Source organism: Chenopodium album, chromosome 18, assembly GCF_948465745.1.
Source record: "Chenopodium album chromosome 18, dcCheAlbu1.1, whole genome shotgun sequence".
Taxonomy (NCBI): Eukaryota; Viridiplantae; Streptophyta; class Magnoliopsida; order Caryophyllales; family Amaranthaceae; genus Chenopodium; species Chenopodium album.
In genome coordinates this window covers 9425432-9497520 of record NC_137851.1, presented here as the reverse complement: position 1 = coordinate 9497520, position 72089 = coordinate 9425432, and the positions used below count along the sequence as shown (strand labels likewise).

General features: G+C 35.4%; 5 protein-coding genes and 1 pseudogene across 5 annotated transcripts; 4 read left to right on the top strand and 2 right to left on the bottom strand.

Moving 5' to 3' along the window:
• The first annotated feature begins 2517 nt into the window (after positions 1-2517).
• Positions 2518-4896, top strand: LOC145591759 (wall-associated receptor kinase 17-like). The gene is made up of 4 exons (XM_081648262.1): positions 2518-2860; positions 3438-3980; positions 4450-4611; positions 4697-4896. The coding sequence occupies exons 1-4, from the start codon at positions 2518-2520 to the stop codon at positions 4894-4896; spliced, it is 1248 nt and encodes a 415-aa protein (XP_081504388.1).
• Positions 4897-4900: 4 nt separating this feature from the next.
• LOC145591758 (wall-associated receptor kinase 17-like) lies at positions 4901-5800 on the top strand. The gene has a single exon (XM_081648261.1). It carries the CDS (start codon positions 4901-4903, stop codon positions 5798-5800), a length of 900 nt encoding a protein of 299 aa, XP_081504387.1.
• Positions 5801-13120: 7320 nt separating this feature from the next.
• On the bottom strand, positions 13121-16163 carry LOC145591757 (putative cysteine-rich receptor-like protein kinase 23). Its single transcript, XM_081648260.1, has 2 exons — positions 15792-16163; positions 13121-13438 (listed from the first exon to the last, which is right to left on the bottom strand). The coding sequence occupies exons 1-2, from the start codon at positions 16161-16163 to the stop codon at positions 13121-13123; spliced, it is 690 nt and encodes a 229-aa protein (XP_081504386.1).
• Positions 16164-17880: 1717 nt separating this feature from the next.
• LOC145591756 (wall-associated receptor kinase 2-like) lies at positions 17881-20422 on the top strand. The gene is made up of 4 exons (XM_081648259.1): positions 17881-18229; positions 18690-19208; positions 19579-19740; positions 19875-20422. Exons 1-4 carry the CDS (start codon positions 17881-17883, stop codon positions 20420-20422), a joined length of 1578 nt encoding a protein of 525 aa, XP_081504385.1.
• Positions 20423-27014: 6592 nt separating this feature from the next.
• LOC145591755 (wall-associated receptor kinase 5 pseudogene) lies at positions 27015-30623 on the bottom strand (annotated as a pseudogene).
• An 8426-nt stretch (positions 30624-39049) lies between these two features.
• Positions 39050-45158, top strand: LOC145591754 (cysteine-rich repeat secretory protein 38-like). The gene is made up of 3 exons (XM_081648257.1): positions 39050-39121; positions 43957-44277; positions 44625-45158. The coding sequence occupies exons 1-3, from the start codon at positions 39050-39052 to the stop codon at positions 45156-45158; spliced, it is 927 nt and encodes a 308-aa protein (XP_081504383.1).
• Positions 45159-72089: the final 26931 nt, after the last annotated feature.

The following is a 72089-nucleotide window of genomic DNA, read 5'->3' as shown; positions in this document are numbered from 1 at the left end:
ATAGAGTAAAATTTAACTCTTTTTTTTAGTAACAATAAAATATTAGTACATTTTAATTTTTTCAATTATCTATTAATAATCCGGCCCCCCGGACTTAAAAATCCTGATTGTTTAGTTATTAGATACATCACTATATGATACATGTACATCATATGACATACCGCATATATAGTTATAGCCTCTTTTGTGGAGCACATTTGTAAGAGATTATTCGTGGCATCCTCGACGCATTCATGGCATGTTTGGAGTGTAAGGTCATCACGACAATCATACAAAGCATAGACTTTGTTTGTGGCATCTTCGTCTGTGCCTGCAATGAAGGTCGAGAAGGTATTGGAAGAGGATAAGGAGGTTAGCTTAGAGAAGGCATTCAAGAGATTAGAGTAATAATCACTTATTTCAGTGTAGTTTCCCTTTGTGTAGTTGCAGTTCCAGCCCAAGTTGTTAGGGCTGTCCTGACTAGTTGTGGGAGTAACGAGGGTGAGCGTTGTGATGAAAAAGAGAAGAGGGAACATTGTTTGCCAAGCCATGAATTTCTAATTTTAAACCATGCACTTTTTAGAAATTTGGGGAAATTTACTAACTATCCTTGTAAAGTTTTGCAAAGATATATGACCCTTATTTTTCTATCCATATTTAAGATTCTAGGTTACTACATACAATATTATTTTATTTTACATATTATATATTCATTCAGTCAAAGCTAGAAAATTTTGACAAGGACTAGGGTTTAAGCCTTTAACCTCTAGATAGAATAAATCATTGTCACATACATATGTACGCAGCATTTATATACATAGAATGACAATTTGTTAATTAAGTATATTTGATAGCTATTAGCTAAAATAATTAGGAAGAAGGATTGGTCACTGGTAGCCTTAATGAAGTTCTGCCCTAGAATAAACCAATAAAAATAAAACAAAAAAGTGCTAAAGCTGAAAATTAGGAAAATGATACCTTTTATTCCTTCCATATTGATAGACTTGTCAAACGTTGAATATTAAAATTAAAGCATGAAATGCGACTAAAGAGAAAGACACAACCTACCTTGTCAATTCTTATATTAATACAGTAATGTTAAGCATTATCATCACCAGCAACATCTTTATTTTTATGTACTACTCATGTAGTTATAACTTATAAGAATTATTTATTAAAACAATATATTTTACTAGTTATTTAGATAATATTGTCAAAATAGTTGCATGTAAAGGATAGTGATTGTAATAGAACAAATACATATCTTGGATACATCCTCCCCCAAAAAGCTAAGCTCAACTGGCTGATATATATACAAGTAGTTTATTAGTACTTGGGAAAATTTGTACTCCGTATAACCCGAGTATTTAATTTGTATTATGTACTATTGTACATAACCTTAAAATATTATATGAAGTATACAATTTGTATTATCCATTATTTAATTTAGAAAATATATTTTATAAACAGCTTATTCCATGCCGCAGCACAAATGGAGTTTATCTCTGAGATGATGCCCCCTCTTAGTACTTCCCAAGTACACAGATAACTTCTTATGCGTGCACAGAGGTGAGAAGCTGAGGACGTTATGCATGAGCCATGAGGTAGTCACCACATAATAATATTTTTAAATCTAAAAAATTGAACTAGAATTGGACCCTATTATACTATAAATACTATAAGAGGGTTGCTAATTACCGACTGCTTATAGAAATCGTCGTGGAATATTTTACTGTACTCGATAATTTGCTAGTGTACAGATAACAAAATCATTCATCTTGACTTTTTTTTTCATTAATTTGTGTTGACTTTTTTTTTTTTTTTTTTTTTGAAAGAAGACTATAAACTTTATTATACACACATTAATGTTTAATGAAGACCCTCAAGAAATAAAAATAAATTATTCAAGGTATATCCAATCACATACTTCATACAAGCCTAAGATAGTTTCATACTAAAACAGATTGCTAATCACGTCAGTGGGGTGATCTATTAGATTTTGTTGTACTAGTCATATGTTTGTCATCTCTTCTCTCCATATAATATAATACTCTGTATTGTAATAAACAAATAATTTTGACTTGCAAACATTTCATCTTTCAATTTTGAGATTTAATCAATAGGTTTCATGAATGAAATTGAATTAGATTTTTAAGGTAAAGCTACGACTCTAGAGATTAAAAAAATGAGGACTTATTAACAAATCGAATGACTACCAAAAAAATAATTAATCAATATAATAGGTTATAAAATCCAAAGAATTGGTCTTGAACATGACTAAATTCTACCCAATATAAATTTTTAATATCCATTAGAAATATACATCTAGATGCTATATTGCTATTTATACATGACATTCCTTCTTAATAGTTCTTATTGCAAAAAAAAATCACATACATCCAAAGTTGTGTAAATCCAACAACAAAACGAACCATGCATGCCTTAGTATCAATAATAAGGACCTATCTAGGTTTATTTTTGTTAATCCTACTAAACCGTACCATAATTATTCAAGTAACTTCGGGAACACCAATCACCATGTTTACTGCCCCGGACATCACTAAGCCCAATTGCCCTAAAAAATGCGGTGACTTAACCATCCCCTACCCATTTGGTGTAGGGTTTGGTGCCGGTTGCTCGAGAAGTCTATGGTATGACATCTTTTGCATGACTTCTTTCAATCCACCAAAGGCTTTTTTACTTGCAGCCAGTGACAAATATGGAAATGCAGTGGAGATCCTCGACATATCCGAATCTCACATCCGTCTTAGGAACCAAGTCCTAAACAAGTGTTTCAATTCAACGGCTGTTATATCCCCTGAATTTTCCGACACTTTGAATTTCAACCTCGTCACAACACTTGTTCCGTACAGTGTATCAGGTACGCGATGGCAATCAAGTCCATGTAAACTAGCTCATCAAGAGGAAGCATATAGAGCCTACTTCATTCCTCTGTGTTTATAAGTTGTTCTAGGATCACTTCTTACATTATTTACTCACTTCAATATGACCATCATTTTCGAATACAAATAATAAATAACATTTAGTAGTTTTGTTGGGTGTCATTATATTCATCATCTCGGATAACCACACACATTTTAGAAATTTTATATATAATCACCCTTTTTTTTCAAAAGCGTTAAATTTCACCACTTCTGAATAAGAAGTTCCATTTTTAATTTAAAAATATATACATTGACTTTTCTGCCAAAAATTTCTCTATTAAGGTTTTGGGAGTCATTTTTGTCATTTGAGGTCCAAATTTGAAAAATTATATCAGAAATGCTTTTTTTCGTGCTAATAATAATCTCGGTTTGCATAACACGTACAAAATGCAATGAGGCATTTTCAATAACTTTTTTCATATTTTTAACCTCAAATCGACTCAAAAGCCAAAGTACCATAATGACCTCTAAAACCTTAATAAAAAGATGTAATAAATTATATACTATGTGTAGGTACCGCCAACAAGTTGTTCGTTGTGGGGTGTAATGACTCCTCCAATTTCGAATCAACCTTCGATGCCACTCCCTTTGTGATCTCCAATGATCAAGGTACTTCATGTAGTACGTCATGCAGCTTCGACGCCAGAAATGTGGCTGCAGGCAAATGCAATGGCAATGGGTGTTGCCAAGCCGTCATTCCTGGGGGAATGAGATCTTATACGTTGAGTTTCGGTCTCCTCATGAACCATACCTCGACTGTGACATATAATCCTTGTGGGTACTCATTTGTGGCAGACCAAGAAAGCTTCAAATTTCGCGGCATTCCAGATCTTAATGACCCCAACTTTGTTAATAGGACAGCGTATGAAGCTCCTTTGGTGCTTGATTGGTTCATAGATAATGATACATGTGCCGATGCTCAACGTGATCTTAACTCCTATGCATGTGTGCAAAATACTACTTGTGTAGATGCCATTGATAGTGATATTGGAGGTTATCGATGCAGTTGCCTTCCTGGTTATGAAGGCCATCCATATCTTTCTCCTGGTTGCTCAGGTATATGCACGATACCAACTTCACCCAATGAAAGTTCTATTTCAAAAAAAAAAAAAAAAAAAAAAAAAAAAAAAAAAAAAAAAAAAAAAAAAAACGTATTTTTTCATTCTATATATGGAGTAATAGATAGATTCAAACCTTATTATTTACTCAGTATGTCATATAAGATGGATTTTCTACACCTTGGTTAGATCATGAAATTTCCATGAAAAAAAAAATTAAGTTGTTTGAACAAATAATATTTGTATACAATGAAGTCATGAGTAACAATTTTTCAAAAATAAAATAAAATAAAATAAAAAATAAAGTCATTATTAACAAAATATTATGTATGGTAATATGTACAAGATTCATGCATTCCTATTTCCTTTTTTTTGTTCAATTTAGAAATCAAAATGTTGCATTTGCAATTTACTACTGTTGCAAAGAGTGAGATAATTTTTGTTTTGTATTCTTTTAATGTGCATAGATATTAATGAATGCGCGGATCCAAGTAGTAGCCCATGCTCTATGATATGCACGAATATACCAGGAAACTACACATGCTCTTGCCCATCAGGATATGCTGGTGATGGTAGAAAACAAGGGACGGGTTGCAAACGACAATTCCCTGTAATGAAGGTTGCCTTAGGTACTAATTGTTAAATAGCATGAGCTAACTTCTTTGTTTTACACATTTAGTTATATCTTTCCACTATTATTAGTAATTCTTTCAGGAAATTACACTTCCATTATTAATGGAAATTATACTTTGTCAACTCACAGGTGTTGGCTTTGGCTCCCTATTTTTACTCATTGCACTCATTTGGATGATCTTTGCCGGGAAGAGAAGAAGGATTTCAAAAATGAAAGAATTGTTCTTTCAAAAAAATGGAGGTTTGTTGTTGAATCAACTAATAACCCCCAATACGCATGATAACATGGAGCAAGTAAAGGTCTTTACTAATGATGAGTTGATGGTGGCCACCAAGAACTTCAAGGAAGAAAGGATCATTGGTCGAGGTGGCTATGGTACAGTTTATAAGGGATTATTACCAAATAATCAAATTGTTGCAGTTAAGAGATCAAAGTTCATGGATGAGGGTCAAATTGAACAATTTATTAATGAGTTGATCCTCCTAGCACGAACAAAACATCCAAATGTGGTACGACTTCTAGGATGTTGTTTGGAGGTTGAAGTCCCATTATTAGTCTACGAGTTTATTTCCAATGGCACGTTACATGATCACATTCACAATATAGACGGAGCTTCATGGTATTCTTGGAGCAATTGCTTGCAAATTGCCATGGACTTGGCCAATGCACTAGCATATATACATTCAATACCAATAATTCACCGAGACATCAAATCTTCAAACGTCTTACTAGATGATAGTCATACACCAAAAATATCCGACTTTGGTGCTTCACGATTGATTCCGTTAAATCACACCCATTTATCCACCGTGGTCCAAGATACACTAGGATATCTAGACCCAGAGTACTTTTTTTCAAGCCAATTAACCGAGAAAAGTGATGTTTATAGCTTTGGTGTTGTTCTCGCTGAACTCTTAACAAGGACAAGGCCTCTTTTACCGGGGAGGCAAATGGACCAAAATTGCAATTTGGCAGCATACTTTATACAATCGATACAAGAAGACAAATTATTCGACATTCTGGACTCTCAATTGATTGTGGAAGCAACTCAAGAGCAGCTTATCTTCATTGCAAATCTTGTACAACGATGCTTAAGTGTTAAGGGTGATGATAGGCCAACAATGAAGGAAGTCACACTTGATCTAGAAGAATTTGTAGAAACTAAAAAGAGAGATAAGAGATAAATATTTCATTAATTGCATTCATTTCTCTACACAAATTCACGGTAATACAAGGCATTATAAATAGCCAATGAAAATAACAACCTAAAGCTATATAAGGGGAGGCATGATCACATGATCAACAAAATGCCTAATTATACTCCACCAACGGATACAACTCAACACTACTCATCATTAACTCCTAATTTCTAGCCATGTTTAAACCCACAACTACAAACTATACAATTTATTTGACTAATTTGAAGCAATACACCAACAGAATTAAGTAAGCAACCAACGAACTTGTCTCCAATTGAACGAGAAATGTAATGGCAATATACATGATTACACAACAGGAGGATTAATTGTGTAATCATCAATTACTATTAATGTTTTTTTTTTAGGACTATTAATTAATTTTCTTTTAATTTGGTTGTTCTTGACATGTTCTCAAGGTGTCTGGTTCTTCACATTTTTCCTAAGGTGTCTTCAAATCAAATTTGATATCAAACTACGATCGATCTTGCTGAATTTGTGGCGGCCAAAATTTCTGATTCAAAAAATTAAGACACCTTGTTTGAGTAACAAACAACAAAACAATGTAACTTGAATTAAAAAAACATGTAAACTCACTATACAGTTCCATAATAAATATCTTTCATTCTTACAATGATGACTTTGCAATGATTCATACGTTAATTGATCATTGTTTTTCAGGCATAGTCATGGTGTCATGCTTGGCTAGGCTATTGCTCGGGGTCGAGTACATTGTTTGCCTCCATAAGTCTCCTTATTAAATGAGCCAATAGTCCACTTTGTTGGTATGGGAGGACCAAGTTGTGTATGTAGTTGTAGCAGCAATATAATGATATTTAATTTTTTACATTTTACTTTATACTTCGTTCTTTATCCCTCCATACATATATATATCAAAACGACATTGATGAGTCCTCGAATATACCATTTTCAGAGCGCAAACTAGGATGGTGCCACTGTCGTTGGTTGTTTCTTGCACAATCGACACTATTATTTTAAGAAAATTGAACACGTTTAGTATTAAATTATTATTGTTGAAGTTGGTCCTTCAAAGTAGTAAGTCAAGTCAAGGTTGTTAGTTGGTTCCTATTTTCTAGTATAGCAGTAACTTAGTCGTTGCTTACTTAGTCTAAGGAATAATTACCTATTTTCTTATCTAGTTTCTTAATTAAGGATTAGTGGGATAGCCCACCTTCTATTTAGTGTTCCTATTTTTTATATTCAGTTAGTTGCTTTCTTAAGCCTATAAAAGGCCACTTGATGTACTTTGTTAATTGCATTGAAGAAAAACAAGTATTTCCCTTTCTATTATATATTCTTTCTTATCCTTTTATTCTCAATACCCAACAAGTTTGGTATCAGAGCATTAGAAGCAGAGGACACGTGCAGCTCCTTTTGGCTTCTAAGTCAGGTTTTGTGATATGGTGAAGCAAGGGTACAAGGAACCGGCACAAGCACCGGCTGAACCAGACCAAGCTCTTCGAGAAAGTCGAAAGAAGGATGCGAAGGCCCTGTTTTTCATCCAATCTGCACTGGGTGATGAAGTCTTCCTGCGAATTTCCGCTGCGGTAACTGCCAAGCAAGCATGGGATATTCTCAAGCAAGAGTTCTTTGGTGATAAGAAGGTAATTACTGTTAAATTACAGACTCTTCGCTCTCAATTTGAAGGTCTGGCTATGACTAAGAAGGAATCAATACAAGGATACTTGTCTAAAGTGTCTGCAATTATTGGGCAAATGAAAATTTATGGTGATACTATCACTGATGAAACCATTGTGGGTAAAGTATTGAGGAGCTTACATAAAGATTACAGTTCTGTTGTGACTGCAATCTTAGAATCAAAGGACTTATCAACTTACACCTTTGACGAGTTGATGAGTTCTTTAATTGCCCATGAAGAACGGATGAGCAAGTTTGATGAAAATGCAGAAGAGAAGGCATTTCATGTGAAGGGAGAGCCTTCCAACAGAGGAAGGACACAATTTATTGGAGGTAGAACTCAAGGCAGAGGCGGCTTTCGGGGACGAGGTCGTGGAGGAAGTAGAGGCAGAGGTCGAGGTCAATACGACAGTCAACGGCAATCCAAAAGCAATGTTCAGTGTTACTATTGCAAGAAATTTGGTCATAAGGAGTCTGAATGCTGGGGCAAGCAGAAAGTGATCAAAAGGGAGCAAATTTTGCAGAGAATGTGGATGATGAGAGCAAGCTCTTTATGGCTCACTCTCCAGTTGATGTTACTAGTGGAGTATGGTATGTTGATAGTGGATGTTCTAATCATATGTGTGGAGCAAATTCACTATTTAAAGAGCTCGATGAATCGAAGAAAGGCGAGGTTCGACTTGGAGACAACAAACCAATGCAGGTTGCTGGAATTGGGACAGTGGCAATCAAAACTTCAAAGGGTAACATAAAATTGCTTCATAATGTGCAATACATTCCAAATTTAGCCCACAATTTGCTTAGTGTTGGTCAATTGTTGAATGGTGGATATGTTGTCTTGTTTGATGATGATGATTGTTGTTCAATTCATGATAAAAAATCTGGACAGAAACTTTTTAGCATTCAAATGGCACAAAACAAAATGTTTCCATTAGATGTGTTGAATATTGAAAATTGTGCTTTGGTTGCTAAAATTTCTGGTGATAAATTGTGGCATTTGCGTTATGGACATTTAAATGAGAAAGGGCTAAAACTACTAGTCCAGAAAAATATGGTGGTAGGATTGCCAAAAATTGTTAGTCATGGTTTTTGTGAAGGATGTGTTTTTGGGAAACAAAATAGAAAATCATTTTCTGTAGATAAGTCTTGGAGGGCCTCAAAATGTCTCGAGTTAGTTCATGCCGATCTGTGTGGGCCGATGAGTATCGATTCTTCTGGTGGTAGTAGGTATTTTCTACTGCTTACAGATGATTATAGTCGTATGAGTTGGGTGTATTTTTTGAAGGCAAAATCTGAAACATTTGACTGCTTCAAAAAATTCAAGGCATTACTTGAAAATGAGACTGGGTGCCATATTAAGGTGTTCCGTACAGACAGAGGTGGTGAGTTTACATCTGATGAATTCGTAGGGAGTTTTCTGCTCCACGCACTCCACAGCAAAACGGGGTGGCTGAGCGTAAGAACCGGACCGTGGTTGAGATGGCTAGGAGTATGATGACAGCAAGTAATCTTCCCAAGCAACTATGGGCCGAAGCTGTAGCTACTGCAGTCTACCTCTTAAAAATATCTCACCAACAAAGGCAATCATGAATCAAACACCTTATGAGGCATGGAAGGGTCGGAAGCCAAAGGTAAGCCACTTGAAAATCTTTGGGTGTATAGCTTATGTCTTAGATACCTCTGGTTCTCGTCGTAAACTTGATAGAAAATCTGCTAAATGTATCTTCATTGGCTATAGTAAAAAATCTAAGGCATACAGGCTGTATAACCCCTTGAGTGGCAAAGTACTTGTAAGCAGGGATGTTCAGTTTAATGAAGAAGAGTTTTGGACTTGGAGCCATGACACTACTGCAGCAACTCAAGCACATATCTCTGATGTATTTCCACCTGAACCAGAATCTGTAGAATCTGAAAGTTCTACTGCAACAACTTCAAGTCTGCAATCTGGAAGCAACAGTCCACTCCACAGTTCACTACCAACCTCACCAGGCAATATGACAAGTTCTGAAGCAAGTTCTCCGTCAAGTTCCTCCAGTGAATCACCTCCAAGAAAGACAAGATCATTAAGTGAGGTATATGCAACTTGTGATTTTGCTCTTTATGCATCTGATCCTACTTGTTATGATGAAGCTGCAGTGAGTCAAGTGTGGTTAGATGCAATGTGTGAAGAGATGTCAGCCATTCAGAGAAATAAGACATGGGAGCTAGTTGATCTACCAAAAGGCAAGAACACCATTGGGCTGAAATGGGTGTTCAGAACTAAGTACAACGCTGATGGTAGTGTACAAAAGCACAAAGCTCGGTTGGTCGCAAAAGGATATGCACAGCAACAAGGCATTGACTATGAAGAGACATTCTCCCCTGTTGCTCGCTTTGAAACAGTGAGAATTTTCTTATCATTAGCAGCTGAACTTGGATGGCCAGTTTATCAATTTGATGTTAAATCGGCCTTTCTAAATGGTGAACTACAAGAAGAAGTCTACGTTGCTCAACCTGATGGCCTTGTCAACAATGAAGAAGGCAAAGTCTACAAGCTAAACAAGGCACTATATGGCCTAAAACAAGCTCCACGAGCTTGGTACAGTAAAGTTGACTCTTATTTTCGGGAGAGTGGATTTGAAAGGAGTCAAAGTGAACCAACCTTGTACGTAAAAAAACAAGGTACTGATTTTCTTGTAGTCTGTCTTTATGTTGATGATATGATTTATATGGGGTCTTGTGAGTCATTGGTTGAAGATTTTAAGTCATGCATGATGAAAAAGTTTGAAATGTCTGATTTCGGACTATTACATTACTTTCTTGGGCTTGAAGTGAAACAATGTCCAGATGGGATTTTTATTTCACAAAGAAAGTATGCAACTGATTTGCTTAAACGGTTTAATATGTTGAACTGTAAATCTATGCCCACACCAATGAATGTCAATGAGAAGCTAGTGGCTAATGATGGTACGGGAATGGCAAATGCAAGGTTCTTTCGAAGCATTGTGGGAGGTCTGAACTACCTTTCACATACTAGACCTGATATTACACACTCTGTAAGTGTAATTTCCAGGTTTATGCATAACCCCTCACAGCATCATTTAGGGGCAGCAAAGCGTATCTTACGATATGTAGCAGGAACTGTTGATTTTGGATTGTGGTATAAAAAAACCTCAAGTTTCAGGTTGTTTGGCTACTCTAACAGTGACTGGGCAGGCTGTCCAGAAGGAAGAAAGAGTTCCTCGGGTTATATTTTTTCCCTAGGTTCTGCTGTTGTATCATGGAGTTCCAAGAAGCAAGATGTGGTAGCTTTGTCATCATCTGAGGCTGAATATGTAGCTGTGACTGCAGCAGCTTGTCAATGTGTTTGGTTAAGAAGATTGTTAGCAGATTTCTGTCAAGTTCAAGATGGTGTGACTGAGATATTCTGTGACAACAAAGCAACAATTGCTATGACCAAAAATCCAACATTTCACAGCAGGACAAAGCATATTGATATAAGGCATCATTTCATTCGAGATTTGGTTGCAAGAGAAACAGTAGCTTTGAAGCATTGCGGGACGAACAATCAGGTAGCTAATATCTTCACAAAGTCTCTTCCACAAGTCAAGCATGACTACTTCAGGAAACAGATGGGTGTGACAGACTTTGAAGGAAAGGAGAGTGTTGAAGTTGGTCCTTCAAAGTAGTAAGTCAAGTCAAGGTTGTTAGTTGGTTCCTATTTTCTAGTATAGCAGTAACTTAGTCGTTGCTTACTTAGTCTAAGGAATAATTACCTATTTTCTTATCTAGGTTCTTAATTAAGGATTAGTGGGGTAGCCCACCTTCTATTTAGTGTTCCTATTTTTTATATTCAGTTAGTTGCTTTCTTAAGCCTATAAAAGGCCACTTGATGTACTTTGTTAATTTCATTGAAGAAAAACAAGTATTTCCCTTTCTATTATATATTCTTTCTTATCCTTTTATTCTCAATACCCAACAATTATTACATTATTTATTAAAAAAAAAAAAACAAAGAATATCCTTACATGAGACGTCGTTGAACTCCATCACCCGTTGAACTCCATCACCCGTCTTATCTACTCATAGGTGAAGCTTGGTACATCGATCAGGCTAAGTCAGCATTCGAACAAGTTAAAAAGAGTCATTTTCTAATCTTGAACTGTAATTCAGATGAATTACTACAAGATGGGGGTGAATTGTAGTATTGAGTTTGCTAGTCCCTTTTTGCGGAATTAAAAGAAACTTAACGCAAGGAGAGAAATAGTGCAAGAGAGATTATACGAGGAAAACTTCCTAGGCCTAATAGGAAGTGAAAAACCTCGTCCCAAGAGATTTTGACTCAAAACATTCCACTAAAATAGACCAACAACAACTCTGTTACAACCTATGAGCTGAGGAACTTGAGCTACAACTATCCCCTCTAATATTTGCAGCTCGAGATCTTCCCTGAAAGATCCCTCTTCTCACTTAAGACTTCACTCAAAACCTTGTTCTTTCTCTACACCAATTTAAGATCTTTTGTAAACACATCTTAAGTAATACCACAAGTGCAATGCAAGAACCTATTAAGAGAATCATAGTAAGTGTAGACATGGTCTTCACCGGCCGCGGAGTATAATTATGGTTAAACGACGACACATTAAAGAAAAGTTTATCTTCATATCTCATTTCGCAACTTGGCCCCGTAATATGACCTCCTAATCGATGATCACTCGCACACAATTCGACCGTGAAATTTAAAGCATTCGTCAAACATTCCTTGCATTGTACCCCGCTTAGATCTGGTGTACACTGCACCAAAAAGTAGAAGTACCTATCCACTATACGAATCATAGGCTTAGCTGCAAAGTAACTCGATGATTTACTTTCCTTGGTTGCTTCGTCAATCAGTGATTCGAGGGTTGACTTGATAGCCTCTTTGATATTACGGTTGGTGAATTCGTATAGTTTGGGGTGAGCTCCATAGTTGAGAAGATCATGCGGTTTGCATAGCGTAACATGCATTCCTGGTTAAAAGAGAGCAAATGTAATGGAAATTCAAATTAATTGAGTACATTTTATAATCAAATTTCTTCACCAAAAAAACTAAAAAAATAACCGCATCATGAAATTGGTTGTTGAGAATGGAATATCATTTTTTGAATTTTTTGTCGGAAATTACCTAATCAGATTTTATGAGAAAATACCTAATATATGACAATGATCTAACGTAGTATTTTACAACATTTTACCTTTTTAAAAATAATTTCTCACAAAATCTGGGTTTTATTAGGTACTCCCTTCATCCCATGATTTTGTGCCTGTATTCCTTTTTGGATGTCTCAAAATGTTGTGCCTATTTCTAAAAATAAACTATAATCATTACCTTTTTTTTTTCCATACAAAATGCAGATATACACAAAAAATCATTATTTACTTTTTCTTTTTTTTCATACAATATTCTCTACTTTTTATTATTCCCATACAATATTCTCTACTTTTTATATTTTCATAGAATATTCCTCTACTTCCACCATTCTCCTTAATTTCCGTGTGTTTTGAGAAATAGGCATCAAATAATGGGTCGAAGGGATTAATTTCTTACAAAAAAATCATTAAATGTATTGTCATTCTATAAGATTTAATATAAACGGAATGGAAATCTGCATTAAGTATATATATGAACGATTACACTTTCATTACCTCATATATGATAATGGCCTCTTTAGGTTGATCATTGTAAAGATCTAGAATACTCTTAATGGCGTCCTCAATGCAACGGTGACATAAATCTAGAGAAATGTCATTCCGGCAGTCATAAAGGGCGTAGACTTTGTCAGCGGCGTTAGATCCGATCGTGATGTTGGAGAAGATGCGTGAAGAAGAGAGAGTAGTGAGATTGGAAAATGCAAGTTTAAGGTTTGAACTAAAAGTACCATTACTAGTATAGGTGCCCTTGGTATCGTCGCATATGTAATCATTTCTCACAATAAACTCTTTAGTCGCCTCAGTAGTTGAAGAAACACAATTAAGACAAAAAGTGAAAATAAAGAGGACACAACATGTTACGTGGAAGCCATGAAAAAGTGACGAAACCATAATTTATGTTTATTTTTGGAAAGATATACAAATTTAAAGGTCGTTGGTTCGTGTTTAATATTTTTGCAGCTCTTAGGGTGCTTAGCATCATATTTAACAAGCTAATAAGGATGCTGACCTTGTACATTTAGGTATCATCAAAATACGTATAAATAATATTTATATTATTAGCTATTTCATTATTGTTTTGAATAGTGGGAGAGAAGTAACTTCGATTCAAATATGTTTGACCTAGGAAACGTACTACATTCCAATCATTCATCAGCAAAAACAATACTAAAATCATCCCAACTAAACTCCAACTATACCCCAACTATGACTTGATTCTATAATGCAAGAATTATTATGACAATAATCTATTAGTTTTTGCCAGATTTATAGTTTCATGAATACTTTTTAAATTCCATCCTCAGGAAATTTTTTTTTTTAAAAAAAATGGGTGTAGACAGTACAACTCAACTCTATATCATAATCTTTTCTAAAATACATTAAAAAATTGTTGTATGTATCAACATAAATGGGAGATTCTTATATATTTAGGATTTTATTATCTTCAATGGACCACATGTATAATGCCGGATGCGATTTGAAAACATTGAATAGAAACACTCATTGAATACATGAGAATCAAGGTTGGCCTAATGACTGGCGGCCCTCCTTTCATCCCTGTAAAAGGGATACGATTCTATAAATTTCTCCTTACTTACTAGAAAATTATCCTTACCTTAAAAAAAAAAAAAAAAAAAAAAAAAGACTGGTATTATAGCTACATTATTTCCTATAATATATATAGTGTCCTTACTAGTAATTTAGATTGGACAAATGTTAAAAGACTGGGTGTACAACAATTTACATAGTGGCACGAAGAAAAAGGAAAAATATATGGGTAACTTTAATTTTATGACACTATAGGTAATTTTTAATATTTTAAGGGTAATAAGTAACTAGGTAATTTGGGTAACTTTTAATAGTTTAAGGATAATTATGTGAGAATTAAAATAACTTAGGATAGTTTTATGGGACTAAGAATAACTTAGTACATCGGTCCTTAGAATCTACCACGTTTTTAACAAAGTTCAAATAGTAAATAAAAGAGTGATAAATAGAGTATAAGAAAGCATTTGAGTTTTGATTTGAACTCCGTTATTGCTTGTCCTTAATTGTGGCGAAATGGGAGGAGAAGCCGTAGGTTGAACTGGATGACGAGATGATGAGGATAGATCAAAGAAAGGAAAAACTCCATATCTTGTCTGGCAGCTTGGTCCATTGTGATAGCTTCCCAACCCACTACTAGTATTTGCACATTGAAGCGTGTAATTCAAGGCATTCATTAAGCACTCTTTGCATTGCACCCTACTAATATCCGGAGTACATTGCACTAAACAATACACCTTTTGATATTCAAAATAACTCCCTTCTCCTACAGCAAAATACTGCGCTGAATTTCTCGATGTGACTTTATCTATAAGCCTTGTAAAGATCGGTTCAATTGTTCGATTCAATTCACCTCCATCAGGCGTACTAATCACACATTCAATAAACGAGGGCCTCAGCTCCATCATAGCAAAGATTGGACGGTTTGCGTAGCGTAACATGCACTCCTGCAATAAAAATATACTCGTATATAATAATTTGACGCTGGTATTTTTTGATCGAATCATCATATATGCATGAGATGAAGAATGCTGGCCTAACCTTTGGTATAAGTTACCTAAATTCCTCATATGGATAATACCAAAGATCATTACATAACAGTGTTGGTTGTGTTCCTTTAGATTAGTATGTAAGTAGTGGTAATATGTTATTGGCAAGATATTATCTTAATGGTTAGAGTAGTGGGGCATGTTTTAGTGTTTTACTTTGTCAAAATATCTTATTATCATGTTTTGGTTAGTTTTTGTTAGTTTTTCGATGAAATAAGGAAATGGTTTCTAATAATGTCTAGCTTTGTATACTTACTGGCTTTAGCTTATTTCAAGGACTCGTATGCACTAATTTAACAAACATAATCTATGAAGTTTCATTTTGTTTCTTCTTGTCTCTCTTTTTTTTTTTTTTTTTTTTAGTTTATATATATATATATATATATATATATATATATATATATATATATATATATATATATATATATATATATATATATATATATATATATATGTATGTATGTATATAAATATATATACATACATATATATATATATATATATAGAAAGTGCGAGTACAATAGTTTGTGCGAATTGAAGGAAGTAATTTTACACACCCCATATACGGCCATAGACTCTTTCAAGGGGCACATCTTTAAAAGAAACTTTGTGGCGTCTTCAATGCAATCCTGGCATGTCTGGAGTGTGAGGTCAAGTCGACAGTCGTATAAGGCATAAACTTTGTTTGTGGCATCCTCATCTGATCCTGCAGTGAGACTGGAAAAGGTATTGAAAGAGGAAAAGTAAGTAAGATTAGAGAAGGCACTCAAGAGGTTTAAGTGGTAGGAGCTATTTTCAATATAATTATTGCCCTTTGAGTAGTCACATTCCAAGCCTATTAATTCAGGATGACTGGCGGTTATGAAAGGAATGAGCGAAAGAGATGTGAAGAGTAGGAGAGCAAACGAAATAATGCTTTGCCAGGCCATTATACATCTTCTAAGATGAGTTGGATAAGTAATTTTATACCAAATTTCACCAATATACTACTACCTAGTGAAGTGAAGAGCATAGATAAAATATATCATAAAGTATATATAATATGATAAACATAGATGAAAACTTCCTACAATTATATAATAAACCATCTAATTTATATCATGCCGTCCATGCTTCAATTCATCAGTCATCGCACACAGCGTTTGTCAACTTCTTTTAGAATGTGAGGGTCATCCAATTAAATTATATGCTTGATCTCATGATTCTCATCACCCTAATCAAGTGATGTGATCAATGACGAATTATAGCTGCAATTACAAATTTTGCATGATGAAACGATGCTTTTGTTCTCGTTTGATGCAAAGATGTTAGTTAATTAGATTGAACCTCCTTGGAATTATGAAGTAGACTTGCTCTCTTAGTGACAGGTGTAGGAATTATCCTTTTCTCACTTCACCAAATATATTTAAGGTTAGAACAATCATCATGCATGAATCGCGAGGAAAACTTCCCATGAGGTCACCCATCCCAAGACTACTCCCAGCCAAACACGCTTAACTGTAGAGTATCTTAGCAAATGAACTCCCTAAAAGGAAGATGCACCTTGTTGATATGAATAGTATATCAAATCCTTTTAAAACAATCACGAGGGGTATTATAGTCCAGTTAGCTATCTTGTTGGATTAGGCTATCACATTATAGGAGGAGTTACATAGCTTAATCAATCTAGATTATTCATATAAAATATGATAATATCTAATGCTAGCTAGATTATTCTACTATATTATCCTAGGACTCTTTAGATATTATCTCACTAGATTTTTCTAGACTATATTACATTAGACATTTCTTTAGATTTTTCTAGATTAATTTTTTCTAACAAGCTAAGCTCTATCTGTGCCATGATCTCCGATCCTAACAAGATAATTGACAGTGATTTCATAATAAAATGCAATGGATCATGCCAACTTGAAGCTGGTCAAAAGTTTTTTCTGATTAAAAATCATAGGATTGTGGACAATTCAAATGAATTCCAGTCTAAAATCAACACTCCCTTCACAATGCAATATTGTTAGAAATTAAACTAGAGTATTTTCTGGTTTCGTTGGTAATGTAACAGTGTAACTAGAATATGATAGAGTATAAAACATATTCCTGCGCCTCAACCATCATCTTAAACTTTTAGTTGAGTTGGTCTTCTAACATGGTATCAGAGTCAGCATGACACAAATGTCACGGGTTCTAATCTCATCCACCCCCCACTTTCAAGTGAAATATTAAGCGTTGGGTATGAGAGCCCAAACGGGATCTCGTGTAAAGGGGCGTGATAGAGTATAAAACATATTCCTGGACCTCAACCATCAGCTTAACCTTTTGGTTGATTTGGTTCTCTAACAGAATATATAATATATTTTTTCTTTATTTTTCGGACATAACTAAAATACTATTTTAATTAGTGTTGTTACACATTCTTTCATGAGAATTCATGTTTACTACTTTATTTAAAGGATATAGTATTAAGCTAGTTGATTATAAATCCTTTGTCATTCTTAGTTCATTGCTAGTAGTACATACGAAGTATTTAGGAAGAACACTTGAGGAAATCCGATGAATCAACAAGCCATGTATCTTTTATTCATGTCAATAATTAGGCTATGGATGTGGTTTTTACTACTCTCGACGATTCCAGCTTGCTCTAAGTCACCAATGACAATGTTTACTGCCACGGACATCACCAAGCCCCACTGCCCACGAAAATGCGGCAACCTAACCATCCCTTACCCATTTGGGGTTGGCTTGGGTGCTGGTTGCTCGATAGGAATGTGGTACGACATTTTTTGCATGACTTCCTTCAATCCTCCAAAAGCATTTCTACCTGCAGCCAGTGACACGAATGGACACACAATGGAGATCCTCGATATATCCGAAACACACATCCGTCTTAAAAACCAAGTAAGCTATATGTGTTTCAACTCGACAGCTGAAATATCCCCTGCTGCCTCGGCCTATATCACCTTCAACTTCCTCACAACACTAGCTCCCTACAGCGTGTCAGGTATGCAATATAAATTATATAATGTGTTGGAATATTTGCTTCAAATTGTTATTAGTGTATAGTTAACTTCTAATGTATAGGAATATGCTTTAGTATGAAGTGGACATTATAGTGGTGGGTTTAGTGGTTAGTGTTAGGCATGATCATGGGTCAATATATAACTTCTAATGCATATATACTGAGTATATAATATTACGTTTTTTAATAGATTGGATATATAAAAAGTTCTTTTCCGATCCCTCTCTAATAACTCTATTTATGATTTCAACACAGTGGCAACTGGGAAGTCTATGATAAGAACCTAACCCGCAAGCATATGATATGTGACATTATAATTTGGATTCTATTTATTAAATGTGCACCTAACAAAACAAAATCAAAAATAAAAATTGTGCTTCAAACATTCAAATGAATTAGTGTCTACTATATGCAGGTACTGCAAACAAGTTGTTTGTTATAGGATGTCAGGATAGCGCAAATTTTGAGGCAAACATTGACATCACTCCCTTTGTAACGATGGGCAACGGGGGTGTAACATGTACAGCAAACTGCAGCTTCGAGGCCAATAACGTTGTTGCAAGTGAATGCAATGGCATCGGGTGTTGTCAAATCTCTATACTTGACGGGATGAGATCTTATTCTTTGGCATTTGATACTTTTTACAGTAACCACACGACTATTGTGACATATAACCCTTGTGGGTACTCATTTGTGGCAGACCAAGAAAGTTTCAATTTTCGTGGGATTCCAGATCTTAATGACCCCAACTTTATAAACCGGACAATATACGATGCTCCTTTGGTGCTAGATTGGGTCATAGAAAATAATACATGTGCCGATGCTCAACATGATCTCCACTCTTATGCATGTGTGCAAAATACTGCTTGTGTCGACGCCATTGATAGTGGTATTGGAGGTTATCGATGCAGTTGTCTTCCTGGTTATGAAGGCCATCCATATCTTTCTCCTGGTTGCTCAGGTATATGCACGATACCAACTTCACCAAGTATTTGTTCATTCATATATGGAGTAACAGATAGATTCAACCTTATTATTTACTTCCTATGTCATATAAGATGGATTTTCTACACCTTGGTTGGATCATGAAATTTCCATGTAAAAAGAAAAATTAAGTAGTTTGAACAAATATTATTTGTAGACAATGAAGTCATTCTTAACAAAATATTGTGCATGATAATATGTACAAGATTCATGCATTCCTATTCCTTTTTTTTTTTTTTTTTTTTTTTTCAATTTTGAAATCAAAATGTTGCAATTCAGCATTTGCAATTTACTACTGTTGCAAAGAGTGAGATAATTTTTGTTTTGTATTCTTTTAATGTGCATAGATATTAATGAATGCGCGGATCCAAGTAGTAGCCCATGCTCTATGATATGCACGAATATACCAGGAAACTACACATGCTCTTGCCCATCAGGATATGCTGGTGATGGTAGAAAACAAGGGACGGGTTGCAAACGACAATTTCCTGTAATGAAGGTTGCCTTAGGTACTAATTGTTAAATAGCATGAGCTAACTTCTTTGTTTTACACATTTAGTTATATCTTTCCACTATTATTAGTAATTCTTTCAGGAAATTACACTTCCATTATTAATGGAAATTATACTTTGTCAACTCACAGGTGTTGGCTTTGGCTCCCTATTTTTACTCATTGCACTCATTTGGATGATCTTTGCCGGGAAGAGAAGAAGGATTTCAAAAATGAAAGAATCGTTCTTTCAAAAAAATGGAGGTTTGTTGTTGAATCAACTAATAACCCCCAATACGCATGATAAAATGGAGCAAGTAAAGGTCTTTACTATTGATGAGTTGATGGTGGCCACCAAGAACTTCAAGGAAGAAAGGATCATTGGTCGAGGTGGCTATGGTACAGTTTATAAGGGATTATTACCAAATAATCAAATTGTTGCAGTTAAGAGATCAAAGTTCATGGATGAGGGTCAAATTGAACAATTTATTAATGAGTTGATCCTCCTAGCACGAACAAAACATCCAAATGTGGTACGACTTCTAGGATGTTGTTTGGAGGTTGAAGTCCCATTATTAGTCTACGAGTTTATTTCCAATGGCACGTTACATGATCACATTCACAATATAGACGGAGCTTCATGGTATTCTTGGAGCAATTGCTTGCAAATTGCCATGGACTTGGCCAATGCACTATGTTAGAGCAAATGGTTGATAATTAAAGTAATTAGCAAAAACAATAAGGAAATTTGATAGTAAAAGAGACAAAAAATTGGAAGGTGGGAAAATCCTTCAAGCAATTACTTGAAGACTATAAAACCCACCCAAGAACAAGGAGAATGTTTGTATTGATTTCAATTAGTGTTTACAAGAGTAATCTCTCACTAATTTCCACTCTAAAGCACAAGGATTTCAAGAACAAGAAACCCTAGCTCTAATTGTGTTTCACTCAATTTGGGGATAATAAACAAAATACCCTTAATGAGTATTTATACCCCCGACAGATCTGGACAGGGTATCAGGAAGGCACGGACGTGCCAAATATGGCACGGACGTGCAAGCCCAGATAACTCATTTCAGTAGCTACTGCCAAATATGGCACGGACGTGCCAAATATGGCACGGACGTGCTTCCCCTGTTCGCATCAGCACAGACAGCCCGTAGTAAAACAGCTATAACTTCCTCGTTTCTTATCGGAATTAAGCTTATGACCTATCATTGGAAAGCTCTTGAAACAAGCTTTCACCTCCAACTTGAATCACCTCAAAACTCTAAGTAGTTTGAGAGATATGCCCAGTTGAAGTTGACCCATCCAATGCTTCCTTGCTTAACACAAGCAATTCTTCCCCTTAGCTTATATGTCAAGCCTCGATTGATTCTCGAGTCACATTCCAACAATTCTCCACCTTGACAAGATAATCAATCATGTCAAGTATTCACAAAAAAAAACCATCCGAAAACAACGGATGTAACCAACATCTTCAACAAAGATGAAACCACCTACAAAAGGTGTAACCACCCTTACAAGGGTGTCAAATAAACAACATAGCTAATAACAACCAACCAAGTTTGAGCAATGCTCAAACTTTGCAACCGGCAAAGGCTTAGTTAACATATCCGCCGGATTCTCTGAAGTATGCACCTTCCCTAGTGCAACCTTGCCACTAGCAATAGTATCTCGAATATAGTGATACTTTACATCGATGTGTTTTGTCCTCCTATGAAAAGAATTTTGATTTCTAGCCAAGTGTATAGCGCTTTGGCTATCACTATACATCATAGGAACACATCTCTCCGACCTCAACTCTCCAACAAAGCCACCAAGCCATTGGGCTTCTTTAAACCCCTCCGTTAAAGCCATGTATTCGGCTTCCGTTGTTGACAAGGCGGTCACTTCTTGCAATGCCGACCTCCAACTAATAGCCGAACCACCGAGGCAAAACACATACCCCGAAGTGGACTTCCGATCATCAAGGTCACCACCATAATCGGAATCCACATAACCAATCAAGTCATCTCCATTCCGCCCATACTCAATACAAGTGCTAGAAGTACTCTGCAAATACCGAAGAATCCACTTGACGGCTTGCCAATGTGCCTTTCCGGGATTTGCCATGTACCTACTTACCACGCTTACGGCTTGAGCAATGTCCGGTCGAGTACAAACCATTGCATACATAATACTCCCAACCGCATTGGCATAAGGAATGGATGACATGAACTCCTTGTCCTCCTTGGAATTTGGAGAATCCAAGGATGACAATTTGAAATGAGATGCTAAAGGAACGGAAACGGGCTTAGCATCCATCATATGAAATCTCTCCAAGACCTTTTCAATGTACTTTTGTTGGGATAAGTACAAACTCCGTCTCTCACGATTTCTTATGATCTCCATGCCGAGAATTTTCTTTGCCGGGCCTAAATCCTTCATTTCAAATTCCCCCTTCAACATTTCTTTCACCTTCTTGACCTCAAACATGTCTTTTGCCGCTACAAGCATATCATCAACATATAGCAAAAGATACAACAAAGAGCCATCACTCACCTTCTTCAAGTATACACAACTATCATAGTCACTTCGGGAGAAACCATGCCCCAACATACATTGGTCAAACCGTTTGTACCATTGCCGAGGTGATTGTTTCAAACCATACAAGGACTTCTTTAACAAGCATACATGCTCCTCCTTACCCTCAACAACAAAACCATCCGGTTGCCGCATGTAGATTTCCTCCTCAAGCTCTCCATGCAAGAATGCGGTTTTCACATCTAATTGCTCCAACTCCAAATCATGCATGGCAACAAGAGCAAGTAGTGAACGTATAGAAGTGTGCCTTACCACCGGTGAGAAAATTTCATTGTAGTCGATTCCTGGGACTTGGCTAAAACCACGTGCTACAACTCTTGCTTTGCACCTTGGCTCCTCAATTCCCGGGATTCCTTCTTTGTACTTGTAGACCCATTTGCAATCAACAATTTTCTTGCCCCGTGGTTTCTCTACAAGCTTCCATGTTTGATTCTTGTGAAGAGATTCCATCTCTTCTTCCATGGCCAATTGCCATCTTTTAGAGTCAACACACTCCATTGCTTCGGTATATGAAGATGGCTCAAGATCGACTACATCACTAGCAACATTCAATGCATAGGCCGCCATCTCCTCAAATCCGAACCGGACCGGAGGCTTTATAGGCCTCTTAGCCCGTCCATGTGCTAGGCTTGATTTTTGCACTTGGTGGGAAGATTGTTCCTTCCTAGGTGTGGTGGCCTTCCTAGGGGAGGAAGTGGAAGGAACATCTCCACCTTTTTGTGGTGTCTCTACACCAACATCATCATCAAGAACTTCATCAACCTTCTCATGAGTATCAACACCGTCATCATTCTCCACCTCCTTCTCGGCAAGCTCAAAAGAAGAAGTATCACCCTTTTGAAGAAATACGGACTCATTAAAGGTAACATCTCGGCTAGTGATGATTCTTGATGTGCTAGGGTCCCAAAGTCTATAACCCTTGACCCCATCCGTGTATCCTAAGAAGATACACTTCTTTGCTCTAGGCTCCAACTTCCCGTCATTCACATATGCATAAGCCGGGCAACCGAAAACTCTCAATCCGGAATAATCTCCCGGTGAACCCGACCACATCTCCTCCGCCGTCTTCAACCCAAGAGCGGTGTGTGGTGATCGGTTTGCCACATGAGCCGCCATTTTCACCGCTTCGGCCCAAAATCCCTTGCTTAGCCCCGCTTGGAACAACATACATCGAGCCTTTTCAAGCAAAGTCCTATTCATCCTTTCCGCCACTCCATTTTGTTGTGGTCTACCGGTACAAGTGCGATGACGAGCAATGCCAAGTTTCTTGCAAAACTTGGTGAATTCTTTCTCTACAAACTCGAGCCCGTTATCCGTTCGCAACCTCTTTATTTGCCTTCCGGTTTGCTTCTCAATCAAGGTTTTCCAATCTTGGAACTCCTCAAAGACTTGATCTTTGCTTTTCAAGAAGAAAACCCACACCTTCCGTGAATAATCATCAATAAAGGTGAGCAAATAGCGGTGACCACCCAAGGATGGCTTTCTAGAAGGACCCCATAAATCCGAGTGAATATAATCAAGTGTACCCTTGGTTCTATGTGTGGCCGCCTTGAAGCTAACCCTTCTTTGTTTCCCGAACACACAATGCTCACAAAATTCCATAGAACCCGTAGCTTGATTTCCCAATAGACCTCTCTTGGACAATTCCGACAAACCTCTTTCACTCATGTGCCCAAGCCTCATATGCCACAACTTCGTATTATCGGACTCGGACATTGACGAAGACACCGCCGATGCCGAACTCTCAACCGTCGACCCGATTAACTCATAGAGTGAGCCAATCTTCTTGCCTTTCATCACAACTTGAGCCCCCAAAGCAACCTTAAGCTCACCCTTTTCAAGAGTGCACCGGCAACCATTGCTATCCAAGGTGCCCAATGAGATCAAGTTCTTAGTCATATCCGGAACATGACGCACATTTGATAGAGTACGGACCATTCCATCAAACATCTTGATCCTAACCGCCCCAATCCCGGCAACCTTGCAAGCCGCACTATTGCCCATTAATACCACTCCACCTTGAACACTATCATAAGTAGAGAACCAATGTCGATTGGGAGTGATATGATAAGAACACCCCGAATCAAGTATCCATTTGTCATTGGACCTTGAATTCGATTCAACTGCAAGAAGAATTGAATCATCACTATCACTATGAGCCACCGCCGCCGAATCGTCATGGTAAGATGTGCTAGCAACACTCTTACCTTTATCCTTTTTCCCCTTCTCCGGGCAAAACTTCCGAATGTGGCCTTTCTTACGGCAAGCATGACAAACAACATTCATAAGCTTAATTCCGATAAGAAACGAGGAAGTTATAGCTGTTTTACTACGGGCTGTCTGTGCTGATGCGAACAGGGGAAGCACGTCCGTGCCATATTTGGCACGTCCGTGCCATATTTGGCAGTAGCTACTGAAATGAGTTATCTGGGCTTGCACGTCCGTGCCATATTTGGCACGTCCGTGCCTTCCTGATACCCTGTCCAGATCTGTCGGGGGTATAAATACTCATTAAGGGTATTTTGTTTATTATCCCCAAATTGAGTGAAACACAATTAGAGCTAGGGTTTCTTGTTCTTGAAATCCTTGTGCTTTAGAGTGGAAATTAGTGAGAGATTACTCTTGTAAACACTAATTGAAATCAATACAAACATTCTCCTTGTTCTTGGGTGGGTTTTATAGTCTTCAAGTAATTGCTTGAAGGATTTTCCCACCTTCCAATTTTTTGTCTCTTTTACTATCAAATTTCCTTATTGTTTTTGCTAATTACTTTAATTATCAACCATTTGCTCTAACAAATTGGTATCAAGAGCTAGGTTAGATCCTTGGGTAAAATTAGGGCTTGTTCTTGGTTGATTGAAAATTGAAGGTATTTTGGCCATGGGAGGTTCAAAATTTGATATTGAGAAATTTGATCGGTCAATCAACTTTGGGTTATGGAAGTTGAAGATGAATGCCATTTTGGTTCAAAATGGCTTGGATGAGGCAATGCTTGGGATTAAGAAGAAGCCTTCGGCTATGTCGGAGGAGGAATTCTTAAAGTTAGACAAGAAAGCTCTCTCCTTGATTCAATTGAGCGTTTCTAATGAGGTGTTGAGGGAGGTAGCGAAGGAAACAACGGCAGCGGGGTTATGGTTGAAGCTTGAGTCGCTTTACATGACAAAATCGGTAACCAATCGACTTTTGTTGAAGAGCAAACTACATGACCTCAAACTTGAAGAAGGTAAATCCTTGAAATCTCATCTTGATGAGTTTGATTCTATAGTTATGGACTTGCATAATATAGATGTTACTTTAGATGATGAAGATTTAGCTATACGTTTGTTGTGTTCATTGCCTCCCGATTATAAGCATTTTAGAGAGACGGTTTTGTATGGTAGAGATGAATTGTCACTTGAGGATGTTAGGAGTGCGTTGTTGCAAAGGGAGTTAATTGAAAATCAATTAACTAGAAATGATGACCTTGTTCATGGTGGTGAAGGTCTTGTTGCGAGAGGTAGACCAAAGGAGAGGAACAATTTCGGTGCTAAATCCCCAAATTGAGTGAAACACAATTAGAGCTAGGGTTTCTTGTTCTTGAAATCCTTGTGCTTTAGAGTGGAAATTAGTGAGAGATTACTCTTGTAAACACTAATTGAAATCAATACAAACATTCTCCTTGTTCTTGGGTGGGTTTTATAGTCTTCAAGTAATTGCTTGAAGGATTTTCCCACCTTCCAATTTTTTGTCTCTTTTACTATCAAATTTCCTTATTGTTTTTGCTAATTACTTTAATTATCAACCATTTGCTCTAACACACTAGCATATATACATTCAATACCAATAATTCACCGAGACATCAAATCTTCAAACGTCTTACTAGATGATAGTCATACACCAAAAATATCCGACTTTGGTGCTTCACGATTGATTCCGTTAAATCACACCCATTTATCCACCGTGGTCCAAGGTACACTAGGATATCTAGACCCAGAGTACTTTTTTTCAAGCCAATTAACCGAGAAAAGTGATGTTTATAGTTTTGGTGTTGTTTTCGCTGAACTCTTAACAAGGACAAGGCCTCTTTTACCGGGGAGGCAAATGGACCAAAATTGCAATTTGGCTGCATACTTTATACAATCAATACAAGAAGACAAATTATTCGACATTCTGGACTCTCAATTGATTGTGGAAGCAACTCAAGAGAAGCTTATCTTCATTGCAAATCTTGTGCAACGATGCTTAAGTGTTAAGGGTGATGATAGGCCAACAATGAAGGAAGTCGCACTTGATCTAGAAGAATTATGTAAGCAACCAACGAACTTGTCTCCAATTGAACGAGAAATGTAATGGCAATATACATGATTACATAACAGGAGAATTAATTGTGTAATCATCAATTACTATTAATATTTTTTTTTTTTTTTTAGGACTATAAATTAATTTTCTTTTAATTTGGTTGTTCTTGACATGTTCTCAAGGTGTCTGATTCTTCACATTTTTCCTAAGGTGTCTTCAAATCAAATGTGATATCAAACTAAGATCGATCTTGCTGAATTTGTGGCGGCCAAAATTTCTGATTCAAAAAATTAAGACACCTTGTTTGAGTAACAAACAACAAAACAATGTAACTTGAATTAAAAAACATGTAAACTCACTATACAGTTCCATAATAAATATCTTTCATTCTTACAATGATGACTTTGCAATGATTCATACGTTAATTGATCATTGTTTTTCAGGCATAGTCATGGTGTCATGCTTGGCTAGGCTATTGCTCGGGGCCGAGTACATTGTTTGCCTCCATAAGTCTCCTAGTTCCATCGCCACTTCCTTCATTTTTGGCCTCAAAGCACCCTCAACACTTAAGCATCGTTGTACAAGATTTGCCGTTGAGATAAGTTGTTCTTGAGTTGCTTCCGTAACCAATTGAGAATCCAAAATATTGAACAAATTATCTTGCTGCATAGAGTTGACAAAGTATGTTGCCAAATTTTGATTATGTTCTTCAGTTTGCCTCTCTAACAAAAGTGGCCTTGTCCTCGTTAAGAGTTCAGCAATGACTACGCCAAAGCTATAAACATCACTTTTTTCGGTCAATTGACTTGAAAAAAAGTACTCTGGATCGAGATATCCTAGTGTACCTTGTACCACGGTTGACAAATGGGTCTCATTCAATGGAATTAACCTTGAAGCTCCAAAGTCAGATATCTTTGCTGCATAACTATCGTCTAGTAATATATTCGAGGACTTAATGTCTCGATGAATTATTGGTAAGGAATGTATGTATGCCAAAGCATTAGCCGAGTCCATGGCAATTCGCAAACAATTGCTCCAACAATACCAAGAAGGTCTCTCTTGATTATGTAAATGATCATGTAGTGTGCCATTGGAGATAAACTCGTAAACCAACAATGGGACTTCAACCTCCAAACAACATCCTAAAAGTCGTACCACATTAGGGTGTCTTATTCGTGCAAGAAGGATCAACTCGTTAATAAATTGGTCAATTTGATTCTCATCTACGAATTTTGATTTCTTCACTGCTACAATTTGATTATTCGGTAAAAATCCCTTGTAAACCGTACCATAACCACCTCGACCAACAATTTGTTCGTCCTTAAAGTTCTTGGTGGCTACCTTCAACTCGTCAATGGTAAATACCTTTACTTGGTCCATGTCTACTTGGTTTTCGTTGGTAATTCGTTGTTTCAATAGCAAACCCCCGTTTCTTTGAAAGAACTGATTTTTCATATTAATAATCTTTCTTTTTCTTCTTGTCAAGTATAGCCAACTTGCTACAATGAGTAAAATTAAGGACCCAAAGCTAACACCTGTAATAAGGAGTAGCAAATTAAGTACAGAAATAATCGATAAATCAAATAACATTAGGAAAGTTGGTAGCTAGCTAGCAACTTTAAGTTAGATTTAAGGTTGTCTAAATCCATAACTACATACATTTGGCATTAAATAACATGTACCATTCTAAGGATACATAGTACCATTACTAATAGATCATGACGTACTAATCAATCTTTTGTACCATTTTTACAGATAATTAGGGCTTGTTCTGATTTACAGAACTTAGATGAACTGAACTAAACTGAATAGAGCTGAAATGAATTGTTTATGAGAGAAGAAAATTAGGAGTTGAACTAAACTGAATTGAAATTTAGCTGAAGAGAACAGACCCTTAATACCCTTACTAGCTACTCGTTAGTACTTTTAGACTGCCTTTTGATAAATATGATCGTACCAACATGTAATCTAAAAGTCCCCAACCAGATACCTTCAGAATATGGTGCCTGTAATTTTTATAATGACTTGAGCAATTACTAATCGACTTCCTCTATAAGAACTTAAAATCAAATGTAATCGCTCTTGATTAATTACCATTTTGATGATTAATCTTATTGGATGATATGGATAATTTTTAGGAAATAAAGACACTTAAAAAAATCCAATAACTGTAGGAATTCATGAAGAGTGTGAAAATGGCGGAGCAGACATATTTAGATGAACATTTTGTTTCTTCATGCTAATTTTAACTTATTTGAACTTATTATTTATTCAATAGGTCGATTAAAAAAATAAAGAATAACCTATACTTTATAAAACATTCCCACCGTTCATATAATTTGTAGTGTTTAGTGGCCAAGAAAATTCTTTAAAAAAAAAATAAAAAAATTACCCAAGGCAACTTGCAAAGTAGGAAATTGTCGTTGGCAGCCTGTCCCTTGTTTTTTACCATCGCCGGTATATCCCGATGGGCAAGAACACTTGTAGCTTCCTATAGTATTTTTGCATCTCATGGTGCATGGACTTTTATCAATATCTATGCATTCATCAAAATCTGCGAAAAAAAAAAAAAAAAAAAACTATGACATGATTTATACTCGTATCAGACTATTATTATACTCGTATCAGACTATCAGGTATCACTTGTGTTTTTTTTAGATGTATTGTTTTTTTTAGGAAATTTCTTTTAGTTGACACGTTTCTTCTTTTGATAAGTTTTTAAGTTTTTTAATGTAAATTTCCTATTATTCTTACTTATCAACTTTAGATTAATTTATACTTCGATTGGTAGGAGATACTTTGTCAATTTAACATCTCTTGACTAACCTCTTTAAAAAGGGTGCCTAAATAAAGTGTGTCAGCTAATAAGAAACATATAAGTCATACTGTATTATATATATTAGAACCCTTAATATTTGAAATAATATTGCAATAGTTTGACTTTTACAATACATTTGTCAATACAATTTTGATCTTATTATCTTTAATTATATTACCTACACTCTTTGAACATATCTGCATGTTGCCTTATTTCCTATGATAACATTAGTTGATGGTAACGTTTACATGTCAAAAAAAATCGAAGTTTTTTTAGTTGATTCATTCTGACTTGGCAGAGTTGGCACATTCAGTAACGTGCAACTATGGCCCTTAATACTATTGGATGTTTAATGTAAAAATATTACTCCGTACAAACATATATTAAAAATAACTGTCGAGATGACTCTAATGAGATCTAACATAACTGTGTTTATTGTAATGTGTAGATGGGGTAAAGATGGCATATTAGTTTTGGTAAGAAAGTCTCAATATTAAATGTTTGGGATTAGTCTTAATGCCACTTTCAATTTATCATTTTTTATTCAATTTTTATAAGGCTAATTAAAGATACTAATGTTTGAAGTGGCGCATTAACAAATGTAAAAGTCAAAATGGTATAATTATCTCTTCTCTAAACAAAAAAAGTACTTAAGATAACATACCTGAGCACCCCGAACTAAGGTAAGGGTTACCTTCATAACCTGGAAGACATTTGCAACGATACCCTCCAATGCCACTATCGTCGGCATTGACACAACTAGTGTTCCCCTTACATTCATAAGTGTCACGATCACGTCGAGCATTAGCGCACGTAACATTAGATATGACCCAATCTAGAACCAAAGGAGCGTCATACATTGTTCTGTTGATAAAATTTGGGTCATCAAGATCTGGAAGCCCGCGAAATTTGAAACTTTCATGGTCTGCCACAAATGAATATCCACAAGGGTTATAAGACGAAATATTCGTATGATTACTATTAAACTCAGACATTTGATAAGATCTTATTCCGTTGGGTATTGTGGATTGACAACACCCTATGCCATTGCATTCGCCTGCTACGACATCCTTGGCACCGGTGCTGCACTTGGTTCTGCATGATTTACCTCCATCGCCGGAGATTATGAAGAAGGAAGGATCGTTGGTTATTGACCCAGACACAGTAAAGTAGTCGTTGCACCCCACAACGAAGAATTTGTTAGCTGTGCCTATATCCATTGACAAATGTATGTGAGAAATATGTATTCACAAATCTATCTATATTATCTATTAAAAACGTTTCTAAAACCGTTTATGTTTCACATCATTCCCTTCTTAACAAGCATTGTGGCATGTCATCTATCACTAAACAAGTATTGTGCCACATCATCACTAAACAACACATCATTATCACTTTAACAAAGCTTTACTACCATTATTTGATAGATTAATATAAAAAAACTTATTATGGTTTCGAACACTAAACCTTAGGAAAATAAAATCAAACTCCTTATCATCTTAGACAATAATAAATTATGTCATCTTCACAAATAAATACTCCCTCCGTTTTTAAACACTTGCTCAACTTTTCTTTTCTGACCGTTTTTAAATATTTGCTCCATTTCCTTATTTGGAAATCTTTTACAATATTTACTTCATTTTTTCTCTCCTAATGGACCCAACATAAATCATACTTCCTCTGTTCTTTTTTACTTGACCCGCTTTGACTTTTACACTATTCATCACCCCTTCTTTGACCGTCTTTTGTGAATAATATGTGAGAAAAAACACATTCATGTAGGATCATTTTGAATTCATCTCAATAAATACTATCATAGTATATAAATTTTATAAATTTTGCTTATGTAGAATTAAAGTTATTGATCGTTAAACTTTTGCATTGGCAAGCGTGATAAAAGAAACAGGTCAAGTAAAAAAGAACAGATGAAGTATTTTATTAGTTTCATATTCCCTCTCCTCCAATTCTCTCAACTACTTTTGCTTTTTACAATTCTTATTCTTCTTCCTACCCTCTACCTTCATATTTTATTACTTTATCCAATTTCTCCTAAAACTCCGCGCATGGAGATACGGAGCAAGTATTTAAAAAAGGAGGGAGTGTTGGAACTAAGAGTCTGTTCACATTTACTGAAATGAGCTGAACTGAATTAAACTAATTGGAGCTGAACTGAACTGAATTGAGTGGAGCTGAATTGAACTGAACTGAATATTTTATGAGCGAAGGAAATTAAGAGCTGAACGGAACTGAACTGATTGGAGCTGAACTGAACTGAACTAAACTAAACTAAAATTAAGTAAATGTGAACAGGCCCTAAGAATGCAAATATATGAATAAAATGTTATAAACAAAGCTACTGCATTTATGAGCAAATAATAACGTACATCGAAGGCCTTTATATAAGCTAAAGTCTAATACTAATAATGCTAATTTTAAGCTAACAACTTACTAACTAGTGTCAAAAATATAGGAAACATGGGTAAGTAGTGGAGTTATATTAGTCATCACTGCATTAGTGCACATAAATAACGATAATAATAACAATAACAATAATAATTAATAATTGGAATTTTTTTGTGATCAACTACCTTTAAACTCAAGATTTAACTACCTTATAAAGTATAAAATATTGTAATTGACTACCTTCCACCAAAATGACACATTTGACTTTTATTTTCCGACGTTGACCATGTCACGTGAGGGTCACGTGACCCTTTAATGACTTAATTCCCCCCCTCCACAAATTTTCCAGCTTTACACCAATTCAGACCATATAATTATCAAAGTGGTTGCAAATAAACAATATAAAATATGATTAGTTGTATTGTTAATGAAAAGAGTTGGTATAAAGCGGGAAAATTTGGGGGAAAGGGGGGAAATTAAGTCATTAAAGGGTCATGTGCCCCTCACGTGACATGGTCAACACCGGAAAATAAAAGTCAAATGTGTTATTCCGGTGGGAGGTAGTCAATTACAACATTTTATACTTTATAAGGTAGTTAATTACAACATTTTGTTTTTAAAGTAGTTTTTCGCAAAATTCGAAGTTTTAAAGGTAGTTTTTCAAAAAAAAAAAAAAAAAAAAAAAAAAAAAAAAAAAAAATATGAGAGATGGAGAGAGAATCAATCTGTATATTTTTATTCCATATGATTAGGTATATATATACATACAATATAATTAGGGTTTGGTTGGATAAGAATATAAACCCTAGATCTAGATTGTTCTTGAATGATAAAAGGGAGGATAATGGATATCCACAAATATTTCATAACACTCCCCCTTGGATGTCCATTATCGAAGATTGTGCCTCATTAAAACCTTATTAGGAAAAACCCTGTGGGATAAAAACCTAATGAAGGAAAAAGAGTACAACATTCTTCGTAATACGCTCAAAATGCTGCCTCGTTAAAAACCTTAACAGGAAAACCCAATATGGGACAAAAACCATGGTTAAGGGAAAAAGAGTGCATCGCGTAATTTCTCCCCCTAATAAATACATAACTTGAGATCTTCTAATGCTATAAATCCAATATAGTTGAGAGTCTTCTTACATGACACAGAATAGTATCATTCCTTGATTTTTGATCCTCCCAAATCTTCAAATCTTTACGTGAACAAGTGAGTCTTCATATCACCAAACCTATAACAATAATACATGTGTTTGTCCACATTTCATTCGAAATATCTGTTTAAAGTTGCCTTAACCATTAAACTTATGCCTTCTTCTGGAGGCCGTGAATAATAGAAATTGATGATCATTATTATTTGATTAAACATTCCTTAATAATAATATGGCAACACATAATATTATTAATGTTGATTTTTCAATCTTGTATGAAATATTAATATAACACATGTAATTATATACATTGATCATGGTTCTTCTGGTCCATGATAAAACAGTCTCACGCATTAGTATCTTGTTGATTCTTTATAATATTTATAATTGACACGATAGTTCTATTTCATATACAAATAGTAATTCCCAACTAATTACTAACACTTATATGTTCAAACTTCAGGTTGAGATGTCAATGATTTAGTCACATAGACTAAAAGTTTAATAATAATTACAATATCCAAAATATAAATTTTGTAGGGCTGGATATATAAATGCGTCATACATAAGTTCTTCAGAAACTTTTCTTCTTACATGATTCATAACATGCAATTAAATCGGCGTCATCAATAATTTCATCACAATTATAAACCTATTGGAATATAAATATCTCTTTCTCATTTTCCATCAAAGTTGTAAATGTCTTACTGTAATTTGAATAAATGAACATTGATAAACACCACAATTATTGTATAGAAAGTTATGCATGCAATATGAGATACAGAGAATATGATAACATATTAAACAAATTATACAATAAGTAATGCATCTAACAACTTCGAACATATGCAATGAGTAATCCAGTAACCTATGAACTCACACATGCATATGAACATACATAAGTTTCGAAATAATGCAAGACACTGTACAGTGTGGATTTTAAAAATCCATATTTCATTGGACTTTTGGTCCATGATAAACTTTAATTATTATCATTATGTCGACATTAAAATGGACATATATTCTAGATCCATTATTCACTAGTCCATTATATCATGCATATGCATTATTTATCGGTTCCATCATATGCCGGTATCATCATATAATTCCTCAAGGTACAATTTTAATTTGCATGCTATTTTGACAATGATATCTGAATAAATTTTTCATTGGTACCATCATAATTTTTCTTACATCATAGGCCATCTATTGTAATAATTCAGATATCTACACAACTTCAAGGGTATTTCAAACACCTGGTATTAATATATTATTACACTATTAAAAGTGTCAACTGCACTATCTTGCCATATATCACATCTTTATTTGGAAACCGATTATACAATCTACACTTCAGGTGTAGTGATTCAAGTATATACAATTGGCAAGCTTTATCTCAATGTGCAACATATCATGATAACATATGGACGAAAGTTGGCTAGAAAACATTTCAAATTACCATTATATATATAGGGATCATCTGTTTAATTAATTTTTGCCAACTTACTCCAATTCTCCCCCTAAGTTGGTAAAATATCTCTTATATAGGGGCATCACAATTCTTCACCAACTTAGTATAAAAATTTGCAATAAAATTCATTTCATGGGAAGATCATAATCAACATAATTTATCATTCAAAAGAATTATATTAAACAAGCTTTTATCTCTTCCAGAGAGCAATTTTAAATCATTTTTTCATTAACTATACATTGCATAATGCATATGTATTTATTATAAAATCTTTCATAATTTGTTCTCTTTAGGAGATCAATAATTCAACATCAATGGGGAGACATATGTTGTGCAGTTGAATTTCCTTCTTTTCCTATTTCTTATGTGCTGACATACAATAGCCCCAATTAATAGAATTGTTATACAAATATAAATTTGCTTGTAATTGTCCTAGGTGATGATCTTCTGGATCACTAGAAACCTTGATAGTATGCTACTAATTGAATATTCAAAATTTCCACATACAACTTGTGTTTGGTGAACTTCTAATCACCTATTACTCTTTCGTAAGAAAATTTATTCAAAACGAATATATTATCTCTTGAAATTTTCTTCAACACAAATCATTAAAAATCACAATCCAAATATAGCTCAATCTCAATGTTACGTCTTGCCATTCAATTCATTTCATATATCTGACATTGAGAGAGTGTCAGCACATTATCAAATAAAACTTTTGGTTTCCATAACGGACATTTATTGAACTTGGATGGCCTAATTTAATTATTACATCCAATCACATCTCTGAAATTAAACTTTAGTCAGTTTTCCAACACTAGTGATCACTTTATTTAACTTACTTTATGCATGGCCATGAATGTGATGTGATATTAGAACACCAACATGTGTTTCTTTATACAATTGGCAAGACAATCAATTAATATTTATTCAATAATTACTTATACTCTACTGGAGTTTTGACTATAACTTGATACATGTTAATCTTGTTGGACATTTTATACTCTTCTGGAGTCTTTTATATAATCATGGAACATAAGAATTTTACTAAAAGTTATTTCTTCTAAAAATGTAATAGGATTTATCACTTGCTTAACTTTGTCATTGTCATGGCTCCTTTTCTTTTCAAAGATACTTAATTATCTTTAGAATTTATTGATCTATCACGCTTCAGGCGTGCTATAGGTTTATCAATAATCTATGTTGTCCTCCTTTTAGGACATCAATTTTAGTTGGAGCATTTACAAATAGTATATATATGATTAATGACATTTATTTTTTATCCATCTTCAGGATGGTATCATTTCGAAATATATATGGATTAACATGTAGCCACTTCTATTAAAACAAATCGTTGACATAATGTATATAAGTACCAAACTGACCATCAATATATTTTATTATTTAGGTGCAAGGATTACATAAAATAATGGAATAGATATAATCTCCCCTTAATCCTTGCATATGGGGTATGAAATGAATCCAACAATGTTTAAATCTCTTTCACCTTTTAAGGCGTAAATTCTATTAGCAATGCCGTATCAAGCATAATAAAATTATTCTTATACACTCTTACCCAATTATATTAAACTCTTATAAGTAGGGGCATAATAAATATGTTAGGTTAGCTGCTCACAATATTGTGATTAATTTCTTGAACTCGTCATAACATTATTACTTGTTTGAATAGATATTCTTATGAACCTTTTAATGAATTATAATTAAAAAAAAAAAAAAACATACAAACAACCTTGTTATCTTTTTAAACCTCTAATTTCTCATTTACTTTCGAGATTGAGTAAATTTAGTAATCTATAAATTAAATCATCAATTTTTATAGGATCACATTAGTATTATGAATGGTATATTAGCAACATACCTTAGAAAATAATAGAAATTTCTAAATCATATATGTATCTTCATATTAATATTTTGGGTGTCTTTGACCCTTTATAAATTAAGGAACTTCAAGTCCTTTTCATGTTCAATTTACTCATCATTTTTATAAACCAACTTTATATAGACATATGAGATCATATATAACTAAATTCAATCATACATCAATCAATATTTCAGCATTATAAGCATGTCATTAGTATTAAAAGAACAAAATGTGAAACTTCAAGTCCCAAAATGGGGATGCGAATGAGTATTAGCTTGAAAGTTGACCATTTCATAGTAATTATAGGTCGGATTTCATATTATCATCCCTTACTATAATTTATCAATCAACTCCTTTTCCATCTAATTAACAAAATAAATGAATAAAATAAAACAAGATGGAATATGATTAACATAATTCGAGGTCAACTAGAAATATCCATATAATCAATTAAGTATATGACATCATGCATTCAAATATTGCAATCTCAATCAAAAAGATAATTAAAAACAATGCTATCTATCATCAAAGAGCTAAATCATACTCATGAATTATATTTCTTGATAATGGTTTTAAATATCTTATAGCAAATATTCATATGGTCAATGAGACTATCACCCACATACAAGTAATTCCATTCATAAAATACAAGCAATATTGATCATCTTTAAAGACTTCGTTGCATTTCCATGAAAATTTAGTCCACAAAGTTTAATCCATACTCATCAAATTAAAGTCACTTAATTCAATCAAAGTTAAGCTCTTTTAACAACTAGATAGACTTATAACCCAATAAGTATTCTCCATAACAAATCAAAACTAGTGTGATACTCTTTAGTAGTGAACTTAATATACCAATATACCGAACGCATGTCATCTATCTTACGGAGTATAAGGTCTAAACATGCCATCTAAAATAAATACTATAATTGAGGACTTATTAATTTGGAAATCACTTAGATAGATATATTTATCATAGAATATCATAAGTAATTGATATTCTTAGGATAAAGCTAATCAAGTTTGATATTGTTAGAATATGTTTATCATATACGAAGTATTCTAATCTATAAGTATTTGTATACATCTTATTTACTAATATAGTTAGTATACGTACTTTCCTCAGTGTTAGCAAACGTTTAGCTATTTTAGTGTGTCAAAGAACACTGTCAAACATTATCTTTTAGTTAGCTAATTTGTAGCCTAACTTTTAGCTTGTAATTTGTACATATATTCTCTGATTAGCAATATGACACTCACGGAATAAATTAATTTCTTTTATGGCATAAGATACGGTTACGATTTTAAAATCAGCAAACAAAATTATAATATAAATATATTAAAATAACATAATTTATTTACTATACCTTACATTAAACCAAACACAGAGTAAACAATATGAAGCAACCAAACTTATTCAAGATAAAACTAGGATTAATCTCAAAGTCAATCAAAACCAAGAAAATTATTAATCCGACCAGCTTTGCAAATAAATCTATAATTGGTACTGTAATACGGAGTACAAGGTAAATCAACGAAGATGGAAAATCAGTCATCATCATATATGTGATAAAAACACTCATCACCACTTAGTTAAATTGCATATAGATATGTTACACTGCCACTACCATCAAATTACCTTTTAATATGTCAAATTATCACATCATACAAGCGTAAAATAAATAAATTAATATTAATCACTCAAGGTAGTAAGTTAAAAGAATTGGATCTAATAATACATATAAATAACTATTAAACAAAATTGCAGAAATAAGATTGCAGACTTCGGAACTACACAGTAATGCATCCTAAACTATATTGAGAAAAGGATTTAAACACTACAATATTAATCATGCATGTTACTAGATAATTAACCAAATCATAGTATAGTTTTATGGTAAAGTTGCTAGTTGATTATGTCATGTTTTACTGGGTGGTAGGTTTATTAGAAAATTGAAAGCAGAAGAATATAAAAGAAACTAATCTATTGTGCAAATGATCAATTGTACTCACGTTACTCAAGAAATTCTATAACATAATCAAAATAGGGGTGACTACATACCTGATCACGGATGAATTATATATGCGTCGTAAAACTAATTTGATCAATTATATTGAGCTTTGGTGCTGATAATGTGTTATAAAATAAGAAGAAATATGAGAGATGGAGAGAGAATCAATCTGTATATTTTTATTCCATATGATTAGGTATATATATACATACAATATAATTAGGGTTTGGTTGGATAAGAATATAAACCCTAGATCTAGATTGTTCTTGAATGATAAAAGGGAGGATAATGGATATCCACAAATATTTCATAACAAATCCTTAATAATTAAATAAGATCTTTATGATTTTTTCTTAGTAAGAAGGTGCCTTGTTTCATACCTGACACACTGTAGGGAGAGGCCTTGGTGAGGAGCACGAAATTAATCATATCGGAAAATCTAGGTGATGTAACGTTTGTTGAATTGAAGCAAATGTAACCAATTTGATTTTTAAGACGGATATGAGTTTCAGATATATCGAGGATCTCTATTCCTTTTTTAAATTTATCTTCGGCTGGTATAAGGAATGCTTTCGGAGGATCGTAAGATGTCATGCAAAAGACGTCGTACCACAAGCCTCTTGAGCAATTGGCTCCCAAGCCGACCCCGAATGGGTAGGGGACGGTAAGGTTGCCGCATTTGCGAGGGCAGCCGGGTTGCGTGATCTTCGGGGCAGTGAACATGGTCTTTGGCTCTAACGAGTTTGCTGGGATAGTAGAAGAGAGCAGTAAAACTGCAATTGTGAAAGTTATAGTATGCATGGTTCTTTGTTTGGGCTAACTTATGTTGCTTACTACTTGGAATACTAGAGTTAATTAGCAAAATTGGATTTCTTGATGGGAAATTCTACTGTTTAGTTGATGGAAATATTTTTAATTCGTCTAATGATGAAATTGTGTACATTATTGCGTTCATAACAATATATGTAATATACTTATATTCAAGAGAAATATTTAAAGGGAATATTCTAGATAGTCATTACATATAATAGTATTTTGTTAGTACTATCATCATATCATGTATGAGTAGTTGTCAAGAGCTGAAGATAAATTACACATTTGAAAATGTATTACCAATCCAGCAATCCGTCAAAAAAGGGAAAAAAAAAATGTAGTATGTATTATCATTTTTTTTTTATATATATGAAAATTCTATGGTAGTCGTCCTTAAAATGGAAACCATTATACTAATTTTTTATTAGCTATTTTTTTTATTTATTTTTATCTCAAAATTAATTATAATGTTTTTTTTTATATTTTCATAATTAATTGATGAATTATTTTTTAATTTCAGTAATAATAAAAACTGAATTTTGTAAATTAATTAGGAAAGTTAAAAAATATTCAAATTTTGTAAAAAGATTAATTAATGAATTTTAAAAATAAGATAATAATTTATATTTAATTTAAACATTAAAAAATAAATCAAAGTTAGCCAAAAACAATTAGTACAAGGGTAGTCAATATAAGGATGATTACTCTATTAAAAAAAATCATATTAATAAAAAAAGGATGACTACTATAAAATCATCCTTTTTTTTTAATCATTTATAAACATATTTCAACCAACTATAATAAACGCTATTATCTGACGTGATTCACGTGAACAAAGAAGTTTTAAACTTTTAATGCATTATCTCTTATATTTCTCATAATTAACGTGTGACTACTCTATGTATATATTATCTACTTTGAAACAAAGAAGTTTTAATGATTAATTTTGTGTATGGACAAATGTATAAATTATAATATCGCAATTAATTTACAGCAAATGAAGGGTGTTTATTTTCTCGTTTATAGAGTTGTACCATTTATAGTTTTTCCTCCATTTGTAAGAAAATTCATTGAGTATATATTTGTATCATCATCAGTTAAGATGATTCATATCTTTAATTTGCAATGCATGTCAAATCTCACATCAATTGGTGTAAGTAATGTTTATTTCAATTCAATATTCTTGATTTGATTTAGTCATCTTATCTAATGTTCCGAGGTCATTTATTGATTTTGCCATTTTTATATACTATGTAATCTTAATAATAACAAGATCTCACATAATAATTTTATTTATTGTATAAATCAATCAACTTTTTCTTAAAAATTCAAACAGTTTGATCTTACAAAATTAGTGCTACTAACCTTAAAAAAATGAAGGATTATATTTCACTTTTCTAATCGATCATGGAGTTATATTCGTTTTTTGTTTAAAATTAGAATGTCATCATTCTTCACTCAAAGAAAATAAATAAATAAATTAATTAAATTAAATGTCATCATAATAGAGAATCGCGCCGTTCATTGTGCTTCGATTGAATTCTTTATTATCTTTATTGTTTATTCATACGTATTTCATTTATATTCAACTCATTGACTTTATCTTTTTTTTTTTTTTTTTTTTTTGTTTGAAACACATTGACTTTATCTTCTATCACAATTAGAAATGATATTAAGGTATCATTGGATTTTGAAGGTTGATTGAAAGTGAAGAAATCAATAGGGAAATTGAAATTATTTCGTATTTTATTATGTGAACCTAAACTCGTCCAGGTGCTTGTACACCACCAAGGCGGTTACATTCATTGTAAAATATTTGTTAATACTGTTTTCAAAAAAAAAAAAAATATTTGTTAATACTAAATTTGTCAATATTATCTCTACAAATTAAAATAATGATCATTAAATAGTTATTCTTGGGTGTACATGAGGTAATTTGATAGTGAAAGGCAACCCTCTAATAGGCAACAAAAATAGAAATAAGATTTAATTAGAGAAAGTTTATTTGGCCTTTCTAACTAGCTGTGGAGTGATTATGTTATTCATTCCCTACTCTATATTTAGAACTGAATCACCATCATAACAGATAATTATGGCGGCTTACTTCATTGTTATAATTTATTATCCAAATAAGTCAATGAGGTAATATAAAATACGAAGGCATGTGGAGAATACATGAGCTCTAAGTCTTAACCCTAGGCCAATAGTCTTTAACCCTAGGCCAATATATCATTGGTACCATGACGTTATGTGCTTAATATTCTAATAATACGTCGTATAATATTAGGGATATTGTAAGTAATAATTTAAATTGGATTTTGAATGTTGAAAAGGAACCAATCAACAGGAGAATTGAAATCCTTAAAATACATCGTATAATATTATGTCAACTTCATACAGGTACTTGTACAGTTGTACTTGCACGTCAGTGACACCGCCAAGGTGGCTAAATTCATACGAGTAGTACTTTATTAGTATTTTTTCAAAATATAAATTCCATTTTGCGCGAAACATACTCCCTTGCCAAAAGTCTTACGAGGTATTTTTTCCATTTTGTAGGAAAACGAATGATTACAATCAGGGCGGCCAACATTTGATTAGTTAGTAAGGAAGGGAGACTCCATATTAGTGACAACATTTGGACGGCAGAATTAGGTCTTCTACACTCCTTATCTCCTTAAAAGACTATCCAACTTTTTCATTTTTTGTGCGAATCAACCTTCACTTTCAATCAACCTTCAAAATCCCTAGCATGAATCCAATGATACCTTAATATCATTTCTAATTATGATAGAAGATAAGGTCTTCTAGTACTAGTATATCCCTAGCCTATAATCCAATGTTTTCAAATAAATAAATAAATATATATATATATATATATATATATATATATATATATATATATATATATATAATTAATTCTTAAAATAAAAACCTTTGCTGGGCAAACAATCAATTTATAGCTTTTTTTTTTAGAACCAAACAATTTATAGCTATTTTTTCATAATATTTTTATTTTCATCATAATTAAAAAAAAAAAAAAAAAGGTTCTACTTCTACGCAAAGAGTTTCATCAACTATCATCAACATTCACTTTCAACTATCTTCAGCAGACTAATATTTTTAATTATTTTCTTTTTCTTTACATTTTTGATTAATTTTACTACTTTTAGCTGTGGATCACCTGAGATTTATTTTTAAGAAAAGTATGAGAATGAGTCTTGAATGTTAGATTGCATTTTTTAACAAAATTAATAGCGAAAAAAAATTAATGAACAAAAAGGCAGAGGGGGTACATTTCGGGTGTCAATTTGAGTGATCAAATGGAATTTGGTTTGAACTACGTTGGGTCTAATATGTTCGGGTCAAGGTTACCCTTTTAACCCATCTCGGTTTGGGTCAGGTCAATTTCAAGTCAAAATTTGCTAAGTCAAGGTCGGATTTGGGTCGTTTCAACTTTAGAACGGTTCATATTCGATTTTGATAAATTCATATCGGCTTCAAAATCGATTTGACATGGTTAATTTTGGGTCGGATGACTTTGGGTCAAGTTGATTTCGATTCGGTTCATATTAATTCAGTGATGCAGTTCAGTTTGATTAGGATAAGGTTGATTCAATATTTGGTCAATACCAATATAATTCCTCTTTGGGTTTGCAGAATTTGGATCGAGTTGATGAAACTTGATATATTTATTGAGTTAGTAAATTACCTTATTGTTGGGTTACTATCAAGTCATCATGTATCATGTTTCATATCTTGTCATCAACACTTAAGCAGTATTAGTTTTCTCATTAGATCAGTTGTGTTATTTTTATGTCTAAGTCAAATTTAAATTAAATTTTCGATGACTTATCATATCTTCATAAGTGAGTTGATAAGTAATAATGAACTATTGACAAATTGATAGATGATAGCCACAATTGATTAAATTTAAAATTGTTATGCTCACAGCTAACCCTTTCAAAAGAAAGTTCTTAACAATTAATATAACAAACAATTACATGAATCGAAGTAATTATGTTTATGTCAATGTTAAAAAAAAAAAAAAAAAAAAAAAAAAAAAAAAAAAAAAAAAATTAATAATAGATTGGGTTTAAAATTATGTATGGTTTGAGATCATATTGGGTTACAATCAAGTCATATTAATATTAGTTTCGGTCAAATTAAAATTGATCGGATGGAATTGGGTATTTGTTGAGAAATTTTGGATCAGGTTAAATTTTGGTTGGATCAAACTAGTTTGGTTTGAATTCAAGGCTGGTCCAATTGTTTTGGGGTCGAGTTCTAGTCTGGTCAATCAAATTAAAATCAGTGTCGAGAGTAAGTTAAGACTAGGTCAGTTACTAATTGGGTTTGGGTCAGAAGTTGTCGGGTTAAATTATATAAAGTTCATAACGGATGGTGTTTTTCAGATCAAGTCGGTTTTGACACCTCTAGATACGTACAGTTTCATGTTAGAATTTATATGTTACATTTTTTTAAAAACAAAATATATTTGCTACATTACTCTGTACTAATTTTGACAATAAAATTATATTTTTAAAAAAAAAAAAATTATATTTGTGATGTGACATTAGACGTTATATATATATATATGTTATTGTAGATTAAGACAGAATATTCGTTATGTTATTGTAGATTATTTTGGTAAAATTGATATGGCTGACCTCTAGATAGTATAAAATTTCTTCTCAAGATCATATAGGAGTATGGTTCTATAAGCCTTTAATTTTAGTTTTTTTTTTTTTGTCAACGGCCTGGCAATTCATCTCCCTTCTCCCCATCTTATTGTCTTTTTCTCTTGTAATTCAGACTACTAGTACTAGTACTAGTACTAGTAAAAAATATCTTACATTAGGCGTGAATTGTAATTCCACAAAGGGAAACTATACTGAAAATAGCCTTTTCCACACAAATCTCTTGAATGCCTTCTCTAATCTTACCGCCCTCTCTTCCTCCAACACCTTCTCCAACTTCACCGCAGGCTCAGATGCAGACGCCTTCAGCAAAGTCCATGCCTTATACGATTGTCGGCTTGACTTCACACTCCAAACATGCCATGATTGCGTGGAGACGGCCACGAAGAAAATGTTGAATAGTTGCTCCGCAATAGAGGCCATAATCATATATGAGGTATACATAAGCCTAATTTCAAAGGTTACACTTACAAATTAAATGTAATGTCTATCGCTCACTTTTAGTTGCAACATATTTGATTAAAAATGTGAAATTCGTTTTGGTTAAATTGTTGAATTGCAAAAATTGCGAGACTTAAAGTTGGGTATTTAAAGTTAGCAACTTTCTTTTTGATTATCTAAATTTAGATACCAACTTATTGGTATTATTTGTAAAAAATACCCTATCTCCTAAAAAACTCCAATGAGTCTCACGTTTTGTCAAATTGTTGAATTACAAAAAGTGAACAGAGAAAGTATTTATACATTTATTTTTTGACAAATGCACATTTTTGTTTCTGCTAGGAGTGCATATTACGCTATGCTAACCGTGAAATCGTTTCAACATTGGATACAACGACGTACCCTTATCTTGCTTGCGATAATGGTATAGAAGATGGAGGTGAGTTGGAGCGGACAATCGAGTCAATCTTCACCGGGCTAATAAACAATGTCACGAAAAAATCATTATCGCGGTACTTTGGTGTAGAAGAGAGAAGTTATTTTGAATATCAGAAAATGTATTGTTTGGTGCAATGTACTCCTGATCTTAGTAGAGATCAATGCCGAAGCTGTTTAATGGATGGCTTTATGAACTTTACGATTCCTTGTGCGGGGAATTTAAGCAGGTTGTCGAGCATGTTCATCGGGCCGAATTGCCAGCTGATATATAATTTTGTTCCGTTCTCTAATCTGTTTACTGGCATCAGACCCATGGCTAGTTCTCCTTCCATGCTGTCACCGGAAGGCTCGCAAGAAAAAATGGGTGATGGTGGTCAACGCTTGGTTTCATCTTTGGCTTTTGTTTTTCTCTTCTTTTTCTTCGTACTCTTCTTTTAATTGTCTTCCAATTGTAATAACACTATCCGAAAATGTCAAAGTTGAACAACGGAAGCTGAGCAATGAATTAAAACAGTAAAGAACACCAGATTTAAGGCCTTCATCGCACTGTCCGCAAAGTTCGTGCTTGGGCAAAAACTAGAACTAATGCATTAGAATAGAAGAATTTACAAAGAGAATTTCTAGAGGGAGAAAGATGAGAGAGAAAGAGTAATTGAGTGAATTATGAAAAATAGCTCTAATAGCTCTATTTATTACAAGTGGTTGTAACTATCTACTTAACAAACTTAATTCTCCTCCAGCTATATTCTGTTATGATTGAGCCTCACACCTTTTGCGTGTTGTTGCCAGATTGGTATCCACCTGGCATTTCTCCATCAGCATCTTCATTACCAATATATCTAACACCCCCACTCAAACTTGTGTAGACACCCATTTGTGTCTCCCCAAAACCAAACCCAGTGATGAATGCCTTGCACGTTGTGTTATTATCGAATTAGGTGAAAGTGATTCGAGAGCCAAGTGTTGCGGTTTAGTTTTAGTTAAATTCTTTTCTCTCTGTTTTTGAAAATGACTTATTTTATTTGAAAACGTCCATTCAGTTTATTTTGGTCCATGATAAGGGTCCAATAACGGTGTAGATGGATGGGGCTCGAAGAGACCTTTCCAACGATATATTATAAGCCCGATTCCGATGAATATTGAGGAAGTTATGGCCAAAATACTAAACTGGGCCCGGTTATTTATTTTAATACGGCCCAATGATCTAGAGGAGGGCCCAATATTAATTATTATTCCTAAAATTATTAGGATTAATTATAGTTTTCTAGAATTTTCTAGAAAGTTCCTTTTAATTCTAATGTTGTTAGAATTAATAATTAATTATCTTTTAAAGATTTTTATTTGGAATAAAATATTGTTTTGTTATCTTAAAAATACGTATTTTATCTTCTGTGCGGATTCCGTAGATCAAGTTGATTAAAGATCGGATTCCGCGTGAAGAAAAATGCGCTAATACAGGCTGTCGCCGCGCGACAGACATTGTCGCGTCGCGACAGAGTTAATTCCTGGCGACAGCGTGGAGTTTTATTCCTTATCAAATTCTATGTTTTTCCGGATTATTTTTCATTATAAATAGGGTCCGAATTCCTGTTTTCAGAAATCATTCACAATCATCAATTCTCATCAACTCTTCCTTAATTCTCTCTATTCTCCCTCTAAGCAATATAGCTTTTTCTCTCTCTCTTTTTCTAAACTAGCTTTTTACAAACAATATTCCGCATTCACAAGATCTTGAGACACCTAGCCAAGTTCGAAGTTGCCTTCGCCCTAGACGTGCAAGGTTGATAATTTCTGAGGGTTTGGTCCAAAACTAGTCAAAACTTTATTTAATTTGATTTCAATTTAATTCTTTAGTTCTTTAATTATTCTTTGTTATTTTCATTGAAGTTTACTAACTTGTGTATTTTGTTATTAGAAAGAGGTACGAGGCTTCAAAGTATGTAATCTTATTACTCTCTTTCAATGTAGAAAGCATGTTTAGATTTGTTTATTATTGCCTTATAATTCCTAGTATCATGTTAGGATGTATTTAATTCCTAGTATCATGTTAGGATGTTATTTTATGCTTTCTAGTATCATGTTTAGGGTGCCTTTACTTATTTCTAATATTATGTTATCATGTTAGTGCCATGTTAAGTTTAAAGCTTTGATCTTTATTGTTTAGTGACATGCTAGGAGTTGTTATTAATCTTGTTAGTATCATGCCTAGGATCTTGCTATTATTATTAAGCTTTATTATGCCTTATCATGCTATTATCATCGTTATTATTATGTTGCTTGATATTATTTATTATTTATTGTTATTGCTTGATCACACCTTTTATGATTGTTAAAGGGAATTTGTACTTGAAATCACGCTTAATAAGATAATTATTAATTTGGTTTAGGCTAATGTGATTTTAAGTCAAGTGATCGCCAATAATAGTTTTATTTGTGCATTAATATTCAACCAACATAGATAAACAGGGTAGGTTCAATATAATGTTTGTATGTTATTCGAAAAGCGCACATGAATACGAGCAGAACAAAGTAGAGGCCTATTTTATAGGGCGGGTCCTTTCTTTTGTAGATTGGATTCGTACCCTCATCCCCGGACCCTATTTGGTTCAAGACCTTATGGAGTAGTTGACGGTCCTTTGGATTGTCTTTTGGGTTTACAAGTTCCTAAAACTTGTTGGCGACTCTTTTTGCTCTTTTTCTTTCCCTTTGGAACGCCACCGTGCTTTAGTGTATGATCACAGTGGGGTTCAAGTTTGGGGTTATCGTAATGCTTGAAATATTCCCTACAGTTTTTGGCGACTCCACTGGGGAGGATTTCTATTTATATTCCTGAAATTTATTTAATTTTGGCAATTATTTAGAATGAGCGGATGAGACTTGAAAAATTCTAAGTATTTCATGTGCGTGATTTGATTAACATTATTGTCATATGCATTAAAAGGTCCTCATGGAAGTACCCCATGAGTCAATCCATAGGAATTTTACACGTAGGAAATTTGGGAAATATCTTTCATGACTAGAATCGAAAAGATGATGCGAAATCTGGAAAATTCGAAGAACACAGAAACTTGCCAAGGCATGTAGGAACTAGCGTCTAGAAAACAGGGCTTGTCGCCCGTAAAAAGTTTTTGTCGCCTGGCGACAGATCTGTCGCCTGGCGACAGAAGCTTTTTTGCGGCGACAGTCCCTGTAGTCTGGCGCCAAGTTCTTCCAATACCGAGCCAGGGGTCTGCCTTCTTGCTTTGACCATTTCTAGTATTGTTGGCTCGATTTTGCTTATTGATTGAGTCATTTTCTCACTTTTATGAACCCATATGTGTTCTACATATGGAAATAACCCTCTGGGGGTTCCTGCTTCACCTGCCCAATGGAATATCCCACGATCATGTGTAAAGTTCAGATTTGGGTACGTGTAATGTTTGTGAATCCACCAAACCATGGAGTCGAGTCCGATTTCATCTCGCACTCGCGGAATCCTGTCCATTCGCTCCAACCCTCCCGGTAGGCTTGTGTGCAATGCATATGGATTCTTAACCATGGACCTTTTTTGACTTAAACCATATCCTCGAACTTTAGAGAACTAGAGCCATGGTTAGGTTGCAAACTCATCTTGTGACTATGTGAACTACTTGTGCACCCTTGCTTGAATTTATTATATATGTGCTAACCGTTTGTTTGACTTGTGTTAAAGACTAAATGAATTGACTAATGACTAAAAGGACTTTGTCTAATTAATTAATTTTGAATTAATTCAAGGCTAATAAATCAATCAATTCGACTTAGTACGACTTTAGGCATGTCCATTTAGAGTAAAATTACTGGAAACAGTCCAGATTAATGTTCCAGCAATGGCACAGGAATTTGGACTGTGGCGCAGCAGTTTAGTGTCTGTCGCCTGGCAACAGTTTTGTCGTCTGGCGACAGGCTCTAAACAGTGGCGACAGTCCTGTTGTTTTAGCTACAATCCAGTTTTCTTGCTCGAGTCATCACGACGAGTCTAATTCACAGTCTACTAATCAGTTTATCATTTTATTAATGGTTCAAACCATGTTTAAGTCTTTAATTGAGTTTAGGCACTTAAAGTCCAATGGTCATACAATAAGAGTCAAAGACTTCGTTTAATTAATTAATCAATTAATTTTAACTAAAAAAAGGCCTAAAGTCGAGTCATAGTTCCTTTTAGTCAACCCGGATTTTTATTCCCGTATACTGCACATGCGTCAACTTGTTTTGGTCATAGCCGGAGTTCTAGGAAGAACCACGAGTCGTATAACCTATGGATCTGTAGCCCCGAGTTTTATCTTTAATTTGGAGTTAGTTTCGTCCCAATCAGAGTCACTGATTAAAAGTTATGACTAAAATACCACAGCCTGTCTAGTTTAATGCATATATGTGAAGTCTTAATTTAGTCTTTGCTTAAGTCTAGTCACATAGTCTAGCCACATGGTCATGACACAAGTCTTAACATTTCACCTACACTCACTATTCTTAGCACACACTTTGTACATGTTACCATGACCATGTCTTAGGTTCATGCATGAGTCGATTTTTCCGTCATTTGAGTGGGGGTCCATTCTATTCCTATTTCTTCAATATTTCTTCATCTACATCATCTTCCTACACTCCACATACTTTCTCCACACATACCATTCCCTTCATTCTTTCATGATCTCTTCCCATCTATGCATGTTGAATCGAGTTCGAGTCATGTGATTGACAATAATAATAATAAAAAAAAGAGTAATGATGAGACAAAATACAAGGCAAGCTTCTCACTAAGATTTCATGCTTTCTTCTTCTTTTTTTTTCAAACCTTTCCCCTATAAGTCTAGCATAGGCACCTTTTGTCTTCCTTAGATTTATTACATAGGTTTTTTTTTTTATTTTTGTTCCCCTTAATAAAATGAGCATTTAATTTCTTGCATATGATCATTGCATTGCATAATTCAAAAAAAAATAAAATAGAATCAAGGTCGAATTAAGCACAAGGTATACCAATGATTTGAGGCACCCCTTGTAGCCATGTCATATCATCTTCACCCTTTAAATATATAATCCTTTTTTTGATAAACCACTTTGAGCCTCGTCTAACGATAGACCTTTCTTTTTTCAACCCACATCTACTTAACCTTGGGATGGGATGGTGTGCAACTTATGCATGTTCTAAATACAAAAGCTTGAGTGATAAAAATATAATAAAAGTGTACAAAAGGGCAAGTGTTCCAATGTCTTGGATATAAAAATATCTTTGATAAGAACATGTCTCAGATTGCGTCTTTTATCGAGTGCTCGGTACCGTGCCTGAGAAACATGAATGCCAAGTGAGTGATAGATTGCATGATCGGGATTGCCCACACTTATAAAAATAAAAAAATGCAAAAGCAAAAAAAAAGAAGAGCAAAAAAAATAATAATAAACAAAAAAAAAAGAGCTCAAAAATGAGAAAAACTCAAGCATAAAAAAATATAAAGATTCAAAAGCAAGGTTGCACACCTTGGGGGGCTTATTTAGGTCCTTGAGCCTTTATCCCCTTCTTCTCTAACCTTTAGCCTAACCACGTTACAACCCTTAAAAGACCTTTTTGAGGTATACATACACTTGTGTGAGGTTTGGCTAGAGCTACGTTTGGCCTGATTCCTAAAGGATACGTAGGCAACCTCATATTGAGGTGCGGCCATAATAAAAATGCATTCATTTTCACATTCACACACTTACACCATGATCATATCAAGGGATTTCCAATGCTCATCCCTATTTACTTAGAGCTAGACTTGGGGGCTTGATCCTTACATCATTAGCCTACCTAGCCTAAGAGTCATCATTATTTGACTCTTATCAAATAATACTTTTCCATACACTTAGCCTTTGTAGCCTAACTTTAGTGTTACTTTCACACACATCACAGATACATGACTAAATAGACTTCCAATTAGGAACCTTTTGTCATGAAGTCTTGGCATAACGTTGAAGCATGCTTTGTCATATCAACATCACTCATCACTTATAATCATCATTGTATCAAGAAGTATGAAGTACTTAGCCTCCATGCCTAAGTTACCTAAATACTTTCATAATCGAGTCAACTAAAATAGTTTAGGATGAATTAATCCTTGCACCTTGAGGGATAGTATCAAATGCATATACTTGATTAAGCTCATTCAACATGCACCATCAAACACTTCGATTCTTTTTCACGTCTTTCTTTTTCGGGAGAAAGTCGGTACCCTCCACAAAAATGACGGAAAATTTTTGCTTTTTTGCATTTTCAAGTCGCACTTTACACACGAGTCATGTACATTGAGTCATGTTGTGTCATATCACATCGAGTGGAGTCTAACACATGTGTCAAACGCTTTGAGTCGAGTCATGACAAGTCAATGAGTCAAGAAACACTAAGCCTTAGGTCAACCCTAATATAATATAATAAAATATGAGCAAAGTCCTATAGTCATAAATATAGATGCAGGTACATTCCAGCGAGCAAGAATGTTTCCGGATTTTTTCGAAAAACCGCGAGTATAGATATATGAGATTCTTTCAAGATGAGAGAAGTTTGAGCAAAATTATATGGAGATGAAGAGCCTTAATTTGCAAAATATTTGAGCAGATTTGGTTGTAAGGAAACGACCAAATTGAAAGTTCAGAACGATATCGCGGCGACAGAAGTTCTGGCATGCGCTGGTGCGGCGACAGGTCACGTGGCTTCATGATGTGGTCATATAGACCTGGCTCAGCAATTTTGGGTTCCTTGGTACGCCAGTTAGCCCCTATAAGCAATTTGACATGATTTAGTAATCGGCTCGATTACAATCAACAATAAGTGATCGGCCTGACAAAAGATCGTCTCACTTAGCTTAAAGCGCCTAAGCATTGGCTCATCGCAAGCACCAAAGTAACGGTTCACAACGATTTCAATTCCTAGGATGGAAGAAGATTTGAAGATTTGAGATGACGAAGCCTTCAACAGGGGGCTTTAAGATTAAAAAGAGTCTATTGCTTGGATTTAAGAAGGACGGTTTGAGATGAAGCGACCTTCAATAGCTTTCACTATGATTGGGGAGGTTATTATTAGATTTGAGAAGAACGATTCAAGATGAAGCGTTCTTTGATAGCTTTCGCTAAGATTGTGAAGGTTATCACTTGATTTGAGAAGATAGCACAAGATGGGCAATCTTCGACAACGCCCGCTAAGATTGTGGAAGTTGTCATCAAGATTTGAGAAGATAGCACGAGATGGGCAATCTTCGACAACGCCCGCTAAGATTGTGGAAGTTGTCATCAAGATTTGAGAAGATAGCACGAGATGGGCGGTCTTCGACAACATTCGCTAAGATTGTGGAGGTTGTCACCTAGATTTGAGAAGAGCGGTTCGTGATGAGGCGGTCTTCGACAACATTCGCTAAGATTGTGGAAGTTGTCATCAAGATTTGAGAAGATAGCACGAGATGGGCAATCTTCGACAACATTCGCTAAGATTGTGGAGGTTGTCACCTAGATTTGAGAAGAGCGGTTCGTGATGAGGCGGTCTTCGACAACATTCGCTAAGATTGTGGAAGTTGTCATCAAGATTTGAGAAGATAGCACGAGATGGGCAATCTTCGACAACATTCGCTAAGATTGTGGAGGTTGTCACCTAGATTTGAGAAGAGCGGTTCGTGATGAGGCGGTCTTCGACAACATTCGCTAAGATTGTGGAAGTTGTCATCAAGATTTGAGAAGATAGCACGAGATGGGCAATCTTCGACAACATTCGCTAAGATTGTGGAGGTTGTCACCTAGATTTGAGAAGAGCGGTTCGTGATGAGGCGGTCTTTGACGACATTCGCTAAGATTGTGAAAGTTGTCACCATGATTCAAGGAAAAGCTCGAGATGTAGCAGCAATGATAGACAGCGTTCCCTAGGATGTGGAGAGTTGTCACAAATTCTGAAGATGACAAGATATGGTCACCTTCGACGGTCCCTCAAGATAAAGAAGAGATTGTCTATAGCGGCGATGCACTGCCGTGGCGACGTACGGCCACAACCCTGGAGATGACGACATACAGTTATTTTCGACGATGTTCCCGAAATACTGTGGAGGATTTTCACCAAGATTATTGAAGACGACGACATATGGTTATATTCAACGATGGCGTTCACGAGGCACTGTGGAGGTTGTCACAAACAACAAATGAAGCAACAACAAAATGGTTACGTTCAGAGACGTGTGCTCGACGGTGCAAGATACGCGTTTCTTAACTCTTTTATCTGTTTAACTAATGATTGGTTTGCAGGTATCGACGTTATAAAAATGATTTGGAATCGCAGAACGTTTTGAATCATTCTCCGTCCCTATCGATACTTTGACTCTCGTTTTTTTGAAACATAAGTTTCTTCAAACTCAGTCAAAGTGGGGGCTTCTGTAGACACCCATTTGTGTCTCCCCAAAACCAAACCCAGTGATGAATGCCTTGCACGTTGTGTTATTATCGAATTAGGTGAAAGTGATTCGAGAGCCAAGTGTTGCGGTTTAGTTTTAGTTAAATTCTTTTCTCTCTGTTTTTGAAAATGACTTATTTTATTTGAAAACGTCCATTCAGTTTATTTTGGTCCATGATAAGGGTCCAATAATGGTGTAGATGGATGGGGCTCGAAGAGACCTTTCCAACGATATATTATAAGCCCGATTCCGATGAATATTGAGGAAGTTATGGCCAAAATACTAAACTGGGCCCGGTTATTTATTTTAATACGGCCCAATGATCTAGAGGAGGGCCCAATATTAATTATTATTCCTAAAATTATTAGGATTAATTATAGTTTTCTAGAAGTTTCTAGAAAGTTCCTTTTAATTCTAATGTTGTTAGAATTAATAATTAATTATCTTTTAAAGATTTTTATTTGGAATAAAATATTGTTTTGTTATCTTAAAAATACGTATTTTATCTTCTGTGCGGATTCCGTAGATCAAGTTGATTAAAGATCGGATTCCGCGTGAAGAAAAATGCGCTAATACAGGCTGTCGCCAAACGACAAGTCTGTCGCCACGCGACAGACCCTGTCGCCGCGCGACAGACCCTGTCGCCGCGCGACAGACATTGTCGCGTCGCGACAGAGTTAATTCCTGGCGACAGCGTGGAGTTTTATTCCTTATCAAATTCTATGTTTTTCCGGATTATTTTTCATTATAAATAGGGTCCGAATTCCTGTTTTCAGAAATCATTCACAATCATCAATTCTCATCAACTCTTCCTTAATTCTCTCTATTCTCCCTCTAAGCAATATAGCTTTTTCTCTCTCTCTTTTTCTAAACTAGCTTTTTACAAACAATATTCCGCATTCACAAGATCTTGAGACACCTAGCCAAGTTCGAAGTTGCCTTCGCCCTAGACGTGCAAGGTTGATAATTTCTGAGGGTTTGGTCCAAAACTAGTCAAAACTTTATTTAATTTGATTTCAATTTAATTCTTTAGTTCTTTAATTATTCTTTGTTATTTTCATTGAAGTTTACTAACTTGTGTATTTTGTTATTAGAAAGAGGTACGAGGCTTCAAAGTATGTAATCTTATTACTCTCTTTCAATGTAGAAAGCATGTTTAGATTTGTTTATTATTGCCTTATAATTCCTAGTATCATGTTAGGATGTATTTAATTCCTAGTATCATGTTAGGATGTTATTTTATGCTTTCTAGTATCATGTTTAGGGTGCCTTTACTTATTTCTAATATTATGTTATCATGTTAGTGCCATGTTAGGTTTAAAGCTTTGATCTTTATTGTTTAGTGACATGCTAGGAGTTGTTATTAATCTTGTTAGTATCATGCCTAGGATCTTGCTATTATTATTAAGCTTTATTATGCCTTATCATGCTATTATCATCGTTATTATTATGTTGCTTGATATTATTTATTATTTATTGTTATTGCTTGATCACACCTTTTATGATTGTTAAAGGGAATTTGTACTTGAAATCACGCTTAATAAGATAATTATTAATTTGGTTTAGGCTAATGTGATTTTAAGTCAAGTGATCGCCAATAATAGTTTTATTTGTGCATTAATATTCAACCAACATAGATAAACAGGGTAGGTTCAATATAATGTTTGTATGTTATTCGAAAAGCGCACATGAATACGAGCAGAACAAAGTAGAGGCCTATTTTATAGGGCGGGTCCTTTCTTTTGTAGATTGGATTCGTACCCTCATCCCCGGACCCTATTTGGTTCAAGACCTTATGGAGTAGTTGACGGTCCTTTGGATTGTCTTTTGGGTTTACAAGTTCCTAAAACTTGTTGGCGACTCTTTTTGCTCTTTTTCTTTCCCTTTGGAACGCCACCGTGCTTTAGTGTATGATCACAGTGGGGTTCAAGTTTGGGGTTATCGTAATGCTTGAAATATTCCCTACAGTTTTTGGCGACTCCACTGGGGAGGATTTCTATTTATATTCCTGAAATTTATTTAATTTTGGCAATTATTTAGAATGAGCGGATGAGACTTGAAAAATTCTAAGTATTTCATGTGCGTGATTTGATTAACATTATTGTCATATGCATTAAAAGGTCCTCATGGAAGTACCCCATGAGTCAATCCATAGGAATTTTACACGTAGGAAATTTGGGAAATATCTTTCATGACTAGAATCGAAAAGATGATGCGAAATCTGGAAAATTCGAAGAACACAGAAACTTGCCAAGGCATGTAGGAACTAGCGTCTAGAAAACAGGGCTTGTCGCCCGTAAAAAGTTTTTGTCGCCTGGCGACAGATCTGTCGCCTGGCGACAGATCTGTCGCCTGGCGACAGAAGCTTTTTTGCGGCGACAGTCCCTGTAGTCTGGCGCCAAGTTCTTCCAATACCGAGCCAGGGGTCTGCCTTCTTGCTTTGACCATTTCTAGTATTGTTGGCTCGATTTTGCTTATTGATTGAGTCATTTTCTCACTTTTATGAACCCATATGTGTTCTACATATGGAAATAACCCTCTGGGGGTTCCTGCTTCACCTGCCCAATGGAATATCCCACGATCATGTGTAAAGTTCAGATTTGGGTACGTGTAATGTTTGTGAATCCACCAAACCATGGAGTCGAGTCCGATTTCATCTCGCACTCGCGGAATCCTGTCCATTCGCTCCAACCCTCCCGGTAGGCTTGTGTGCAATGCATATGGATTCTTAACCATGGACCTTTTTTGACTTAAACCATATCCTCGAACTTTAGAGAACTAGAGCCATGGTTAGGTTGCAAACTCATCTTGTGACTATGTGAACTACTTGTGCACCCTTGCTTGAATTTATTATATATGTGCTAACCGTTTGTTTGACTTGTGTTAAAGACTAAATGAATTGACTAATGACTAAAAGGACTTTGTCTAATTAATTAATTTTGAATTAATTCAAGGCTAATAAATCAATCAATTCGACTTAGTACGACTTTAGGCATGTCCATTTAGAGTAAAATTACTGGAAACAGTCCAGATTAATGTTCCAGCAATGGCACAGGAATTTGGACTGTGGCGCAGCAGTTTAGTGTCTGTCGCCTGGCAACAGTTTTGTCGTCTGGCGACAGGCTCTAAACAGTGGCGACAGTCCTGTTGTTTTAGCTACAATCCAGTTTTCTTGCTCGAGTCATCACGACGAGTCTAATTCACAGTCTACTAATCAGTTTATCATTTTATTAATGGTTCAAACCATGTTTAAGTCTTTAATTGAGTTTAGGCACTTAAAGTCCAATGGTCATACAATAAGAGTCAAAGACTTCGTTTAATTAATTAATCAATTAATTTTAACTAAAAAAAGGCCTAAAGTCGAGTCATAGTTCCTTTTAGTCAACCCGGATTTTTATTCCCGTATACTGCACATGCGTCAACTTGTTTTGGTCATAGCCGGAGTTCTAGGAAGAACCACGAGTCGTATAACCTATGGATCTGTAGCCCCGAGTTTTATCTTTAATTTGGAGTTAGTTTCGTCCCAATCAGAGTCACAGATTAAAAGTTATGACTAAAATACCACATCCTGTCTAGTTTAATGCATATATGTGAAGTCTTAATTTAGTCTTTGCTTAAGTCTAGTCACATAGTCTAGCCACATGGTCATGACACAAGTCTTAACATTTCACCTACACTCACTATTCTTAGCACACACTTTGTACATGTTACCATGACCATGTCTTAGGTTCATGCATGAGTCGATTTTTCCGTCATTTGAGTGGGGGTCCATTCTATTCCTATTTCTTCAATATTTCTTCATCTACATCATCTTCCTACACTCCACATACTTTCTCCACACATACCATTCCCTTCATTCTTTCATGATCTCTTCCCATCTATGCATGTTGAATCGAGTTCGAGTCATGTGATTGACAATAATAATAATAAAAAAAAGAGTAATGATGAGACAAAATACAAGGCAAGCTTCTCACTAAGATTTCATGCTTTCTTCTTCTTTTTTTTTCAAACCTTTCCCCTATAAGTCTAGCATAGGCACCTTTTGTCTTCCTTAGATTTATTACATAGGTTTTTTTTTTATTTTTGTTCCCCTTAATAAAATGAGCATTTAATTTCTTGCATATGATCATTGCATTGCATAATTCAAAAAAAAATAAAATAGAATCAAGGTCGAATTAAGCACAAGGTATACCAATGATTTGAGGCACCCCTTGTAGCCATGTCATATCATCTTCACCCTTTAAATATATAATCCTTTTTTTGATAAACCACTTTGAGCCTCGTCTAACGATAGACCTTTCTTTTTTCAACCCACATCTACTTAACCTTGGGATGGGATGGTGTGCAACTTATGCATGTTCTAAATACAAAAGCTTGAGTGATAAAAATATAATAAAAGTGTACAAAAGGGCAAGTGTTCCAATGTCTTGGATATAAAAATATCTTTGATAAGAACATGTCTCAGATTGCGTCTTTTATCGAGTGCTCGGTACCGTGCCTGAGAAACATGAATGCCAAGTGAGTGATAGACTGCATGATCGGGATTGCCCACACTTATAAAAATAAAAAAATGCAAAAGCAAAAAAAAAGAAGAGCAAAAAAAATAATAATAAACAAAAAAAAAAGAGCTCAAAAATGAGAAAAACTCAAGCATAAAAAAATATAAAGATTCAAAAGCAAGGTTGCACACCTTGGGGGGCTTATTTAGGTCCTTGAGCCTTTATCCCCTTCTTCTCTAACCTTTAGCCTAACCACGTTACAACCCTTAAAAGACCTTTTTGAGGTATACATACACTTGTGTGAGGTTTGGCTAGAGCTACGTTTGGCCTGATTCCTAAAGGATACGTAGGCAACCTCATATTGAGGTGCGGCCATAATAAAAATGCATTCATTTTCACATTCACACACTTACACCATGATCATATCAAGGGATTTCCAATGCTCATCCCTATTTACTTAGAGCTAGACTTGGGGGCTTGATCCTTACATCATTAGCCTACCTAGCCTAAGAGTCATCATTATTTGACTCTTATCAAATAATACTTTTCCATACACTTAGCCTTTGTAGCCTAACTTTAGTGTTACTTTCACACACATCACAGATACATGACTAAATAGACTTCCAATTAGGAACCTTTTGTCATGAAGTCTTGGCATAACGTTGAAGCATGCTTTGTCATATCAACATCACTCATCACTTATAATCATCATTGTATCAAGAAGTATGAAGTACTTAGCCTCCATGCCTAAGTTACCTAAATACTTTCATAATCGAGTCAACTAAAATAGTTTAGGATGAATTAATCCTTGCACCTTGAGGGATAGTATCAAATGCATATACTTGATTAAGCTCATTCAACATGCACCATCAAACACTTCGATTCTTTTTCACGTCTTTCTTTTTCGGGAGAAAGTCGGTACCCTCCACAAAAATGACGGAAAATTTTTGCTTTTTTGCATTTTCAAGTCGCACTTTACACACGAGTCATGTACATTGAGTCATGTTGTGTCATATCACATCGAGTGGAGTCTAACACATGTGTCAAACGCTTTGAGTCGAGTCATGACAAGTCAATGAGTCAAGAAACACTAAGCCTTAGGTCAACCCTAATATAATATAATAAAAGATGAGCAAAGTCCTATAGTCATAAATATAGATGCAGGTACATTCCAGCGAGCAAGAATGTTTCCGGATTTTTTCGAAAAACCGCGAGTATAGATATATGAGATTCTTTCAAGATGAGAGAAGTTTGAGCAAAATTATATGGAGATGAAGAGCCTTAATTTGCAAAATATTTGAGCAGATTTGGTTGTAAGGAAACGACCAAATTGAAAGTTCAGAACGATATCGCGGCGACAGAAGTTCTGGCATGCGCTGGTGCGGCGACAGGTCACGTGGCTTCATGATGTGGTCATATAGACCTGGCTCAGCAATTTTGGGTTCCTTGGTACGCCAGTTAGCCCCTATAAGCAATTTGACATGATTTAGTAATCGGCTCGATTACAATCAACAATAAGTGATCGGCCTGACAAAAGATCGTCTCACTTAGCTTAAAGCGCCTAAGCATTGGCTCATCGCAAGCACCAAAGTAACGGTTCACAACGATTTCAATTCCTAGGATGGAAGAAGATTTGAAGATTTGAGATGACGAAGCCTTCAACAGGGGGCTTTAAGATTAAAAAGAGTCTATTGCTTGGATTTAAGAAGGACGGTTTGAGATGAAGCGACCTTCAATAGCTTTCACTATGATTGGGGAGGTTATTATTAGATTTGAGAAGAACGATTCAAGATGAAGCGTTCTTTGATAGCTTTCGCTAAGATTGTGAAGGTTATCACTTGATTTGAGAAGATAGCACAAGATGGGCAATCTTCGACAACGCCCGCTAAGATTGTGGAAGTTGTCATCAAGATTTGAGAAGATAGCACGAGATGGGCAATCTTCGACAACGCCCGCTAAGATTGTGGAAGTTGTCATCAAGATTTGAGAAGATAGCACGAGATGGGCGGTCTTCGACAACATTCGCTAAGATTGTGGAGGTTGTCACCTAGATTTGAGAAGAGCGGTTCGTGATGAGGCGGTCTTCGACAACATTCGCTAAGATTATGGAAGTTGTCATCAAGATTTGAGAAGATAGCACGAGATGGGCAATCTTCGACAACATTCGCTAAGATTGTGGAGGTTGTCACCTAGATTTGAGAAGAGCGGTTCGTGATGAGGCGGTCTTCGACAACATTCGCTAAGATTGTGGAAGTTGTCATCAAGATTTGAGAAGATAGCACGAGATGGGCAATCTTCGACAACATTCGCTAAGATTGTGGAGGTTGTCACCTAGATTTGAGAAGAGCGGTTCGTGATGAGGCGGTCTTCGACAACATTCGCTAAGATTGTGGAAGTTGTCATCAAGATTTGAGAAGATAGCACGAGATGGGCAATCTTCGACAACATTCGCTAAGATTGTGGAGGTTGTCACCTAGATTTGAGAAGAGCGGTTCGTGATGAGGCGGTCTTTGACGACATTCGCTAAGATTGTGAAAGTTGTCACCATGATTCAAGGAAAAGCTCGAGATGTAGCAGCAATGATAGACAGCGTTCCCTAGGATGTGGAGAGTTGTCACAAATTCTGAAGATGACAAGATATGGTCACCTTCGACGGTCCCTCAAGATAAAGAAGAGATTGTCTATAGCGGCGATGCACTGCCGTGGCGACGTACGGCCACAACCCTGGAGATGACGACATACAGTTATTTTCGACGATGTTCCCGAAATACTGTGGAGGATTTTCACCAAGATTATTGAAGACGACGACATATGGTTATATTCAACGATGGCGTTCACGAGGCACTGTGGAGGTTGTCACAAACAACAAATGAAGCAACAACAAAATGGTTACGTTCAGAGACGTGTGCTCGACGGTGCAAGATACGCGTTTCTTAACTCTTTTATCTGTTTAACTAATGATTGGTTTGCAGGTATCGACGTTATAAAAATGATTTGGAATCGCAGAACGTTTTGAATCATTCTCCGTCCCTATCGATACTTTGACTCTCGTTTTTTTGAAACATAAGTTTCTTCAAACTCAGTCAAAGTGGGGGCTTCTGTAGACACCCATTTGTGTCTCCCCAAAACCAAACCCAGTGATGAATGCCTTGCACGTTGTGTTATTATCGAATTAGGTGAAAGTGATTCGAGAGCCAAGTGTTGCGGTTTAGTTTTAGTTAAATTCTTTTCTCTCTGTTTTTGAAAATGACTTATTTTATTTGAAAACGTCCATTCAGTTTATTTTGGTCCATGATAAGGGTCCAATAATGGTGTAGATGGATGGGGCTCGAAGAGACCTTTCCAACGATATATTATAAGCCCGATTCCGATGAATATTGAGGAAGTTATGGCCAAAATACTAAACTGGGCCCGGTTATTTATTTTAATACGGCCCAATGATCTAGAGGAGGGCCCAATATTAATTATTATTCCTAAAATTATTAGGATTAATTATAGTTTTCTAGAAGTTTCTAGAAAGTTCCTTTTAATTCTAATGTTGTTAGAATTAATAATTAATTATCTTTTAAAGATTTTTATTTGGAATAAAATATTGTTTTGTTATCTTAAAAATACGTATTTTATCTTCTGTGCGGATTCCGTAGATCAAGTTGATTAAAGATCGGATTCCGCGTGAAGAAAAATGCGCTAATACAGGCTGTCGCCAAACGACAAGTCTGTCGCCACGCGACAGACCCTGTCGCCGCGCGACAGACCCTGTCGCCGCGCGACAGACATTGTCGCGTCGCGACAGAGTTAATTCCTGGCGACAGCGTGGAGTTTTATTCCTTATCAAATTCTATGTTTTTCCGGATTATTTTTCATTATAAATAGGGTCCGAATTCCTGTTTTCAGAAATCATTCACAATCATCAATTCTCATCAACTCTTCCTTAATTCTCTCTATTCTCCCTCTAAGCAATATAGCTTTTTCTCTCTCTCTTTTTCTAAACTAGCTTTTTACAAACAATATTCCGCATTCACAAGATCTTGAGACACCTAGCCAAGTTCGAAGTTGCCTTCGCCCTAGACGTGCAAGGTTGATAATTTCTGAGGGTTTGGTCCAAAACTAGTCAAAACTTTATTTAATTTGATTTCAATTTAATTCTTTAGTTCTTTAATTATTCTTTGTTATTTTCATTGAAGTTTACTAACTTGTGTATTTTGTTATTAGAAAGAGGTACGAGGCTTCAAAGTATGTAATCTTATTACTCTCTTTCAATGTAGAAAGCATGTTTAGATTTGTTTATTATTGCCTTATAATTCCTAGTATCATGTTAGGATGTATTTAATTCCTAGTATCATGTTAGGATGTTATTTTATGCTTTCTAGTATCATGTTTAGGGTGCCTTTACTTATTTCTAATATTATGTTATCATGTTAGTGCCATGTTAGGTTTAAAGCTTTGATCTTTATTGTTTAGTGACATGCTAGGAGTTGTTATTAATCTTGTTAGTATCATGCCTAGGATCTTGCTATTATTATTAAGCTTTATTATGCCTTATCATGCTATTATCATCGTTATTATTATGTTGCTTGATATTATTTATTATTTATTGTTATTGCTTGATCACACCTTTTATGATTGTTAAAGGGAATTTGTACTTGAAATCACGCTTAATAAGATAATTATTAATTTGGTTTAGGCTAATGTGATTTTAAGTCAAGTGATCGCCAATAATAGTTTTATTTGTGCATTAATATTCAACCAACATAGATAAACAGGGTAGGTTCAATATAATGTTTGTATGTTATTCGAAAAGCGCACATGAATACGAGCAGAACAAAGTAGAGGCCTATTTTATAGGGCGGGTCCTTTCTTTTGTAGATTGGATTCGTACCCTCATCCCCGGACCCTATTTGGTTCAAGACCTTATGGAGTAGTTGACGGTCCTTTGGATTGTCTTTTGGGTTTACAAGTTCCTAAAACTTGTTGGCGACTCTTTTTGCTCTTTTTCTTTCCCTTTGGAACGCCACCGTGCTTTAGTGTATGATCACAGTGGGGTTCAAGTTTGGGGTTATCGTAATGCTTGAAATATTCCCTACAGTTTTTGGCGACTCCACTGGGGAGGATTTCTATTTATATTCCTGAAATTTATTTAATTTTGGCAATTATTTAGAATGAGCGGATGAGACTTGAAAAATTCTAAGTATTTCATGTGCGTGATTTGATTAACATTATTGTCATATGCATTAAAAGGTCCTCATGGAAGTACCCCATGAGTCAATCCATAGGAATTTTACACGTAGGAAATTTGGGAAATATCTTTCATGACTAGAATCGAAAAGATGATGCGAAATCTGGAAAATTCGAAGAACACAGAAACTTGCCAAGGCATGTAGGAACTAGCGTCTAGAAAACAGGGCTTGTCGCCCGTAAAAAGTTTTTGTCGCCTGGCGACAGATCTGTCGCCTGGCGACAGATCTGTCGCCTGGCGACAGAAGCTTTTTTGCGGCGACAGTCCCTGTAGTCTGGCGCCAAGTTCTTCCAATACCGAGCCAGGGGTCTGCCTTCTTGCTTTGACCATTTCTAGTATTGTTGGCTCGATTTTGCTTATTGATTGAGTCATTTTCTCACTTTTATGAACCCATATGTGTTCTACATATGGAAATAACCCTCTGGGGGTTCCTGCTTCACCTGCCCAATGGAATATCCCACGATCATGTGTAAAGTTCAGATTTGGGTACGTGTAATGTTTGTGAATCCACCAAACCATGGAGTCGAGTCCGATTTCATCTCGCACTCGCGGAATCCTGTCCATTCGCTCCAACCCTCCCGGTAGGCTTGTGTGCAATGCATATGGATTCTTAACCATGGACCTTTTTTGACTTAAACCATATCCTCGAACTTTAGAGAACTAGAGCCATGGTTAGGTTGCAAACTCATCTTGTGACTATGTGAACTACTTGTGCACCCTTGCTTGAATTTATTATATATGTGCTAACCGTTTGTTTGACTTGTGTTAAAGACTAAATGAATTGACTAATGACTAAAAGGACTTTGTCTAATTAATTAATTTTGAATTAATTCAAGGCTAATAAATCAATCAATTCGACTTAGTACGACTTTAGGCATGTCCATTTAGAGTAAAATTACTGGAAACAGTCCAGATTAATGTTCCAGCAATGGCACAGGAATTTGGACTGTGGCGCAGCAGTTTAGTGTCTGTCGCCTGGCAACAGTTTTGTCGTCTGGCGACAGGCTCTAAACAGTGGCGACAGTCCTGTTGTTTTAGCTACAATCCAGTTTTCTTGCTCGAGTCATCACGACGAGTCTAATTCACAGTCTACTAATCAGTTTATCATTTTATTAATGGTTCAAACCATGTTTAAGTCTTTAATTGAGTTTAGGCACTTAAAGTCCAATGGTCATACAATAAGAGTCAAAGACTTCGTTTAATTAATTAATCAATTAATTTTAACTAAAAAAAGGCCTAAAGTCGAGTCATAGTTCCTTTTAGTCAACCCGGATTTTTATTCCCGTATACTGCACATGCGTCAACTTGTTTTGGTCATAGCCGGAGTTCTAGGAAGAACCACGAGTCGTATAACCTATGGATCTGTAGCCCCGAGTTTTATCTTTAATTTGGAGTTAGTTTCGTCCCAATCAGAGTCACAGATTAAAAGTTATGACTAAAATACCACAGCCTGTCTAGTTTAATGCATATATGTGAAGTCTTAATTTAGTCTTTGCTTAAGTCTAGTCACATAGTCTAGCCACATGGTCATGACACAAGTCTTAACATTTCACCTACACTCACTATTCTTAGCACACACTTTGTACATGTTACCATGACCATGTCTTAGGTTCATGCATGAGTCGATTTTTCCGTCATTTGAGTGGGGGTCCATTCTATTCCTATTTCTTCAATATTTCTTCATCTACATCATCTTCCTACACTCCACATACTTTCTCCACACATACCATTCCCTTCATTCTTTCATGATCTCTTCCCATCTATGCATGTTGAATCGAGTTCGAGTCATGTGATTGACAATAATAATAATAAAAAAAAGAGTAATGATGAGACAAAATACAAGGCAAGCTTCTCACTAAGATTTCATGCTTTCTTCTTCTTTTTTTTTCAAACCTTTCCCCTATAAGTCTAGCATAGGCACCTTTTGTCTTCCTTAGATTTATTACATAGGTTTTTTTTTTTATTTTTGTTCCCCTTAATAAAATGAGCATTTAATTTCTTGCATATGATCATTGCATTGCATAATTCAAAAAAAAATAAAATAGAATCAAGGTCGAATTAAGCACAAGGTATACCAATGATTTGAGGCACCCCTTGTAGCCATGTCATATCATCTTCACCCTTTAAATATATAATCCTTTTTTTGATAAACCACTTTGAGCCTCGTCTAACGATAGACCTTTCTTTTTTCAACCCACATCTACTTAACCTTGGGATGGGATGGTGTGCAACTTATGCATGTTCTAAATACAAAAGCTTGAGTGATAAAAATATAATAAAAGTGTACAAAAGGGCAAGTGTTCCAATGTCTTGGATATAAAAATATCTTTGATAAGAACATGTCTCAGATTGCGTCTTTTATCGAGTGCTCGGTACCGTGCCTGAGAAACATGAATGCCAAGTGAGTGATAGACTGCATGATCGGGATTGCCCACACTTATAAAAATAAAAAAATGCAAAAGCAAAAAAAAAGAAGAGCAAAAAAAATAATAATAAACAAAAAAAAAAGAGCTCAAAAATGAGAAAAACTCAAGCATAAAAAAATATAAAGATTCAAAAGCAAGGTTGCACACCTTGGGGGGCTTATTTAGGTCCTTGAGCCTTTATCCCCTTCTTCTCTAACCTTTAGCCTAACCACGTTACAACCCTTAAAAGACCTTTTTGAGGTATACATACACTTGTGTGAGGTTTGGCTAGAGCTACGTTTGGCCTGATTCCTAAAGGATACGTAGGCAACCTCATATTGAGGTGCGGCCATAATAAAAATGCATTCATTTTCACATTCACACACTTACACCATGATCATATCAAGGGATTTCCAATGCTCATCCCTATTTACTTAGAGCTAGACTTGGGGGCTTGATCCTTACATCATTAGCCTACCTAGCCTAAGAGTCATCATTATTTGACTCTTATCAAATAATACTTTTCCATACACTTAGCCTTTGTAGCCTAACTTTAGTGTTACTTTCACACACATCACAGATACATGACTAAATAGACTTCCAATTAGGAACCTTTTGTCATGAAGTCTTGGCATAACGTTGAAGCATGCTTTGTCATATCAACATCACTCATCACTTATAATCATCATTGTATCAAGAAGTATGAAGTACTTAGCCTCCATGCCTAAGTTACCTAAATACTTTCATAATCGAGTCAACTAAAATAGTTTAGGATGAATTAATCCTTGCACCTTGAGGGATAGTATCAAATGCATATACTTGATTAAGCTCATTCAACATGCACCATCAAACACTTCGATTCTTTTTCACGTCTTTCTTTTTCGGGAGAAAGTCGGTACCCTCCACAAAAATGACGGAAAATTTTTGCTTTTTTGCATTTTCAAGTCGCACTTTACACACGAGTCATGTACATTGAGTCATGTTGTGTCATATCACATCGAGTGGAGTCTAACACATGTGTCAAACGCTTTGAGTCGAGTCATGACAAGTCAATGAGTCAAGAAACACTAAGCCTTAGGTCAACCCTAATATAATATAATAAAAGATGAGCAAAGTCCTATAGTCATAAATATAGATGCAGGTACATTCCAGCGAGCAAGAATGTTTCCGGATTTTTTCGAAAAACCGCGAGTATAGATATATGAGATTCTTTCAAGATGAGAGAAGTTTGAGCAAAATTATATGGAGATGAAGAGCCTTAATTTGCAAAATATTTGAGCAGATTTGGTTGTAAGGAAACGACCAAATTGAAAGTTCAGAACGATATCGCGGCGACAGAAGTTCTGGCATGCGCTGGTGCGGCGACAGGTCACGTGGCTTCATGATGTGGTCATATAGACCTGGCTCAGCAATTTTGGGTTCCTTGGTACGCCAGTTAGCCCCTATAAGCAATTTGACATGATTTAGTAATCGGCTCGATTACAATCAACAATAAGTGATCGGCCTGACAAAAGATCGTCTCACTTAGCTTAAAGCGCCTAAGCATTGGCTCATCGCAAGCACCAAAGTAACGGTTCACAACGATTTCAATTCCTAGGATGGAAGAAGATTTGAAGATTTGAGATGACGAAGCCTTCAACAGGGGGCTTTAAGATTAAAAAGAGTCTATTGCTTGGATTTAAGAAGGACGGTTTGAGATGAAGCGACCTTCAATAGCTTTCACTATGATTGGGGAGGTTATTATTAGATTTGAGAAGAACGATTCAAGATGAAGCGTTCTTTGATAGCTTTCGCTAAGATTGTGAAGGTTATCACTTGATTTGAGAAGATAGCACAAGATGGGCAATCTTCGACAACGCCCGCTAAGATTGTGGAAGTTGTCATCAAGATTTGAGAAGATAGCACGAGATGGGCAATCTTCGACAACGCCCGCTAAGATTGTGGAAGTTGTCATCAAGATTTGAGAAGATAGCACGAGATGGGCGGTCTTCGACAACATTCGCTAAGATTGTGGAGGTTGTCACCTAGATTTGAGAAGAGCGGTTCGTGATGAGGCGGTCTTCGACAACATTCGCTAAGATTGTGGAAGTTGTCATCAAGATTTGAGAAGATAGCACGAGATGGGCAATCTTCGACAACATTCGCTAAGATTGTGGAGGTTGTCACCTAGATTTGAGAAGAGCGGTTCGTGATAAGGCGGTCTTCGACAACATTCGCTAAGATTGTGGAAGTTGTCATCAAGATTTGAGAAGATAGCACGAGATGGGCAATCTTCGACAACATTCGCTAAGATTGTGGAGGTTGTCACCTAGATTTGAGAAGAGCGGTTCGTGATGAGGCGGTCTTCGACAACATTCGCTAAGATTGTGGAAGTTGTCATCAAGATTTGAGAAGATAGCACGAGATGGGCAATCTTCGACAACATTCGCTAAGATTGTGGAGGTTGTCACCTAGATTTGAGAAGAGCGGTTCGTGATGAGGCGGTCTTTGACGACATTCGCTAAGATTGTGAAAGTTGTCACCATGATTCAAGGAAAAGCTCGAGATGTAGCAGCAATGATAGACAGCGTTCCCTAGGATGTGGAGAGTTGTCACAAATTCTGAAGATGACAAGATATGGTCACCTTCGACGGTCCCTCAAGATAAAGAAGAGATTGTCTATAGCGGCGATGCACTGCCGTGGCGACGTACGGCCACAACCCTGGAGATGACGACATACAGTTATTTTCGACGATGTTCCCGAAATACTGTGGAGGATTTTCACCAAGATTATTGAAGACGACGACATATGGTTATATTCAACGATGGCGTTCACGAGGCACTGTGGAGGTTGTCACAAACAACAAATGAAGCAACAACAAAATGGTTACGTTCAGAGACGTGTGCTCGACGGTGCAAGATACGCGTTTCTTAACTCTTTTATCTGTTTAACTAATGATTGGTTTGCAGGTATCGACGTTATAAAAATGATTTGGAATCGCAGAACGTTTTGAATCATTCTCCGTCCCTATCGATACTTTGACTCTCGTTTTTTTGAAACATAAGTTTCTTCAAACTCAGTCAAAGTGGGGGCTTCTGTAGACACCCATTTGTGTCTCCCCAAAACCAAACCCAGTGATGAATGCCTTGCACGTTGTGTTATTATCGAATTAGGTGAAAGTGATTCGAGAGCCAAGTGTTGCGGTTTAGTTTTAGTTAAATTCTTTTCTCTCTGTTTTTGAAAATGACTTATTTTATTTGAAAACGTCCATTCAGTTTATTTTGGTCCATGATAAGGGTCCAATAATGGTGTAGATGGATGGGGCTCGAAGAGACCTTTCCAACGATATATTATAAGCCCGATTCCGATGAATATTGAGGAAGTTATGGCCAAAATACTAAACTGGGCCCGGTTATTTATTTTAATACGGCCCAATGATCTAGAGGAGGGCCCAATATTAATTATTATTCCTAAAATTATTAGGATTAATTATAGTTTTCTAGAAGTTTCTAGAAAGTTCCTTTTAATTCTAATGTTGTTAGAATTAATAATTAATTATCTTTTAAAGATTTTTATTTGGAATAAAATATTGTTTTGTTATCTTAAAAATACGTATTTTATCTTCTGTGCGGATTCCGTAGATCAAGTTGATTAAAGATCGGATTCCGCGTGAAGAAAAATGCGCTAATACAGGCTGTCGCCAAACGACAAGTCTGTCGCCACGCGACAGACCCTGTCGCCGCGCGACAGACCCTGTCGCCGCGCGACAGACATTGTCGCGTCGCGACAGAGTTAATTCCTGGCGACAGCGTGGAGTTTTATTCCTTATCAAATTCTATGTTTTTCCGGATTATTTTTCATTATAAATAGGGTCCGAATTTCTGTTTTCAGAAATCATTCACAATCATCAATTCTCATCAACTCTTCCTTAATTCTCTCTATTCTCCCTCTAAGCAATATAGCTTTTTCTCTCTCTCTTTTTCTAAACTAGCTTTTTACAAACAATATTCCGCATTCACAAGATCTTGAGACACCTAGCCAAGTTCGAAGTTGCCTTCGCCCTAGACGTGCAAGGTTGATAATTTCTGAGGGTTTGGTCCAAAACTAGTCAAAACTTTATTTAATTTGATTTCAATTTAATTCTTTAGTTCTTTAATTATTCTTTGTTATTTTCATTGAAGTTTACTAACTTGTGTATTTTGTTATTAGAAAGAGGTACGAGGCTTCAAAGTATGTAATCTTATTACTCTCTTTCAATGTAGAAAGCATGTTTAGATTTGTTTATTATTGCCTTATAATTCCTAGTATCATGTTAGGATGTATTTAATTCCTAGTATCATGTTAGGATGTTATTTTATGCTTTCTAGTATCATGTTTAGGGTGCCTTTACTTATTTCTAATATTATGTTATCATGTTAGTGCCATGTTAGGTTTAAAGCTTTGATCTTTATTGTTTAGTGACATGCTAGGAGTTGTTATTAATCTTGTTAGTATCATGCCTAGGATCTTGCTATTATTATTAAGCTTTATTATGCCTTATCATGCTATTATCATCGTTATTATTATGTTGCTTGATATTATTTATTATTTATTGTTATTGCTTGATCACACCTTTTATGATTGTTAAAGGGAATTTGTACTTGAAATCACGCTTAATAAGATAATTATTAATTTGGTTTAGGCTAATGTGATTTTAAGTCAAGTGATCGCCAATAATAGTTTTATTTGTGCATTAATATTCAACCAACATAGATAAACAGGGTAGGTTCAATATAATGTTTGTATGTTATTCGAAAAGCGCACATGAATACGAGCAGAACAAAGTAGAGGCCTATTTTATAGGGCGGGTCCTTTCTTTTGTAGATTGGATTCGTACCCTCATCCCCGGACCCTATTTGGTTCAAGACCTTATGGAGTAGTTGACGGTCCTTTGGATTGTCTTTTGGGTTTACAAGTTCCTAAAACTTGTTGGCGACTCTTTTTGCTCTTTTTCTTTCCCTTTGGAACGCTACCGTGCTTTAGTGTATGATCACAGTGGGGTTCAAGTTTGGGGTTATCGTAATGCTTGAAATATTCCCTACAACTTGGCATGGTGTTAATCATTCCAAGTTTGGTACACAACTCATTGAACTGTGCTGATGGCATAACCTTTGTGAACACATCTGCAATCTGAGCTGTAGTTGGTATGTAAGTTATCTGCAAAAGACCTTCAATCATCTTGTCTCTTGTGAAATGGACATCAATCTCGATGTGCTTTGTCCTTTCATGGTGTACAGGATTTTTGGCAATGTGTATGGCACTCTGATTGTCACAGTGTAAAGTGACAGGTTTCAAATCTTGTATCCCAAACTCTTCTAGCACTCTTACTAACCAGGTTACTTCACTTGCTGCTACTGACATAGCTCTATATTCTTCCTCTGAAGAACTTTTTGACACTATGCCCTGCTTCTTTGATTTCCAACTTATAGGTGATCTTCCTAACAGCATAACATAGCCTGAGATTGACCTCCTGCTGTCCAGGCAGGCTCCCCAATCAGAGTCTGAATAGGCTTGTAATATCAGCTTGTCTGCACCTTTTAGCAAAATTCCTTGTCCCTGAGTTCCATTGATGTATCTCAGAGTGTGCTGCAGAGCTTTGTAATGTGGCATTCTTGGTTCTTGTAAAAATTGACTTAGATGTTGTACTGTGAAACACAAATCTGGCCTTGTATGTGTGAGAAAATTCAGTTTCCCAATTAGGCATCTGTATCTGCTTGGATCTTTATACACTTCCCCTTCTTTTGAGTCAAGTTTTAAGTTTACAGGTAGAGGTGTTACTGCAGTCTTATCCTTATCAATTCCTGCTTCTTGTAACAACTCCCTTGTGAACTTCTTTTGTGTCATAGTAATTCCATTAGTCAGGTATCCAACTTCTATCCCAAGAAAGTAACTCAGAATCCCCAAGTCTTTGATGCTGAACACTGCATCCAAATGTCTTTTTAACTCTAGTATCTCTTTATTATTGCTTCCGGTGGCAATAATATCATCCACATATACAGCCACTATAGTGATTAAAGCATTCTCTTTCTTTATGAATAGAGAATAATCATCCTTGGACTGCACATAACCCAAGCCTCTCAATTCCCCCACTAACTTGGCAAACCATTGTCTAGAAGCTTGTTTGAGGCCATACAATGATTTGACAAGTTTGCAAACGTTATGCTCAGGGTTATGATATCCTTCAGGAGCAACCATGTAAACTTCCTCATATAAATCACCATGCAAGAATGCATTGTTAACATCTAGTTGATGCACATCCTAACCCTTACTAGCAGCAATAGCAAGAATACATCTAATTGTTGCCATCTTAATCACAGGAGAAAAAGTTTCATCATAGTTTGTCCCCCACTTTTGATTATACCCCTTAGCCACTAATCTGGCCTTAAACCTCTCAACAGTCCCATCAGCCTTGAACTTGATCCTAAAGACCCATTTACATCCAATGGCCTTCTTTCTAGCAGGTAGAGTCACCATAATCCAAGTTTTATTTCTCTCCAAAGCTGCCAATTCTTTATTCATTGCCTCAATCCACCTATTATCCTTCACAGCCTCATTATAGGATATAGGTTCCTTTAAAACCTCTGTAGAAGCTATTAGACTATGAATAGAAGAAGAAATATCATCAAATCTGACCAAGCCACACCAGTTTAAAGGAGGAGAAGAATCACTGATATTACAAATGAAGGTATCAAAGTGAGAGGGAAATTTTGTAGGTCTAGTACTCTTTCTGACAGTAGAAGGAACAATAGGATCAATCTGAGGAAAGGAGTTAGAGGTGTCCAGGGAAGAA

Coding starts and splice junctions, on each gene's coding strand:
- LOC145591757 (XM_081648260.1), bottom strand. CDS start 16,163: ATGGCCTGGCAAAGCATTATTTCGTTTGCTCTCCTACTCTTCACATCT. Junction 13,439..15,791: donor AGTCTATGGCCGTATATGGG/GTGTGTAAAATT, acceptor TCAACTACTGAG/GCGACTAAAGAGTTTATTGT.
- LOC145591759 (XM_081648262.1), top strand. CDS start 2,518: ATGTTTACTGCCCCGGACATCACTAAGCCCAATTGCCCTAAAAAATGC. Junction 3,981..4,449: donor TCTTTCTCCTGGTTGCTCAG/GTATATGCACGA, acceptor TAATGTGCATAG/ATATTAATGAATGCGCGGAT. Junction 4,612..4,696: donor TGTAATGAAGGTTGCCTTAG/GTACTAATTGTT, acceptor TAATTCTTTCAG/GAAATTACACTTCCATTATT.
- LOC145591754 (XM_081648257.1), top strand. CDS start 39,050: ATGGTCTTTGGCTCTAACGAGTTTGCTGGGATAGTAGAAGAGAGCAGT. Junction 39,122..43,956: donor CTGCAATTGTGAAAGTTATA/GTATGCATGGTT, acceptor CTTGTAATTCAG/ACTACTAGTACTAGTACTAG. Junction 44,278..44,624: donor AGGCCATAATCATATATGAG/GTATACATAAGC, acceptor TGTTTCTGCTAG/GAGTGCATATTACGCTATGC.
- LOC145591756 (XM_081648259.1), top strand. CDS start 17,881: ATGACAATGTTTACTGCCACGGACATCACCAAGCCCCACTGCCCACGA. Junction 18,230..18,689: donor AGCTCCCTACAGCGTGTCAG/GTATGCAATATA, acceptor TGTTTGTTATAG/GATGTCAGGATAGCGCAAAT. Junction 19,209..19,578: donor TCTTTCTCCTGGTTGCTCAG/GTATATGCACGA, acceptor TAATGTGCATAG/ATATTAATGAATGCGCGGAT.
- LOC145591758 (XM_081648261.1), top strand. CDS start 4,901: ATGGAGCAAGTAAAGGTCTTTACTAATGATGAGTTGATGGTGGCCACC.